This window comes from Myodes glareolus, chromosome 18, assembly GCF_982192425.1.
Source record: "Myodes glareolus chromosome 18, mMyoGla1.1, whole genome shotgun sequence".
Lineage (NCBI taxonomy): Eukaryota > Metazoa > Chordata > Mammalia > Rodentia > Cricetidae > Myodes > Myodes glareolus.
In genome coordinates this window covers 70250116-70317638 of record NC_142043.1, presented here as the reverse complement: position 1 = coordinate 70317638, position 67523 = coordinate 70250116, and the positions used below count along the sequence as shown (strand labels likewise).

General features: G+C 53.0%; 6 protein-coding genes across 21 annotated transcripts; 1 reads left to right on the top strand and 5 right to left on the bottom strand.

Annotated features, from left to right (window-relative positions):
• Positions 1-15567: 15567 nt before the first annotated feature.
• Positions 15568-16979, bottom strand: C18H6orf15 (chromosome 18 C6orf15 homolog). Its single transcript, XM_085680170.2, has 2 exons — positions 16849-16979; positions 15568-16647 (listed from the first exon to the last, which is right to left on the bottom strand). Exons 1-2 carry the CDS (start codon positions 16913-16915, stop codon positions 15683-15685), a joined length of 1032 nt encoding a protein of 343 aa, XP_085536296.2. The 5' UTR covers positions 16916-16979; the 3' UTR covers positions 15568-15682.
• Positions 16980-22788: 5809 nt separating this feature from the next.
• Cdsn (corneodesmosin) lies at positions 22789-27398 on the bottom strand. The gene is made up of 2 exons (XM_048440832.3): positions 27265-27398; positions 22789-25026 (listed from the first exon to the last, which is right to left on the bottom strand). Exons 1-2 carry the CDS (start codon positions 27347-27349, stop codon positions 23459-23461), a joined length of 1653 nt encoding a protein of 550 aa, XP_048296789.3. The 5' UTR covers positions 27350-27398; the 3' UTR covers positions 22789-23458.
• A 12180-nt stretch (positions 27399-39578) lies between these two features.
• On the bottom strand, positions 39579-41359 carry Psors1c2 (psoriasis susceptibility 1 candidate 2). Its single transcript, XM_087898591.1, has 2 exons — positions 41214-41359; positions 39579-40780 (listed from the first exon to the last, which is right to left on the bottom strand). The coding sequence occupies exons 1-2, from the start codon at positions 41266-41268 to the stop codon at positions 40428-40430; spliced, it is 408 nt and encodes a 135-aa protein (XP_087754717.1). The 5' UTR covers positions 41269-41359; the 3' UTR covers positions 39579-40427.
• Positions 41360-43225: 1866 nt separating this feature from the next.
• On the bottom strand, positions 43226-56716 carry Cchcr1 (coiled-coil alpha-helical rod protein 1). 14 transcript variants are annotated; one of them, XM_048440760.3, is made up of 19 exons: positions 56548-56703; positions 55794-55932; positions 55476-55607; positions 55153-55366; positions 53302-53605; positions 50287-50450; positions 50052-50187; positions 49815-49925; positions 49473-49622; positions 48238-48348; positions 48057-48163; positions 45872-45984; positions 45626-45671; positions 45238-45386; positions 44971-45159; positions 44792-44893; positions 43924-44075; positions 43660-43822; positions 43226-43487 (listed from the first exon to the last, which is right to left on the bottom strand). In XM_048440760.3, the coding sequence occupies exons 3-19, from the start codon at positions 55489-55491 to the stop codon at positions 43354-43356; spliced, it is 2361 nt and encodes a 786-aa protein (XP_048296717.3). In that variant the 5' UTR covers positions 55492-55607; positions 55794-55932; positions 56548-56703; the 3' UTR covers positions 43226-43353. The 14 variants fall into 14 exon arrangements, 12 of the variants coding, with proteins under 12 accessions (XP_048296717.3, XP_085536135.2, XP_048296719.3 ...); XM_085680009.2 differs by having other exon boundaries at positions 55817-55932; XM_048440762.3 differs by lacking the exon at positions 56548-56703 and adding an exon at positions 56020-56473 and having other exon boundaries at positions 55476-55542.
• Positions 56717-56901: 185 nt separating this feature from the next.
• Positions 56902-60674, top strand: Tcf19 (transcription factor 19). Of its 3 annotated transcripts, none has more exons than XM_085680011.2 (4): positions 56902-57058; positions 57313-57850; positions 58777-59242; positions 60375-60674. In XM_085680011.2, the coding sequence occupies exons 2-4, from the start codon at positions 57613-57615 to the stop codon at positions 60382-60384; spliced, it is 714 nt and encodes a 237-aa protein (XP_085536137.1). In that variant the 5' UTR covers positions 56902-57058; positions 57313-57612; the 3' UTR covers positions 60385-60674. The 3 variants fall into 3 exon arrangements, with proteins under 3 accessions (XP_085536137.1, XP_048296779.1, XP_048296780.1); XM_048440822.3 differs by having other exon boundaries at positions 58693-59242; XM_048440823.3 differs by lacking the exon at positions 60375-60674 and having other exon boundaries at positions 58693-59246.
• A 1311-nt stretch (positions 60675-61985) lies between these two features.
• Pou5f1 (POU class 5 homeobox 1) lies at positions 61986-66538 on the bottom strand. Its single transcript, XM_087897847.1, has 5 exons — positions 66143-66538; positions 63458-63578; positions 63112-63242; positions 62518-62676; positions 61986-62406 (listed from the first exon to the last, which is right to left on the bottom strand). The coding sequence occupies exons 1-5, from the start codon at positions 66536-66538 to the stop codon at positions 62140-62142; spliced, it is 1074 nt and encodes a 357-aa protein (XP_087753973.1). The 3' UTR covers positions 61986-62139.
• Between the last annotated feature and the right edge of the window lie 985 nt (positions 66539-67523).

The window sequence follows — 67523 nt, the reverse complement described above, 5'->3', positions numbered from 1 at the left end:
AGGTTCATAGACCCGTCATCCGCACATCAGAACATGTGAACATGCGGACATGCATGCATGCATTGCTCTGTATGACATTGCCAAGGCTCTGCACCTGCTCCTTCCCAAGGTCCTCTGTGTAATCCGTTCCTGTTTACTACACATAAGCAACCTCTATGCCAGGGCACTAAATGCTGCTTGGTAGATACACACTGTTAAGGGATAAAACAGAACACTGAGGCTGGAGAGAATGGCTCGGAAGATAAGGGCAGCATTCTGCTTTTGGAAAGGACCCAGGTTCGGGTTCCAGCATCCACAGTCAGGTTCACAACTGTCTGTAACCCTACTTCCAGAGATCTGACATCCTCTTCTGGGTTCCGTGAACACTGGGCACACATGTGGTGTGCAGACACACACATGCAGGCACAACACTCGTGCACATAAAAATAAATAAATACTTAAGAAACAATACAGGGGGTGGCTGGAGAGATGGCTCAGAGGTTAAGAGCACTGACTGCTCTTCTAGAGGTCCTGAGTTCAATTCCCAGCAACCACATGGTGGCTCACAGCCATCTGTAATGAAATCTGGTGCCCTCTTCTGGCCTGCAGTCATACATGGAAGCTGAACACTGTGTACATAATAAATAAATCTTTAAAAAAAAAAAAAAAGAAACAATACAGGGGCTTTGAACCTGACTGGTGGCAGCGATGGCCTGGTGCACGCGTGTTGCGGTTTCTAAGTGAGACTGTAGGACTCTTTTTAGGAATTTATGTACATTAAGGCACTAAAGAACTGCTCTAAATTTAAAAAAATCAAGGCTGGAGAGATGGCTCAGTGGTAAAGGCACTTGCTGTTCTTGCAGAGGAGCCAAGTTCAGTCAATTCTCAGCACCCACATGGGCAACTCACAACCACCTAGCAAACTCAGGCTCCTGGGGATCTGGTGCCCTCTTGTGGCCATCAGCAGCACCTGCACCTGTGTGTACAGACATTCGCAAAATTAAAATGTAAAACCTTAAAAAATAAATAAATAAAATATGTTTAAAAAACTCAATCAGGAAGATCACCACCACCCATGAAGACTGGCTCTTCCCTTTGGCAGTGGGGTCTGGACATTCCCACATTCTTGGAGATTTACAAATGTATCAGGCGACACTTTTCGGGAGCTGGGAGCCTCTCCGTTTCCTGTGCGGTGCACGGTGCACGGGAGCCGTGAGCCTCTCGGCTTCCCGTCCGGCGCACTGTAGGTGTCTCCGCTTACACGAATCAGGAGCTGAGCGCGATGCAGTCCACACGTTTCAAACCATGGCGTTGTTTTCAGAGCCCTGTCTTTTCCATGGTGTTGTCTGGTCCTCTCCTGATTCCCGCCACTCTTCCAGATACCCAGGACTCGATGAGACTTCTGCTGATGGGATTCACTGTGCTGAATCACCGGGAGTAGGTGTGTTGTGTGTCCCCTCAGGCTTGGCCAGAGTCCAACAGAAAGACAGCTGCTCTTGAGATTTGAGACTCTCTAATGGCTTAGGCCCGGAGCTCTGTGCACACAGGCGATACCTCTCCTCCTCAACTGTAATTTTTAAATTACTCATGAAGTTAACATTGCCTTTTGTTTTTAGATTTTATATTTACTTTTTATTTATGTGTCTGAGAGGTGTGTGCACACAACAGCAGGTGCCTGTGTCGACCAGAAGAGGGCGCTGTATCCCTTGGAGCTGTGGTTATAGGTGGTTGTGAGGGGCCCGACTGGGGCTGCGAGCCAAATCTAGGTCGTCTGGAAGAGCAGTAAGCGCTCTTAGCCACTGAGCCACCTCTTGGCTGTGTTTCTAGGCTCTGCCAGAGGTGGATCAGTCTTTAAAGATGAGAAAACGCAGACGAGGCTCCAAGCTCCAGAAGCGCTCCCTCAGTGCTGCCTTCGGTGCCCTACTGAGATCTGAGTGCAGCGTGAGGGCAGACACCCCAACTGAGGCTGCTCCAGGAGGCATGTGTCCTGACAGCGAGCGAGGCCTCCTGCCAGCAGGGCATACCCTTCAGATGAGAGACATTCCAGACAGAAATCTGTGTCAGTCAATAGTCATGACAGTGAAGGAAAGAAGTTGATCCCAAAGGGAGGATGTGGGTGGAACGCCAGTCACTTGATTTGTTTATCTAGGGTGGATGCATTTTATTAATGGTTTATATGACCAGAGTCTTCACGTCTGCTGTACTCGGAGTCCATACCTCATACAGGGTGGACCCATCACTATCTCTTGTAAAAACCTGCAATCCAGGCTGTTTTCAGCTCCCTACTCTAACCTTCCACAGGGGAAGTTCTTGTTATCATTACTCAGAGAGAGAGAGAGAGAGCTACGAGGTGTGGACCCACAGGTAGGTAGATCATTGTGTGGTGTGGACCACAGGGAGAGCACTGCGTGTGTGGACCACGGGGAGATCACTGCGTGTGTGGACCACGGGGAGATCACTGCGTGTGTGGACCACGGGGAGATCCCCGCGTGTGTGGACCACGGGGAGATCCCCGCGTGTGTGGACCACGGGGAGATCACCGCGTGTGTGGACCACGGGGAGATCACCGCGTGTGTGGACCACGGGGAGATCACCGCGTGTGTGGACCACGGGGAGATCACCGCGTGTGTGGACCACGGGGAGATCACTGCGTGTGTGGACCACAGGAAGATCTCTGCATGGTGTGGGCACAAGGCTCCAGGCTCTGTCCCAACCATGGGGGACACAGGTGGAGAGGACGGTCATTATCTGGAGAGAGTTCAGACATCACCATCACATGTTAATCAGGAAACTGGACAAGCAGAAAAAGGAGTATCCCCTCCCCTGCTAGAGCCTGAGGAATCCCCAGAACAAATACCAACTGAAATACGGTGTGTTTCCAGAACTTTCCTAATATATTTTGGTTTTGCTAAGCACAGGGCATTACTGATCCAGCCTAAGTGCCCCCCCTTTTTTTTTCTTTTTTAAAGACAGGGGGCTGGAGAGATGGCTCTGGTTAAGAGCACTGCCTGCTCTTCCAGAGGATCCAGGTTCAATTCCCAGCACTTGCATGGCAGCTCACACCTATAACTTCAGTTCCAGGGGATTTGACGCCCTCATATAGGCATACTTGCAGGCAAAGCACCAATGCAAATGAAATAAAATAAATTTTTAAAAAAAGACAGTATTTCTTCATAGCCCTGGCTGTCCTGGAACTCACTCTGTAGACCAGGCTGGCCTCAAACTCACAGTTTGCCTCTGCCTCCCGGGTGCTGGGATTAATGGCGTGCGCCACCACACTCAGGCAATGCTATAGCTCTTTACGAGTGATAAGATAAAGCAATGTGGAAATTTGTTTCAAGACTGGAGTATGTTAACAATTGCTGAAGCTATACAGTACGGTTTTTCCTAACTGCCGGCAAGTTCAAAGCTTTTCCATAGTAAAATTTATTTTAGAGCTATCCAGAAAACCACATGTGCTAATATATATATTATAATATATACACACACACACACACACGTGTGTGTGTGTGTGTGTGTGTGTGTGTGTACTCAGTGGAAGAGAATAAGGAGAACCGAGACATTCAGGGCTTTGGTGGAGATGGGAGGTGGTGCGGTCTCTCAGGCGTTGGAAGGTGCGACAGCGCCACCTAGTGGTAAGAGTGCGCCATGCCTGCGCCATGCCTTCGCCAGCCGCGAAGATTGTGGGCTCCAAGGCTTTCAAACCGTGGAACGTGGGAGTCACGAATATTTTCAACAATAAAAGGTTTCAGAATGCAAAACTCCCCAAAATAAATTTAAAATCGAAGAACACAATAAAGTTCACACCCTGAACTCACCGCACACGCCATCAGAAAGACCAACAAATGCTGCCTGAAAGACCGACGCTCAGATTGCAGACACTTCTACGTGAGGAACCGCACTGTTTACTCTATAGACGTTTTCTGCTCTTACAGAAACATTATGGTTTGATGATGGAAAGCAAAACCTTAATATTTCCTTGTCATTCCTCAGCACATAATAATCAAATTAGTCTATCTCCAGACTGCATTAGGTTAGACAAGCAACTGAATCCATCTAGCCAACATGTAAATCTGCTCTTTTTCTAAATAAGTAAATAAGGAGTAAAATTACATACACCAAACAAATCTTTTAAGATAAACTTGTTACTATCAATGTTTGATTTCTATGCCTACCTTCTATAAATTTGTAACTTACTATCAATGTGTTTGGTCTGAACGCCTATTTTATATACTCATAAACACAGGACGACGTAAACATTTCTCAGGTGGGTATGGAAGATGGCTCAGCAGGCAAAGGAGCTGTCCGCCAAGCCTTAGAACTCCAGTTTGATCACCAGAACCCACATGATGGAAGGAGAAACCCAGCCTCTTCCTACTGTCCTATGACCTACACACACACACACACACACACACATACATACATGCACACACACATACACATATACACACATGCACATATACACACACTTACACATACACACACACAAAAACATGCACATATACACACATACACACAAATACATGCACGTGCTCACACATACACACACGTGCGCACACACATGCACACACACACATACACACACATGTGTGCATGCACACACAAAATAAATAAATAAATTTTTAAGATTTCCCAGTCAAACAAGAGTACACAAGTGGAAAAAGCTTAAGCCTTGTACTAACATTATTAGAAAAATGCTTCAGACATCCATTAAGTTAATAAACCAAGAAATGATTTCAAAACAAAGCTTAATTAGTTAAGGAGCTGGCAAGATGACTCAGTGGGTAAAGGCACCTGATGACCTAAATTCGATCCCCGGGACTCACACGGTTGTGGCAATACAATATTCTGAAAATGTCTCTTACATTCTAAGAGACTGGAACTTTTGCTGGACCTCACAGCCAGAGTTAGGAACACAGGTGGATCTCTGTGAGTTCAAGGTCAGCCTGGTCTACAGAGAGAATTCCAGAACAGCCAGGACTACACACAGAGATATTCTGTCTCAAAAAACCAGAGAGAAAGAGGACAATATAAAACTCAACCTTACTTGCCTTGGATTTCCCGTGTAACCAACTTTTACAACCTAAACTAACAAGTGGCTGTGATTTGAAATTACATATTCTTCTATTTCTTCCATACCCCTGCCTCAGACAATGCATGTGTGTCATTTGCCGAAAACAGTAATTATGGAAGTTGAAAGAAACATCCTAAAATCTACGACAAAGGTTGATGATGTTTGCTGTCTGAGTCAGTTGGGGTCAGTGGGAGCCGGTGACTTCATCCTTTCTAACACTGTTCAACAGTGCTGTAAAGTGTCCCGTTCCTTCCCTGCGTGTTGCTTTCTGTGCTGTGCAATCAATATAGAGGACAGCCCTTTGTGAGGGACAGACAGACAGACAGACACAAGGACAGATCCCCAGGCAGCCTCAGGCAGGCACAGACAGAGAGAGGGTGGAAGGCACGGGGAACAGGAAACAGAGAATTCACGTCTGGACTCACTCTTGGTTAAACTACTCCGAAGGGAAATGCTTTTGTTCCTTTCCTCACCGTGACACCAAGGGCCACTGGGACTGGATCACTAGTGCGTAGTGACCTATGCACGTGGGGGTTCGAGAACGCTGACAACCACCACTGATGCTGATTCTCTGGCCTCCACGCACACGCAGGCACACGCTTGCACATGTACAGACACCATCAATCAGTCATTGACACACACAAGTGTAATCAGTGGAATTTTTAACCTAAACATGTTAGGTCATTAAAATCTGTGAAAAATACATTAAGATGAATTCACCCACGGCCATGGCCGCTGTCCAGCCATTGGGTGGAATGTGTTCTGGTGGCATGACACAGATGGATGCCCCTCACGTGACACTTCGCTAATGCACCAGCCACTAACAGTCAGCCACCGCCTGGCTTCACTGTGTTAAATATTTAAGAGCGGAAGCTCAAGGAGACAGGGAGTCGATGGGTGACCACCAAGGCCTGAGATCGGGGATCAGTGTTGTTTAGTGGGTGTAGAGTTTGGAGTGATGGAGAATTTTGGAAACAGTCAGTGACAGTGACGGTTGCTGAACACTGTGCCGTGTAGCCAACGCCACTGAATTAAGAGTGTAAAAGGCTCACACGGCAGCATTTACATTGGATACACATGTGTAAAGCCACAATATGAGGAATCTAATGGACTTGCCTTCCAAATAATTTAATGATGGAGAAGCTTTGTTAGCCAATTATCTTTAAAAGGTGGGTCCTACTTAAGGCGTGGCTTCCTGGATCGGAAGAAAACTGGGCCACGGACCAGGTGTGCTCTCTCTCTCTCTCTCTCTCTCTCTCTTTCTCTTTCTCTCTCTCTCTCTTCCTCTCTCTCTTCCTCTCTCTCTCTCTCCTTCTCTCTCTCCCTCTCTCTCTTCCTCTCTCTCTCTCCCTCTCCCTCTCTCTCTGTGTGGTTCCCCCACAGCACAGCTGAGCTTGGACTCCCCATTCCTGTTGCGTGAGTTTTCCCCTTACAATAAATAAAAATATAATTATTTTCACCTTTAGCTAGCCTGGTTATTTCCCGAGTCGAGCTAATTTCAACAATTTTAAAGTCAAAATAAGAGAACAACATTATACATGATGAAATTTATCAGTAGACATCCTGGTTGTGGCCTGCGCAGCTGCCATCCCCTGCCAGGCATCCTGGCCAACCTCAGACCCTCTGGGAAAGACCAAGGTCATCAAAAAGAGGGCCAAGAAGTTGGACCAGCTGGACCGGAATGTCAAAATTAAGCACTATAGGTGGAAACCCAGAGACACACACATGCAGACATGCATACAGACACAGACACATAGACACACACACGCACTTAGACAATTTAAATAATAAATTAAAATACATCTTTTAAAAATAAAAAATGCTAGTCGGGCAGTGGTGTCTCACGCCTTTAATCCCAGGACTTGGGAGGCAGAGGCAGGCAGATCTCTGTGAATTCTAGGCCAGCCTGGTTTACAAGAGCTAGCTCCAGTACTGGCTCCAAAGCTACAGAGAAACCCTGTCTCGAAAAACACAAAAAAAAAAAGAAAGAAAGAAAGAAAGAAAGAAAGAAAGAAAGAAAGAAATGCTGACTGGGGCTGGAGAGACGACTTGTTGATTAAGAGCACTGGCTGCTCTTGCAGAGGACCTGGGTTCAGTTCCCAACACCCGCATGGCAGCTCACAACCATCTGTGACTCCAGGGAATCTGATATCCTCTGCTGGCCCTATAGGTACTTGGTATGCATGTGGTACACAGACATGCAGACAAGTAGAACACACATACACATTTTTAGAAGACTAAAAAATAAAGAAAAGAAAGAAATATTGAAATGAGTGGATGGGGACAGGGGTTGTGGCTCAGTAGTGGAACCTTTGCCTGGGGTTTGTGAGCCATAGGTTCTGGCCCCAGTACCGGATGCAACAGTAACGGGAGGAGGAGAAAGAATAAAATAATCTAAGACAGCAAGAATACAAAAGAGCAGGCTGGAGGAGAAAAGAAAGACCCCGATTTTAGAAGTCAAATTTGTCCCCCTACGCAGCAAGCCCACCCCAAGAGCTTCCTATCCAAGGGTCACAGGAAAAACGGCCACAGAAAAGAGCAAAGTCGCCAGGACCCTGGGCACCATCAACCTAACACTCGGACAGAGCCCAAAAGGACGGCAGGAAGCGACAGCGGAGAGGAAAGCAAGACAGCAAAGGAAATGAATGAGCCGTGGGTCCCAGAGCAGAGAGAAAATCCACCCACCGCAGCGGCAGGGGCTGTGGAGGTCCAAGCTCGCTCTCACTGCGGGGCCTCTCTAGGCTCAGCCTGGAATCACAGAGGCTCCGCCCCAACGGTGCTCGGCTGCAGGCTGCGGTGGCTGCAGGCTGCGGTGGACGCTGCCACAGGCCGAGCTCCTTCTAACCATCCTTCACCAGAATAGCTCTGGGAAATCGAATGAGGCCCAGAGCCCACAGCTCTGGAGAAAGCCAGGCACATTGGCGCACACTTGCTATTCAGTACTGCAGAGGTTAGGGGTTCAAGGCTAGCCCCAGCTGCCTAGGAAGCTGTCTCCAAACAAACAGAAACAAAGTCTGCAGGAATGAAAAGCGAGTCATTTATTCCTCTTTGGCCTAAAGGAGAAGTCTAAATGGCTATTTTACCTTTAAAGAGTAAAAGCGTTGGGTTTTCTTGGGGGAAGGGACAGTGGGGGGGGGGGCGGAGATTGGGAGGCTTCACTGTGACTGAGTTATAGGACACCACGGATTCATGAGGGAAAGAATGGGCAAACGGGGAGACCAACGGCTGATATTTTGAAACATTCACATGCTGGACTCTGGATACCCCCATACTGACTGTCAGTCCACGGTGCCGCCTTCGGCAGGCAGAGCCTGCCCTCTAGTGGCAGAGTCCGGGATGACAGGCGCTTTTTTTAAAGTGCAGGTCGCCACACCTGCTCTTACTGAATAGCCATGGGGAAAATTAATGATTATAGCCTTGGCAATAGCTGGAACAGCAGCTCCGCTAAGCGAATCCCGCGACTCATCATTTCATCCGTGCCAAGACGGGAGTATTATGACCTACCCCGGTTCTACAGATTAAAAGTGGGGGCAGCTTGTCTCACCTGCGCCAGCCAATGGCTGCAGTGTGCCAGTGCCATGGCCTGCCTGCTCAGGGCTCTGCTGCCTCAGGCTTGGTTCCTCAGTGCCATCCCCTGGAACGCTTACACATCACACATGGTCTTGCCTTCTGAAGCCACAGGGCTACACCGCAACCCTCTACGGCTGAGCCGCAACATTGTCCCGAGACTCTCACCTCCACAGCCAGAAAAGAAACTGAGTTGAGCTCAGGATTATTGCTAGGTCTCCAGTGCCTGGCCACTTAGCTACCAAGGTAGAATGTTCTCACCCATTGTCCAGGGTGCAAGCTACCTGGGAAAGCTGCCAATCAGACCCTCCGAATGTTGACCATGAAGTCAAAGTCAGAGAGGGGGATACTTGGGGGATATCTCAACCAGGTCAGAGTAAAGCCTAGGCCTGCAGAAAAGCACAGGATCATTTACACGAGCCTTGGTTTAACATCTAAAGCCCGTGCGACCCCGTGCTGAGCCTCTAACATGTTAATATCAGGTGGCTTCCTCCCGAAAGCCCTATTACGTGGGAGCTCTGACTGTCCCCATTTCACGGATAAGGAAACTGAGGTGGAGAGAGCTTATGCCTGGCCCATTAGTTCCATTACCAGAGCTGTAATTATTCAATGTCACGAGAAAGGTAGCGTGAGCGTGGGGAGGTGGCCAGGGGTCAAGACACTCACCTGTGAGTCACCTGCGGATGCATGGGCTTGTCTGTTTGGTTGTTCTGGTCTCATGGTAAGCCACTCTGCATGGCTCTTGAGAAAGAACAAAGTTAGAAGTTGAAAAGACAGGTGGGGTCTGGCCTGTGTAGGATGCCAGGTGCCCTTGGCCTGTCTGGTCCCTCCCCACTTTCAAGCCTCTGAATAGAGTGAGGAGGACAGGACCAGCCTGTGGTCTAGATGCCTTTATTTACCTGCTCTTCCCGGTGGTCTCTCCAGCCTGTCCAGCAGCTGCTGACGCAGACCCCTGCTCTTCCCTGGGGTCTCTCCAGCCTGTCCAGTAGCTGCTCTCACTGAATCAGTAGGTACTCTTCAATTGTTAACAGAGCGATTTTAAGCTAATACTTGACTGTATGCAGATGCACCTGAGTCTGAAGGCAGAGGGAAGCCTCAGACATGGTTCCTCCTGAAGCACTTCTCATCCACCTTGTATTCTGAGACAGCATCTCTCACTGGGATCTGAGGCAGGATGGTCAGCCAGTGAGCCCCGGGGACCCCATTGTCCCCAGCACTGGGGTTTGTAAGAACCACTCTCCATCACAGTCAGCTCTAAAAAAACATTATTTTTATTTTACATATATGAATGCGTGCATTTATGTGCACCATGTGCATGCCTGGTGCCTGTGGAGGCCTAAAGAGGACATTGGATCTCCTGGAACTAGAGTTAAAGATTGCTGTAAGCTGCCATGTGGGTGCTGGAAACCAAATCCGGTGCAAGAACAACCAGTGCTCTTACCTGCTGAGCCATATCCAACCCAGACACCCGGTTTTTAATGCGTATGCGGAGATCAAGCTCACCCCGTGAGGCAAGAGGCTTACCAATAAGCCATCCTCCCAGCGCGAATATTTTTTTTAAAGCACCAGGGACAAGTCAGATTCTTTAGTTTTCCCTCTGATCTCCTTTTCCATCCCGGCTAAGGCTCCCCAGACTTTGTGAACTAGAATCTAGTGGGTGGATGGACCATTGATTAGACAGAGGAAGAGGTGGGCGGGTGACCGGAGCAGGGTGCAGAGTGACCCCAGCTTTAAGGTCAAGTCACTGGGTAGGTCAGCAGGCAGGTCCACGGGCAGGGACCTGCAGTTTACGAACTGATTCTTTGACTCAAACATTTTGAATGCCATTCCTGACAGCCATGCTTGCCCAAGGTGAGGCTAAGGAGCAAAATCAGCCCGGTCCAGACGGTCAGGTGGCTGCCCAGGACTGACCCTCTGTGTGAGCTCCGGGTCCGCAGCCAGCTAGCCCTTCACAGGGAGTGATGGCCGGCTGGGAGGACTGGCGGAGACGGACGGAGATGGAGCCTGTCCCTGAGAGAAAATTAGGAGGCTGCCTAAGCTCCAGGCAGGAGTCACGGGGCTCCCCATGTGAGAAAGAAGGGCACAAACAGGAAACAAATTTAATAATTACACAAAGGCACCTCCCTCATGCACGCCCCAGGTTGAGCCCCACAGAAACATCTAAGGAGTCACTTCCTCCCATGGCGCGGGAGTCGGCCCCTGGCAAGCTTCAGGCACCTCAGCTGTCCTGAGTGCACATAGTATGGTTTCCCTACTGAAGTTCCTGAGAGCACCCCATCTACCTCCTCGGTCACCCACACTTATCACTCCCAGCCCCTTCACCATTCCAAGAAATCGTCTGAAATGGTAAACGTGGGGTCAGAAGACAGCTCAGCAGTGGAGAACGGGTAATGGGAAGACCCCAATGGGAGGACCCCAATGGGAGGACCCCAATGGGAAGACCCCAGGTCAGTTGCAGCACCTATGTCGGGGGACTCACAGCTGCCTGTACCTCCAGCCCTCGCTGGCCTCGTGTCCTCCTCTGGCCTCCACAGGTACCTGCATGCATGTGGTACACCGACACACATGTACACACACTTTCAGGAGTCAGTGCCCTCCCTCCACCACGAGGGTCCCGGGAACTGAACTTAGGTCACATCTGTTACGACAAGAGCCCTTACCCGATGTGTCCTCTTGACGGCCTAAGGGAGACTCTAAAATACTTTATATGAGCAGAAGACAGCAGACTGCAAGTTTTTAAAAATCTCTGTGAAATCTGTGTACCTAAAACGAAGAATTCTCTTCTAACCTGCTGTGGGGGTGCAGGTCTTTAATCCTAGCATGGGGAACACAAAGACGGGTGGACCGTCACATGTTCAAGGCCAGCCTGGATGGTCTACTTAGCAAGACCCTCACTCAATAATCATAATAAATCTGATAGAAAGGAATAAAGTACGAAACATGGAAACCACTGTGCTTACAGACGATAAAGCTTTGTGTGATCTTACTTACATGAGATGCTTCCGATAGACCAGTTCACGGGAACAGAAACAGGTAGCCTACAGCTGGCCAAGGGCTGTTCTCAGGGGGCCTGGGCAGATAGATAACAGTGAGCTAAAGATCTCACAGGGTCCCCAGTCTATCCTGTACCCCCTCGGTCAGCACACTGGTGTCCTCTCAAAGAGAGGCCCCGCAAGTCATCTCAGCTCTCTCTGGAGTGTGGGGCCACCTTCAGGGTCAGACGGTCTCACTGGGGTGACAGTAACTCCCTCCACCCTCTATGTACTGGGAACTGAGTATGTTCCAAGGCTAGGGCAATTCTCTAACAGCGTTAGGATTGTCTAGAGATTTCCCGCGTACAGATAGCCAGTCCCAGGTCACAGAGCCCAGTCAATGCTGAGACCCGGGAAGGCCACTGGCACAGGGGTGACGAGACTCACTAGCCCAGACAGACTGTTTCCACTCATCTCTCAGTCGGTGGAGGGCCAGCGGTCTGTTTTGGGTGTTGCCTATCTGTAGACCAGCACCTATGTCTGTTCCTCTTCCTCAGCAGGGTGGGTACCCTCTGCCCGCTTCCATCTGCTGGTTGGCATTCTCCTTTTGCTTTCCAGGAACTTGTGAAGACACCTGGAACGTGTGTTTTCTCATGGGAGCGTTTGTCAGGTGCAGGGTGCCGTCTGGGTCGTGAAGGCCTGTTGGGTTCAGGATTGGGGTGGGGGTGGGTGGATGGCAAGAGCTTCAGGTCCCATTTAAAGTACACAACCCAGAGAATTTGGGTGTGTTCACAGATTGGCAGGCAGGCAAGTCTATTGGGGGGGGCATTTTATTGATTGATGATTGAAGTGGGAAGGCCCAGCCCATTGTGGCCATACTGTGGCCGGTGCCAGTCCTGACCAGGTGGCCCGGTGTTGTATAAGAAATCAACCAGCCAGGGAGAGCAAGCCAGTGAGCAGCATTCTTCCATGGTCTCAGCTTCAGTTCCTGTCCTGGTTTCCCTGGATTTTTCTGTTGCTACAACAGAACCACGCTCAACAAGCAAGTTGGGGAGAAAAACGTTCATCAGGCATATTATACTTCAGCATTGCTGTTCGTCACTGAAGGAAGTCAGGACAGGAGGGAGCTCAAGCAGGGCTGGAACCCCGAGGCAGGAGCTGATGCAGGGGCCATGGAGGGGAGCTGCTCACTGACTTGATTTCCGTGGCTTGCTCAGCCCAGGGATGGCACCACCCACCATAGGCCCGGCCTCATTGATCACTAAATGAGAAAATGCCTTACAGCTGGCTCTCATGGAGGCCTTTCCTCAGCTGAGACTCCTTCCTCTCTGGTGACTCCAGCCTGTGTCTAGCTGACATAAAACCAGCCAGTACAGTGACGGGTTGTGACGTGGAAGTATAAAGCCAAATAAGCTGCCTGTAACTCCACCTCCAGGGGATCCTCCAGGGGATCCACGCCCTCTTCTGACCTCATTGGGTACCACACGCTTATGGTGCACATACATTTTTGAAGGTAAAACACTCATAGACATAAAAATAAAAATTTTAGAGACCACTCTGATGTGATTGACCACAGCTACTCAGAGTCCTCTGCCACTGGCGTCTCGGATTCTAAGAGTGATCAGCCATACTTGTCAAGGCAGGCGAGCTTCACCCCCTTCCCTCAGTGTTGCCTGTCCTGTGTGCAGGCCCTCAGCCCACCCTGTTTGGGCCTCCGTACCTCCCCTGTACAAGGGTCACGGCATCGCCTTGCTGAGGGGATCTCTGGGGGAGATCAGCTGGAAGGATGTGTGTGCAAACACCCTGACCATGATCTGGTGGCACACATAAAAGTTAGTTGGTGTTTCTGCTAATTGCATCCGTATCCGAACACTCCCTGGATGGAGGAGGAGGAGGAGGAGGCTGAAGTCACTGCCTCTGTCATCCATGACCTGTGTGAGTTGCTTTACAACTCTGACTCCGTTTCTCTGTCGGTGAAGAAGAGTCATAAAACACGCTCGTCACAGGTAATGACGAGGGTGAAATGATGTAACACTGCGAGGGCCGAGAACAGTTTCCGGAGGCTCCGGGAAAGACGCGGCAGAAGTTCTGATGAGGCCCTATAGAGACTTGGGTGTTAGTCGGCGGCTACCATAGCACTTCCGAGAGAACTTATACAGAGAAGCTTTATTTGAACCCACAGTTTTGAAAGTTGTCCCTGTTGTCCTAGGGCTGTAGTTGCCTTGGGCAGCACATCAGGAGGAAGCTTCTGAACCAAACCTTTCACCTCACAGAAAACCAGGGAACAAAGACAAAAGAGGACAGAGTCCCGTGATCTTACTTAACAGCCCCCTCCCAATGACCTGATGTCCTCCCTGCTAAACTCTACCTTGTAATGCTTCCACTTCTGCCTAAGGGCGCCAGGCTGGAAACCAAGTCTGTAATACACAGGCCTTTGGAGACCACACTCGGTTCAGTGTTGCCTGTAGGTGCGTGAGAACAGATAGGTGCATAACTGGACGGACGGACGATGGATGGATGGATGGATGGATGGATGGATGGATGGATGGATGGAGGAATGGATGGGCTGATGGACAGATAGACAGAGGACTTACTGACTCACTCAGTGTTTGCTGAGTGCTTGCTCTGGTCCAGACACTGTCCTAGAGGTGCAACAGATGAAGTCCTTGTCTCACTGGGACAATTATAGTGGGTCTGTTACACAGACCCATAACTTGAAAATGCATCTAGGAGTGACCAGAGCAAGGTGGACAACTAGAACGAGAAATGAGCTCGCAAGCCTGAAATGATTTGGACCTGTCGAAAAAGAAAAGTTCCCTAGTCTTCCCCAGGACTGAGAAAAATCAAAAGTCCATGGAGGGCAGAGAGTTGGGTTGAGGCAACAGGAGAAAGGTGTGGTCAGTTAGGGGAAAGATGGGCTTATGAGGAAGTGTTCCGACAAGGAATTCTCACCACAGACACCAGGACAGCATTACCACTCGGGCAGGTGGCTCCCATCCCTTGGGCCCCACCTGCTTCTCTCCTGCAAGTTTCCCAGCCGCCTGGATCTGGGGTGATGTCAGGCTGTCCAGAGTACACACACCTGGACCACGGACGCAAAGTACACAGTGGAGAAAATGCAGTCACGTCTTGTCCCCATTGATGGCTGTCTTTTCCTTTGTAGAACCCATACCCCCCCACACACACACCACACACACACCACACACACACACACCACACACACACACACACACCACACACACCCACAGACACACCACAGACACACCCACACCTGCTGCCCTCACTCCCATCCTGGACCAGGATGCTGAGCTCCTGGGAAAACCAGAGAGTGGAGGGAGAGACAATAGCCCAAGCAGAGGAAGGAGCCGAGCCGTGAACCGGAGAACAAAGCAGCAGATGCTGCCACCGTGGTTGCTGGCTTGGGGGCCTGGCTGCTCTCTTCTCTCGTCCTTTATCAGGGCTGAGGTTTATTCAGCAGATGTTCAAAGTCTGCGGCTCTCTGCACACAAAGCCCTAAGTGATGTGTGATGCGTGTGAAGGAGATCAATGCAAGTTCTGTTTCCAAGAAGCTTGACCATCTGGGGAATAAAAGATAAATGTGGGCCATATGACCTCACCAGGCCCTGCGTTCTGTGAATGGGAAGAGTTGGGAGTTTTGTTTTGTTTTGGTTTTTGGTTTTTGTCTGTCCTGGCCTCGTGCCAGCTGGATGGACCTCCTCCCTCCCTCCCGCCACAGGTGAACCCCCAACTCTTCTCCCATGCTTCCTCTTCAGGGCCTTTCCACCACCCGGACGGGGGTGAAGGTGGAGTGAGACCACCCTCAAGTACCCGGATTTTGATCTTTCTCCCCCAAAGAAGGGGACAGCAAGATGGGCTCTACAGGGACCCTAGAGAGACACAGGGATGGCTAGGAAATGAGGGGCCCCAGGTGCACTGCCGTTACTCCCAGAAACAAAGACATGGAGACACATCAGATTCAAGAACTGCTTGTGTTTATTGGCGACCAGCATAGACCAACAGAAGAAGCATTGAAAATGGGGAGAGAAGGGAAAACCATGTGACTGAGCTTCTGCTGAGCTTCTGCTGAGCTCTATTCCCACTGCAAACTGGGGTTTGGGAGGCTCCCCGAAGAGCCAGGGGCTCGGACTCCGGGAGGAAGCTGATTGGGACCAGAAGGTCGGACTCCGGGAGGAAGCTGATTTCTACCAGGAGGTCGGACTCCTGGAGGAAGCTGATTTCTACCAGGAGGACGGACTCCTGGAGGAAGCCGATTCCAACCATTACCCCCCCAACTTCCTACAGGATACCGGCTATTACCCCCCCAGCTTCCTGCAGGATACCGGCTATTACCCCCCCAACTTCCTGCAGGATACCGGCCACTATTCCCCCAGCTGCCTGCAGGATACGGACCGTTGGGCCCCCAACTGACTACTGGGTGCCGACCTGCTAATTGACTATTGCTACCCCATATTCCAGAAGGGAATGGCATGGGCCTTCTTCCCCACCCAGTTCCTGCCCCTCCACCTCCCCAAGATGCACTGGGACTTAGAATCCCCCAAGGAAAACCAGGCAGTAATCTGTGGATGAAGTACAAGAACGGGTGCTGGGCAAAGGCTTCTGCCTCGGTTCTCAGCGAACTGGAACCAGACTGTACAGACTCTGAGTCCTCGGGTCCAGAAGCTTCGTATGCGGAGGAAGCCATAGAAAGAGGTCTGCCTCTGGAAAGATATGGCAGGGCTTCCGGCAGCACTCGCTCTAAGTGGTCCTCGGCACCAGCCTCCATCTCTTGCTGAGGGTCCTCCTCAGAGAGCCAGAACTCCATGGGGTACTCCCCCCAGAAAGGAGGCTGGCTGGGCACCTCAGGTAGAGCGCCATCTTGTGAGAATCCAGGGAGCCTTGGAAGAACCCTCGGTGATTCATGATTCACAAGGTCTGGCTTGGGCTGAGACTGTCCCAAGCCTGCTGTCCCAAGCTTGAAGAGGCTGGCGAAGGAAGGTTTTCCAGAATGTGGGGAGATTTTCTCCTCTGGTGCCCCAATGCTCCGTGCAAAGAGGCCTGAAGGGGAAAAAAATGGAGAAGATGAAGCAGACAGTGGATCGGATTTGGTACCAGCTATTCCTTTGGCCTCCAGGCCCCCTTCACTTGCTGCTCCTCACCTCCCTGGGGATTCAGCTGCACACCCGACCATACGTGCACACTCCTGCCTTTACCTACTCCAGTACTCCCAGTTCCCAAGGACCCCAGTGCCCTCCATACCTGGCAGATACAGACAGATCAGGAGCAGCCCCAGGGGAGCCCGGCTCCCACCTGCAAGGCCCTGCATCTTGCTTCGCTCCAGCAGTCTTCCTGGGCTCCAGGCAGCAGGCTTTATCCCGCTGGTGGGGTGGGGGACAGCAGAAACAGGCTGGGCCAGTGGTTGTGGAGACAATAGGTCTGCCCATCCCACCCTCACTCTCGATTCGGTCTGTGGCAACAGGTGTCACTTGAATGTCCCAGAGGAACTGGGTGTTCCCCATACCTGCTTCTTTTCCTTGTACTCCCTGCCCCTTCCTCACCCAGGTGCTCTGGTCCACAGGGCACCCCTAGCTGCCAGCCCTGTCCTGGCTTGTCTCTACCCAAGCCTTGGGATGCTGGTGTCTACACTGTCTCCCTCCGCATCGGCGACACTCAGCAGGCTGACCCCACTCCAGCACCCTTGCTCTTGTATCCCCACATCGTCTCCTGGATGCCGACAAGCTGGGCATCCTGGGGTGCAAAACTTTCCCCATCTGAGGTGCTCTTCCTTTGTGAAGCCCTTAACCTGGAGAAAGAACTTTGTCCCCTCAGCCTGTAACAAAGCCCCACAAGCTAACGATTCCCAATGCAATGTAATATTGTGGGTTCTGTTTTCGTTTTGTCTTTTGTTTCATTTGCTTATTTGTTTCTTATTTTGTCTGGTTTTCTTTGAGGGGAGTGGAGTTGGGTTAAGTTAAGACAGAGACTCACTATGAGACTAGTCTCAGACATATAATCCTCCTGCCTCAGCCTCCCAAGTGCTGGGATGACAGGCATGTGCTGTCAAAGCCCCATTGTAATCAAGCTTGTGAAAGATTTTAAAACTGTTTTGTAGATTTTATTTATTTTGTTATTTTATATTATGAGCCCTCCCAGGTCAGAAGTGGGCTTTGGATCACCTGGGACTGAAGTTACAGACATTTGTGACCCACCACGTGGATGCTGAGAGTTGAATCTAGATCCTCTGGAAGAGCAGCCAACTCTTGAGTCCTTATTATATTCTTTTGGGGTTTGTTTGGTCGTTTTCTTTTCTTTTTACTTTGAGACAGAGTTTCTCTGTGTAGCCCTAGCTGTCCTGAAACTCACTCTGCAGACCAGGCTGGCCTTGAACTCACAGAGATCCACCTGCCTCTGCCTCCTGACTGCTGGGATTAAAGGCATGCGCCATCATCATCCAACGCCTTACTTTATTCTTAGTTACGTTTATGTGTGTGTGTGTGTGTGTGTGTGTGTGTGCCTGTGGTGGTGGTGAGGGGGGGGGATATGCATGTGTGTGTAATGCCCAGAGAGGCCAGAAGAGGGTGTCAGACTCCTAGAGCTGGAATTACAGGTGATTGTAGCGAGCCTGATGTCAGTGCTGGGAACCGAAGTCTTCCTCTCAAGAGCAACCAGTGGTCTTAACCACTGAGCCAGCTCTCCAGCCCTGTTGTCATTGTTTAGAACAAAAGTCCAAAATGGGTATTTCTGAGCTAAGATCAAGGGATCTGAAGGACTGACTCCTGTCAGTCACTCTAGAGAGACTCCACTTCTGGCTGTTTTCAGTTTCCAGGGCCACCGGTGTTTCTGGTCTCTTGGCTCTCTTCTCCGCCTTCCAAGTGTTTTCCCACACTGTCTTCTGACTTCCTCTTCTACCTCCCAAGCCCACATTTTAAACACTGTGTTTATACTGGACCCACCCGGATAATCCTGGATAATCCCTTTATGGTAAGGTCAGATGACTAATGAACTGCATCAGGAGCCCTGTTTCTCCTTGCAGAGTAACCTAACATATTTGTAAATTCCAAGCATTGGGATGGTGACATCTTTGGTGGCGTTGGTGTGGAGGTGCCATTCTACCTAATGCAGGTGATCAGACGTAGCCAAAGAATATAAGAGATGGCGGGGGGCAGGGGTGGTGCACACCTTTAATCCCAGCACTTGGGAAGCAGAGGTGGATCTCTCTGAGTTCAAGGCCAGCCTGGTCTACAGAGCTAATTCCGAGACAGCTAGGGCTGTTGCACAGAGAAACCCTGTATCAAAAACCAAGAAAAGAAAGAAGCTGGGGGAGCTGGGAAGATGGGTCAGTAGTTAAGAGTAATTGTTGCTTTTACAGAGGACCAGACTTTGGTTCCCTGCTGTAGGATAATGCTCTTGTACACTGTAAAGATTTATCACTCATATTAGTTTAACAAAACACTGATTGGCCAGTAGCCAGGCAGGAAGTATAGGTGGGGTAACCAGACTAAGAATTCTGGGAAGAGGAAAGGCACAGAATCAATCACCAGCCAGACACAGAGGAAGTAAGATGAGAATGCCTTACTGAGAAAAGGTACAAAGCCACGTGGCTAAACATAGACAAGAATTATGGATTGGTGTAAGTTGTAAGTGCTAGTTAATAATAACCCTGAGCTAAGAGGCCAAACAGTTAATAATTAATATAAGTCTTTGTGTGTTTCTTTGGGACTGAATGCCACACACGCACACACACACACAGGCATACACCTGTGCACACACACAGGCATACACCTGTGCATATAGTTAAAAAAACTCTTAATACTACTACTTTTTAAAGTGGGGAGTTGTGGGTCGTGTTTGTTTGCTTGTTTTTGTTGTTTATATAGTTTAGTAGTAGAACACTCATCTGGCATACAAAAATTCAATCCTCAGCACTGCAGAAAAATTAAAACAGCCAGGCATGGTAGCTCACACTTTTTCTCCCAGCATTCCTGAGGCAGAGGAAGGTTGATCTCTGTGAGTTAGAGGCCAACCTGTTCTATACAGCAAGTTTCAGGACAGCCAGGGCTACATAGAGACCCTGTTTCAAAAACAAAAAAACAAAAAATGATGATGATGATGATGATGACGATGATGATGATGATGATGACGATGATCCAACAGTAAGCCCAAACCCCTCTGGCTTCCTATGCTGACGTGTGATGTCTCCTCTCATTCAATTCCTCCATGATGCTCAGAACTGGGCAAGAGCGGAAGTCATGCTCTTGAACTTTGAAAACTGAGTTTAAAAAGAAGACAAAGAAAAGAAACAGAGACCTGTGCGCTGTGTTGACCTCTGTCGTTACCCATTTCAGGTCTCAGGTGTTTTTATTATAGCAACAGAAAGTGAACTAATACATATTTGAGGGGCTGGGGGTGGGGCTCCGTTGCTAGGGTGCCTGACTGGCACGCTGCCCCGCATCCCATTCCTGCACCACGTAAAACCGTGCACGTGGTGAGCACCTATATTCTCAGCACTCAGGAGGAAGAGGAAGGAGACCAGGAGTTCAGGGTTGTCCTTGGCGTCCTAGTTAGGGTTTCTATGGCTGTGACGGAACACCATGACCACAGCAATTTGGCAAAAACGGGGTTTATTAGCTTACACTTCCACATCACTGTTCATCATCTAAGGAAGGCAGGACAGGAACTCACACAGGGCAGGGACCTGGAGGCAGGAGCTGAGGCAGAGGCCATGGAGGGGAGCTGCTCACTGGCTCGCTCCCCGTGGGTTGCTCGCTCAGCTTTGCTTTCTTATGGAACCCAGGACCAGCAGCCCTGGATGGAATAACCCACAGTGGCCCAGGCTCTCCTCCATCCTTCACCAATTAAGAAAACACCCTACAGGCTTGCCTATAGGACCATCTAGTTGAGGCATTTTCTCAGTGAAGGCTCCTTCCTCTCTGATGACTGTTGTGTCAAACAGACATAAAACTAGCCAGGCACTTGGTTTCATAGGGGGTTCAAGGCCAGGATGAGCTACATCAAATCTTGTCTCAAAAATAAAAATAATATATACGTATGTTTGAAAATGTTATAATAAAAAGGGTTTTATTGTTTTTGCACTATTAGAAAATGAACCCAAGGCGTCACATATGCCTGGTGAGCACTCTACCACTCAGGTACGCTCCATCTCCCTTTTCACTTTGTAAAATAAAGTCCAAGCCTTGAGCTCATTCTGTACCCCAGGCTAGCCTCAAGCCTTGAGCTCACTCTGTACACCAGGCTAGCCTCAATCCTTGAGCTCACTCTGTACACCAGGCTAGCCTCAATCCTTGAGCTCACTCTGTACCCCAGGCTAGCCTCAAGCTTTGAGCTCACTCTGTACCCCAGGCTAGCCTCAAGCCTTGAGCTCACTCTGTACCCCAGGCTAGCCTCAAACTTGTCATTTTTCTGCTTCAGACTTCCAGATAGCTGGGATTACAGGCCTATACCACCAGGCACAATGGACAAAAAGTATTTAATTGCCTTCTTCATTTTTAAAACTTATTATTATTGGCCAGGAAGTGGTGGTGCATGCCTTTAATACCAGCACTCAGGAGGCAGAGGCAGGTGGACCTTGGTCAGTTCAAGGCCAGCCTGATCTACAGAGCTAGTTCCAGGACAGGTTCCAAAACTACAGAGAAACCCTGTCTCAAAAGACAAAATAAAACAAAACAAAACAAAAACCTTATTCTATTGTGTGCCTGTATGATGTCTGTGTGGGCATGCATGGGCCGCAGCGTGCAGGTGGAAGTCCACAATTTGAAGAGTTGTCTCTCTCCTTACTCTTACGTAGGTTCTGGGCAGCAGACTCACACCAGCAGCCTAGCAGGGCAAGCAGCTTTATCCAGTGAGCCATCCTGTTGGCCCTTAATGGCCTTTGTTCCCAACTCCCTGACTGTATAAGGAAACACTTTGTCAGCTGATCTCTCTAGCCCCGCCCCCGCCCACCCCACCAGCCATAGGGAATAACAAGTTCTTTCCTGAACTGACCAGTAGGGAACCTTAGAGTTTGGTCCCTGTTTTGGGGTGACTTACACCAATTTTCCCTGATTAATTTTTGTTGTAGTTATTTTGAGACAGGGTCTCACTTTGTAGACCAGGCTGGCCTTGAACTCAGAGAAATTATCCTGCCTCTGCACGTGACACCATGCCTGTTATGTCTAAATTTTTAACATGGATCAAAACAGAGACTAGAGAAGTCCTGTTTGAATGTCAGCTTCTCCTGTGGTTCCCATCCTTGGCGACTCTGAGGGTTGTTTTTTCAAGTTCAGGTTTTTGTTTGCTTGTTTGTTTGCTTTAATTTTATTTTATGTACATTGGCATTTTGCCTGCAGGTGTGAGTCTTTGATCTTGGAGTCACAGACAATTGGTAGTTGCCATGTGGATGCCGGGAACTGAACCCTGCTCCTCTGGAAGACAATCAGTGCCCTTAACAGCTGAGCCATCTTTCATGTCTCCAGCCCGGGAACAATGACTCTTCTGTAGTGACAGAAACAGGGCTGCCTGGGAGCCTGCTTTGTCCTAGTGGACTCTGAGAGCCAGCATCGCTGCCCAGGGCATCTGTCCAGTGGGAAGCCTCTGGTCCTAGACTTGAAGCTTCAGCCACTGTGGATTCGGCACCTGCTCCCTTCTTCCTAAAAGTAGGGGAATGGGTTTGGCACTGGGGTCTGCAGGAAGCTCCCTTTTCCAATAGTTTTGAGAGCCTTGCACATGGAATAAGGGCCTTCCTATAGGGACACCCACACTCCTTCCTGCGCTAGTCTGCCACAGCGAACTCAGGGGTGAGGAGGTGGAGAGGCACTGTAGGCTCTGTCTGTCACAGAACCGTGTTAACTAGGCCAGTGAGTCACCAGGCTCCGTGCAGGGCAGCACACTGGGATGTTGTCTTCCTCTCCCCACCCCCAGTGCTCAGAACACCCAGGCTCCTGTTCAGTCTCCAGGAATCTGCCTGAGCTGGTCCAGCGTCCCAGAAACTCAAGATCGACTCTAGGGATTCCCAGAGAGGACGGTGTTTCGAGGTGAGGCTCCTTAATGGAGGAGAAGCCTAGATGGGAGAGAAGAAAATAATGAGGGCTTTTCGGAGGGAAAGAGGAGGGTGCCGACTCCAGCGTGAGGGGGAAGCAGAAGGGGAATAGAGCTGAGAAGTGAGACGAGGAGAGCAAGAATCTGGACACCGGGCAACTCTGATGTCAGTTCAATCAGTATTTATTGTTTTCCTTCTCCGTGGGAGGAGGCATGCGACAGAAAACGCTGAGCCAAATTACGGAGAAGCGGGGAACATGCGCCCTCTAGAGGCACAGGAGGTGTACTGCCCAGGTACTAGAGAAGAGACCTAGAACTCCAGGAAAGCAAAAAGTTTGCACAAAGTTTATTGAACACTGTCCAGGATCCCGAGAGAGTCGGGAGTCTGTGCCAGGCTCTGCCGATGCCCTGGGGGTCCACACGCACAGGGCAACATCTGTGGTAACCCAACAGGGGCTCAGATGGCGAGCAGAGGAGGCACGGGTGCGCTGGGAGTGGGTCTGGTAGGGTGGAGAGGTCAGTGAGAAGTGCGGGGTGATGGGCTGGATCTCGCCTTATTTGGCAAACGGGCAGAGGTACGGTTGACTTGGAGTGTTTCAAGGACTTCCCAGTCAAGAACCCGAATAAGTGAACTTTAAGGTGGGTGATCAGGCAGAGAGGGGCACCACAGCGTAATGGGGTAGCAGCACCAGGAGAGGAGGAAAGGGACGGAGTCCACCATTGCCGGCGCCGAATAAGGGTGACAAGAGCCTGCGGCATAGGGCTCTCCTGGAAGGCGGGCGGGAAACTGGGCCCCTGAACATCTTCCAGTTGGGAGATGACTGTCTTGTGTGACTTAAGGTTTGTCAAGTGGCTCTCCCTGTGGCAGGAAAACTTCCGGATCTGCTAACTGGGGCCCCAAAGGCTTCACTTGAGCCAGAATGTCCCGGATGGAACGGCAGGGCACCCTTCCAGGGCTGTTGAGACCACAAGGCTTGACCACCACGGTGGGGACAGACTGAGGAGAGCCATTCAGACCTCCATTCTGTGTGGAGGAGGAAACGGAAAGGCAGGGGTAGCCGGAAGAGCTAGACTTGCTGCCGCAGGGCTGGAGGATAATTTTGCCGGTGGAGAGGGAGGAGCTTCCCCCACCGATGGAGCCGGTGCCTGGTGGGGAGCAGGGCCCCTGGGAAGCACCGCTGCCGCAGGGGTGGAAGGAGGTAGAGGAGCTGCTGGAAGTGATCTGAATTCTCGAACCAGAGCAAGGCCCCTTAGAACCGACACCACAGGGCTGGACCCCGCCACTGCCCACGGGCTGGAACACGATGCCCGAGGCTGGGTAGGCATTGGAACTGGAAGAACTGTAGCTGGGGATGATGGGATTGCCGGAGAAGTACTTGCCCTCCGAGACTGGGGGTCCAGCCGCAAAGGAGGGGGCCCCTGGTGAGCCCTTGACAGGGTTGTCCTTGGTGAAGTAGCCCACGGGGTAAATTTTACCCCCACTGTAGGTCATGCCTGGGACCAGGTAACTGTTGGCGGAGCCTCCCACTACCTCGTAGCCGCCATTGGGTTTCTGGATAGAGGTGATGGGAGGACAGGGCTTGCCCGAGGGGCCGCCGTTGCTACAGGGCATGCCTTGAAACCCTCCAGGGCCACCGGAGCCGTGTTGCTCCACCACTACCACTACAGGCCTCTGCCCGCCCGAGACGGTGTGGGAGCTGGAGATGTAGGGCCCCGAGTGTGTGACGACAGGACCCCCACTGCAGGGAGAGTCGGGCACGTTGGAGCTACAGGGCCGCTGGTTGGAGATGCTGCTAGACACCACGGAGCTGTGGGAAGTGTAAGAGCCTCCAGACTGGAAGGTGCCTGAGGTCTGGCGGGAAGAGTTGTCATCAACTGGCAGAGCAGAGCCACTTCCTGGTCCCTCCCGGGTGCTGCCTCCTGAGCTTCCAGACTGAGAGCTGCTGCTTACCCATCGGGAACTGCTGCTTCCCGTCTGATAATGGCTGTTTCCTGTCTGATAACTGCTGCTTCCTGACTGGGAGCCGCTGCTTCCTGACTGGGAGCTGCTGGAGTGGGAGCTGCTGCCTCCTGACTGAGATCCGCTGCTTCCTTGCTGAGATCCGCTGCTTCCTTGCTGAGATCCGCTGCTTCCTTGCTGAGATCCGCTGCTTCCAGACTGATATCCGCTGCTTCCGGACTGGAAGGAGCCAGACCCAGAGGAAAAGGGGCTCTGGGAATACCCTGTTCCTGGTTTAAAAATCAGAGATCCTGAAGAACCTCCCTGGGAACTGCTGGATCCACCGTGGCTGCTGAGGCTGTTGGAGCCAGCCTTTCCAATGACACAAGGGTTGTTGGAAGAGGTGATCCTCGTGGGGTCCTTACAGGGGTCTGAGAGGGTCCCGATGCTCTTTGCCAAGGTTCCTGGAGGAGAGTAATGGTCTGTAAGGGCTAGATTGAAACAGGGGCTCCCTGCCCCCAGTAGCCCCATCCCAGTTGTCTGCCCTGTGTCTCCACAGAGGAACCCAGGCAAGTTCAGAGGTAGAAAAAGGAAGAACTGGCTATTGTCTGTGAAGGAAATGAGGGTGGCAGGATCAGGGCAGTTTTACTGTTCTAGCTGTGGCGATTGAGGGCAGAGGTCAAATGCCTTCGATAAAAATGTACGGTAAAACTCTGAAATGATGGGCATTGAAGGAGCACCCTTCAGATAGAGGGGGCAGAAAGGCATAGGTCAGGAACCAGACAGAGTGAAGAGGCGGGGGCAGGACAATCGCGGGTCAGACCGTAGGACCAAACAGAAGAACATAGAAGACAAAGCAGGGATGGGGGCATAGGCAGAGCGTTGGCTTAGCATGCACAAGACCGTAGGTTTGGTACCACCCGAAGAGGGGGAGGGTGTGCAGAGACAGGAAAGGAGACATACGAGCCCAGGAAAGGGCAGAGGTGCCCCTCACAGAAGACGAGCACCCGTCATAGCTGGTACTCTGTGGCCAGCTCCCTAGTGAGAGTCCAGACTGGGGAAGGGATGGGTCAGACGGGTGCTTGCTTCCTGCCCCAGCACTGGCCATGCCAGTAAACCTTGGGTGGGGGCCAGGATGTGGGGGCACTCACCTGTTGCTTCAGAACCTGCCAGTACCAGTGTGACAGGACACCGCACCCTGAACCACCCCTGCTGTCCCTGTCCCAGCCCAGGGAGCCCATGGAACCCTCCTCCCCATGACCATTATCAGCCTCCCTCTCCCCCACCCAGCCGTCACATGCACCTGCTGCCCCCATTCTGCCCACATCTGACTCTGGCTGCCTTGAGCCGTCTTTAGACCTGGACCTCTAGCCTCTCCTCTGTCCTCCACCCACTGACGCTCGGCTCCTAGCCTCACGCTCCTTTGACCTCAGTCTCTCTATAAAGCTCTCACCTCTGTGTTCTGCCCACCCCGGCCCCTTCCGAGCCACACATCAGCAGGTGACTAACCTTCTCTGGGTGATATAGTCAAAGAGGCAGAGAACACCATGCCCTTCCCACATAGCTACCAGGAAGGCCATTTAATAGCATCTCTCTGGACCACGTGTCCAAAAACAGTGAACAAGACATCGCAGTTCATAAGCAATATTCATGCTAGAGTGGTCCCCCACCAGCCCGTCTGCTGCCACCTGCAAAGTCCCCAACCTCATCTCGAAAAGCCCTGGGGTACCCCACAACAAACCCCCCACCCCTGTCCCTTCACCCCTCTGAGCAGGACACAGCCTGGGCTCAGGATCCTGGGTGCCCTGCTTCTAACTGCAATCTGAAGCCAGTTTCCTGTCCCCTCAGGCCTTCTGGATCCTGAGCTGCAGAATGGGAAGAGCAAATCTATCACACAGGTCTCAGAACACGAGTGTGTTGAAAGGGCTAGCTACAGTCTAGCGTTTCACAAGGCTCTAAGCGGAGCATTGTGGTGGTGCTTGCCTGCAATTGCTTGTCTGCCGTCTTAGCTCTCAGGAGGCTGAGGCTGAGGCGAGGCTGGGCTACAAAGCAAGACCTTGTCAATATATATATATATATATATATATATATATGTATGTATGTATGTGTGTGTGTGTGTGTGTGTGTATCGAAGAGAGCCAAGTATGTAGTAGATCACTTAACAAGCATGCATGCATGAGGTCTGGGGCTTAACTCCCAGCACCTCAGTAAAAATAAACTAAATACATAAATAAATAAATGCAAGTTAATTCATACATCTAAAATGCTTGTAAAAGGCGGTTCTGGAGATGGTAGCAATTGTTATTCCTATAAGACACCCAGATCCTATCTTCTAGCGGGGCTACCGCCACTCCCACACCATCTAGAACTCCCGAAGCTGTGTCCGGTGTCATTTGACCTGAGATGGAGCCTGGGGTTTGGCGATAGTCACCTCATTTCTAGGTTCCAGAAACAAGCTCAGAACATTTACACAGGACTTGGAGGATGGCGCAGAGGCAGAGTGCCTGCCTGCTCAGCCACCGTGGAGCAAAGCAAGTGGCCAGACAAGGATGAGGAGCAGTCCCGGTTAGAAAAGTCAGACTCTAGGGCCCTGCCTGTGCCCCTCTCCTGGACCGTGTGCTGCAGGCCCTGGGTGCCCCCAGCCGCTCTGACCTAGGGCCTGTGTCCCACACTGTCCCTCTCCCAAGGCCCCAGACTCCTACCTGGTAGAATGAGACTGGCCAGCAGCAAAGCCATCAGCCCGTGCCCTCCCACACACCCCATCCTGGGTGCCCGAGAGGTGCTCATTGTGCACGGTGTGGCCTCCAGACTGACAGAAGCTCATGGACACCGGGACCTTTATGCTGGGGCTGGACATTCTCTGGGCAGGAGTCACTGCGGGGAGGAGGAGAGGTGGAGGGGGAGGCTGCCTGAGGGAAGTTGGTGTGGCAGGAGGCTGAAGCAATCAGGTATCACATGTGTCTACTCAGCAGCCGTGATGGCTGCAGGGGACCCGAGGCCACTGGGCATGAGCCCCTACCCTGGCTGGCCTTCCCGAGTTCCTCGTTGCCTAATCTAGAGCCAGTGTGCTCTGCCCTGGGTCCACCCCCTCGAGGGTGGCCACTCTCACCCAGGGACCCAGTCACCCTGCTCTTCCCTCCCTGGCCTGCCCAGATCCCATGTTCCCAGCGTCCCTCCACTGGAAGAAGGGTGGACATTTTAGCTTTCCCTCCTGACCCCAAGAAGCACCCTGCCCCTGTCCGTCCCCAACTCTGCTGGGGCTCACATTGTTGTCCCCATCCGCTTGTTTCTTTGGCTTCTATCACTTAAGTCTTCTCCGCCTGCTTCGGATCTGAAGATCTGCCCTCACTCCGACTCCCTTAGAGCGGGTGCCTGAGTACCAGCCTGCCGCGGGCCCGTGAAAGTGTCCCATTGCCGAGCAAGCCCTTTTCCCTTCTCAGAAACAACATCCACACACGAAAAACCTGAGGGTTCCTTTCTGGGGGCTCTTGGGACAGTTGGGCGGTGGTGGGGAACCGTGGTTACCAGAGCTTGGATGAAGGAGAGGCCTGGGTTGGGACCCCTGTCATAGCTGGGCCTCAGTGACTCACAGGCCACTCACTCACAGTTCCAATCCCATGGTAGTGACCCGGACTCAGGAGGATGAGCAAGAGGCCAATGAGGCTAATTGGGAAGGTGGTGGCCAGGCTGCCCATTAGCCTGCCCCTTGGCCTGGATGGACAAACAGAAAACACTTGAGGTTTGAGCCTGAGTAAGAAGGGCCGGATCAGCTGCTGGGTCCCTGGAGGAAGGAGGGTCAGAGCCCTGGGACCCACCAAGAAGGAGGTGGTTTCTCCTGCACTAATGTCCTTCCCTCCTGCTGTAACCCAGGCCCCACCCCAGCCAATTGCTCACTAGCATTGTGGGAGTATCAGTATCAGTTTGCCCTCACTCCGTCCCTCCTCCCCTCACTCAGACTCCTTCCAGATGTCCCTCTCTTCCCTCTCTGCACAAGGGCATCTCTGTCCCTTCAGCCCTTGGCTTGGTCCCTCCCTTTCTCCCTGCCCTGCTCTGAGTTCTGGCTTGTGTGATAGAGAACGTGGCCGGTGTCATGAGACCCCAGCTCTCCCCAGGCCACACAGGCTGCAAATGCTTACAAGGGGACTGGGGTAACTCACTGAGGTTTTTATGTTTTATTTAAGTTTAATTAAGTCTGAACAACCACGTGCAGCTGCAGGCCGCCGTCTGGTCCTTCACTTCCTGCTGGTGCCTAGAGGAAGGGCTGGGAAGGAGAAAGTCCAGGGAGCCCTGCAGAAAGCCCCGAGCTGGGCAATGGACTGGGACCACGAAACAACCGAGGCTTTGGAACTGAGATGACAGGGGTTTAAATCCTGCCTAGTCCTGGACCTCGAGCCATTTACCAACCCTCTCTAAGCTCTGATCTCTTTCTTCACCTGTGAACTGGGAGAAGGGGTGAGAGCCCTGAAGATGGAACCCGAGGCCTTGCTCTTCTCGGGCTGTTGGTCAAGTGTGATGTAGCGTTGAGTTACTTCTCCTTCTACTGGACTGTTTCTGTAATTTCCTTGTTTTAATTTCATGTGTATGTGTGCTTTGCCTACATGTGTGTAAGTGCAATCCATGCGTGTAGTTCCTGAAGAACACAGAAGAGAGCATTGGTTCCCTGGGACTGGAGTTACAGGTGATTCTTAGCCTCCACGGAAGGTTCCGGGAATCAAACCCAGGTCCTCTGGGAGAGCAGTTGGCATGCATAAGCATAACTGCTGAGACATCTCTCTAGCCCCCTGGGATTATCTTAAATATTGTCTGCTTTCTGCCGGGCAGTGGTGGTGCACACCTTTAGTCCCAGCACTCAGGAGGCAGAGACAGGCGGATCTCTGTGAGTTCAAGGCCAGCCTGGTCTACCAAGTGAGTTCCAGGACAGGCTCCAAAGCTACAGAGAAACCTTGTCTCAAAAAACAAAGCAAAACAAAACAAAAAAAGTTGCCCGCTTTCAAAGGTTTGTAAAGATCAAACAGGAAATTACGAGAAAGAGTAAATTAAATGGGACCAGGGAGTGTCCCCTGCAGGGTGGCTCACTGGTCAGAGTTCCCAGTTGCTCTCACCTTGGAATTCCCTTTGGAAAGGTGGGAGAGACATTCCCCTGAGTCCTCACCCCCAGACAGAATAGTGGAACCTGTGGTGCCTCCCCACCCTACCTAGACTCTCAGGCCCCAGCCGGACCTGGGGAAGGAGTGGAGCTGAGGCAGGGCAAAGAGCAGCAGGGACAAGACAAGGGAAAGGAGCCTTTGTGGTCTGAGAATGTGGGCATCACTCCCCGAGCAGGCATCCTTTGTCCTGTTTTCTTCTTTCACATTCCTCCCTGCTGCCGTCAGACCTTGGCCAAGACAGCCAGGCTGGAGGAGGCACAGTCTCTCTCGGCCTCCTGCCAGCTTCCAGCCACCCACGCGGTCACGTTCCTCACCTGGCCTCTCTCCTCCTGTCTTCTCTGTCCACCCTCTTCCCATCCCCCCACTGCCCTGCCCACGTCTGGGGCCTAGAAGCTCCCAGTTCTCTGTGTACTTACCTAAATATCTGCTCCCCCTTACCCAGTTTCCCTCCCTGCCGTGTCCATTATCCAGGGCCTGAAATTGATGCCCTGAAAGGGATTCAGTTCCCAGCAACTACATGGAGGTTCACAACTGTAACCCCAGTTCCAGAGGAGCTGATGCTCACTCTGGCCTCTTTGGTGAATCCATATGGTGCAGTCACATACACACCTAGCCAAAAGACATATTAAATAAATATTTTTAAAATGTCAAACAAGCAATTTGTTACTTGTAAATAACTTCCAATGTATTACATTGTTATAAATGTCCCGAGTTACTGTTTATCTCAGTGTAATACATTGTAACACATTGATAGGGCGAGAACTGGGGGGTGCTGGAGCAACCCCTCCCCCCAAGGAAACCCCAGTTCAAAGGATGAACCTTTGACAGGAAGTCCGAGTCAAAGAATGGGAGAACTCCGAGGCCAGCCTGGTCTACAGAGGGAGTCCCGGGGCAGCCAAGGCTACACAGAGAAACCCTGCCTGGGAAAACAAAAACAAAACGAACAATAAGAATGGGAGAACTCTATTCATCCCAGCATCCCCAACCTTAGGGAGGTGTGGACGGATAGGAGGAACAGGCCGGCCAAAGAAGAGGCTGAGGTGAGACAGCTGACCGTCCACTGCTACCCATGGAGTGAGATAGACCCTTCACTGGCTGTCCACTGCCACCTGTGGAGTGAGATAGCCCCTTTACTGGCTGGCCATTCACTGCCACACATGGAGTGAGATAGCCCCTTCACTGGCTGTCCACTGCTACCCATGGAGTGAGATAGCCCCTTCACTGGTCATCCATTGCCACCTCTGGGGCAGAATAGCAGAAATCCTAGGATAAATTCCTTAGAGGGGGGTCTTACTGGGAGCAGGGTTAGGCTGGGGAGAAGAAAAGGGACAAAGAGGAAAGGCTGAGGGGTCTCTCTGAGGTCGCCCAGAGCCCACGGCTCCTCCCCTCTCCCTGAGTTCCTGTGAGAGCCATCTCTCTTCTGCCCTCTTACTTCATCACCTGTCCGTCAAGTGGACTCATCTCCAGTCACACACCTTCCTCTCCCTCGGGTAGAAGGTGACACTCCTGTCCACTCCCACTGGGCATGTCCTCTGAGCTGTTTTTCCTGTAGCGTGGATGGGTGGCCCTGACTCACCCACAGTCTTTACCTGGTGGCTCTCATGACCAAGACACAGAGGGACGGGATTTATCTGCATGCAGAGTTCCTACCAGACTAGGCCCCCTGTGACAGGAAAATGACCCTTAGGGTCCCCATCTCTTCTCAGCAGCCCCCCTCCAGGGAGCACTCTGCCCGCGGCATCTGCCCTGTGGGTGACAGCCACCTTCCTTCATTCTCATCTTACATGGACCCTGCAACATGCTGTCTAGGCTTCCAAACAGGGGATGGACGTTTCCCCTGGACCTCAGACTCGGGGATAGTGCTGCTGATGTAGTTCCCAGCACTCCGCCTTGGGAAACATGTCGATGTGGTGTGTGTGTGTGTGTGTGTGCTCATGCTATATACATGTCCATGTGGGTATCTTCATACATGTGCACATGGAAACCAGAGGTTTTCATTGAGTGTCTTCCTCAATTGCCATCCACCTTTAAACCTTTTTTTTCTTTTAGACTCAAGGTCTCTGTTGCCTGGAGCTCACTAACTGGCCACACTGGCTGGATCCATCTCCCTACACTTCCTCAGCCCTTGGATTATAGGCTTTTGTGTAGATGCTACGGATTCAGACACAGGTCCTCACGCTTGCCCAGCAAGCACTTTGTTGACTGGGCCATCTCCCCAGCCCAGTGGCTGATGATGTGTTTTTGGATTACGGGCTGTGTCCAAGCCACAGGACCTCTTGCTGCTTCCTCAAGAGTACACGGTACCTCTCTCTAGATCTTACACCTTCCTCCTCAGCTGCCCCTCCCTCCTCCCCTTCCTGCCATGTGCGAAGCCCCTAGAGGTGATGGAGAAGAGAGAGCAGGGACCCAGGTCTAGCCACTGACTCCCTGCTGGCTGGCTGTCCATGCCGCCCTCATTCCTCCCAGATGACTGACTTCCCTAAGCCTCTCTTTCCCCTAGTGGATTATAGTTCCCCCCACCGAGGAATGCAGCCCATCTCTGTTGACTACAGCGCTCATGGCTACGATGAGGAAGGACAGGCCTTTCCCCTGGACCAGGAAATAGTCAGATGCTGGGCTGGGATAGGGCAGGGCCCACTACTGTAAACCCCTCAGGAGCTCTGGTTAGTGTCCCCTCCCTGGGTAAGAGTTGCCCCTGGCTGGGAGTCATATTCTGAGAGCATATCCTGTGCTCCTCCCTCAGAAGGTTCTCTGTGGTGTGAGCTGTTGTCAAATCTGCCCCAATTCTGCTCCTCAGCTCCTACCGCCTCTGTCTCCTCTAAGACTGCCCTTGTGAGCCCAGCCTGGCCAGCCACCTTTTTTCACTCTGCCTGTCCTTTTCCGCTTAGCAGTCCCTCGACTTCAGCGGACTCAGGGAGCATGGTGAGGATTGAGTCCTCAGGGAGCACGGTGAGAACTGGGTTGGAGCCAGGTGCATCTTCAGGCTCAAATTCTGCAAGAGAAAGACTTGGCGAGCCGGGACCCCACACACCAGGCTCCCTGCACCTGGACTGGTGTCCCCCCACTCCCCTCCCCCAAAGCAGCACAGTCACCTGAAGGACAGTCACCTCCCTGAGCTCAATACATGGCCTGTTTAAGTGGCATCTAATTCAGCCGCCACTCCTCTTGTCCTGTGAGGAGACAGAAAGAGGGTGTGATTAGCTCTCAGGATAGCAAAATATTTTTCTCTTGTCGGCTTTGTGGAACAAGTGCCAGGGAGCCCTGTGCTCGCTGCCCGCCAATTAGCACGCCTATTAAATAGTCAGTCTTCCATTGTGCCCATTAACGCTTGTAATTGGTCACCCAGAATCAGAGATCCAAATCGCTCCCCAGTCAGGACCAACACACAAGAGAGGCTGGAGGGCGGGAGGAAGGGAGGGAGGGAGGGTCAGGGCACAATCTGCCCCTGGTTTCATGGCCTCCAGGGAGGCTGGAAGGACTGGTCTGGAGAGGGACTTCTAGGCTGGGTGTGGCGTCCCTGTGGGCCATGCCTCCCAGCTCTTCTGAAGTATTCTCCCCGGGGTCTGGTAGGCCAGTTAGCAGCACACCAGGTGAGCAGCAAGGGGGAAAGACTGTTGTTGCAGGGACGGCCCTCAGGGCTGCACAACCACCTCCCACCAGGGAACAAAGCCAGGCCCTGGGCACCGAAGCATCCAAACACCCTCACAGTCAGGTTCTCAGAGGCTGAAGGAGATGGAGAATTTCCCCTCTGGTGTCACAAACCTCAGTTCAGAACGTCAGCATGAGGCCCACTCCCCGACCTGGGGCTTCACCCTGGATCACTGACCTGTGCTCCGCTACACAGAGAGACTGCTTCTCCCAGAGGCTCCCATGATGCCTTGCTCCCTCTTTCCAGTCTGTTTTGGTCCCCATCATCTCCTCAGAAGGGTCTCCTGTGACTTTTTTACTTAAACAATATGTCAAGACTTGGAAGATGGCTCAACCTGAGTTCAACCCCAGCACTCCTACAGGGAGACAGGAGATGAAGAAGCACCCAGAAGCTTGTTGGCTAGACAGCCTAGAGCCTGCTGCTGTGGCAGAAACCAGAGAGACCGTGCCTTGACACTATCATCGCCTGAAAGTTACCTTCTGTAACTCCTCCGCACACTTCTGTGGTGCACACATAAGTAACCTTTAAAGTATATCTTCCTAGCCATTGCTACCACAGTCCCACCTCTGAACTGCAGGACAGACTGTCTCACTGATGTGTGTGTGTGTGTGTGAGTGTGTGTATGAGTGTGTGTGTGTATGTGTGTGTGTATGAGTGTGTGTGTGTATGTGTGTGTATATTGTGTGAGTGTGTGAGCATTTGTGTGTATGTGTATATGTGAGTGTATGTGAGTATGTGTGTGAGTGTGTTTGTGTATGAGAGTGTGTGTATATGTGAGTGTGTGTGAGTATGTGTGTGAGTGTATGTATGTAAGTGTCTGAGTATGTGTGTGGGAGTGTGTGTATATGTGTGAGTATGTGTGTGAATGTGTATATGTGTGTGAGAGTGTGTGTATGTGTGTGAATGTGTGTATGTGTATGAGAGTGTGTGTATATGTGTGTGTGTGAGTATGTGTGTGTGTGTGAGTATGTGTGTGAGTATGTGTGAGTGTGTGTGATATGTGAGCGTGAGCGTCTGTAGCTGGGTTTCATGGCAGTTGTCACTACACGATGTCCTACTACAGACACTTGCGAGCCCGTTTAGCAGTCACGTGTCCACTCGGAGAGCAGGGCCGCCCAAGCCCCTAACAGCTGTCACCAGCTTTCGAGCTGGCTTCTGAAGGAACTGAAGGGTGGGAGAGTAAGGAACGGAGTCTGGGAAGGCGGCACAGTGGTCAGATCGCTCGCCGCCCAAGCTTGAGGACCCGAGCTCAGACCCTGCTGTGGCTGTCAGTGCAGTGACTCTCCTCTAATTCCAGACTCGGGGTGGAGACAGGAGGTCCCCAGATCAAGAGGGCCGACAAGACTAGCCATGTGGGTGAGCTCTGAGTTTGACTGGGAGAATAAGGCATATCAGTAGAAAATGATTTCCAGCACCAAGCTCCAGCCTCCACATGTACACGTACAGACGTACACACATGCACATGAACACACACACACACACACACACACACACACACACACACACACACACACAATGGAAGAGGAAGTAAAAAGAATGGTGTAAAGCCAAGCAGTCTGTACTGGTATCTTCCTGCTGTCTCCAGTTTCTCTCTCCTCACTTCAGCTGCCTGGCTCTCTTCAGAGGGGTCCCCTTGGTGGCCAAGAGAACTCTCCCTGTGGTGACCATGGCACCTTAGAAAAACACCGGTTTAAAACTCTAGGCTGCCCTCTGGTGGCAGACCGAGGAACACCCACGTGGGACAAAGGGCCAGAGAAACCAGGTCTGGGCAGTGGTGGAGACCTGTAATTCCAACGTCAGGAAGGTCAGAAGTTCAAGGTCATCATCACACAGCAACTTCAAATCCAGCCTGGGCCACAACTTTAATCCCAGTACTCGGGAGGCAGAGGCAGGTGGGTCTCAGGGTTTAAGGTCAGCCTGGGCTACATAGTAAGTTCCAAGTTAGCCAGGGCTACACAGTGAAATATGTCTCAAAATAAATAAACGCATAGATGAGTAATTGGCTGCATGGTGTACATTGCAAGCTCTAGCCCAAACGAGGCTGGACTGTCCTTTTTATTTTATTTTGTTTTGGCTCTTTGAGACAGTTCCTTTGTAGCTCTCACTATCCTGGAACTCACTTTGTAGACCAGGCTGGCCTCGAACTTGAACTCACAGAGATCTACCTGCCTCTGCCTTCCCAGCGCGGGTATTAAAGGTGTGCGCCACCGCCACCATCGCTTGTTGACTGGAGTATCCTGAGGTTTTGAGACCACCCTGAGCAACAGAGCAGAAGCGTCCCTTAGCAACAACAAGGACAGATAAGAGGAAGTCCAGGGGTGTGCCTCAGTGGGTAGTGCGCTCACCCTCTCAGTGCACACGAAGTTCTGGGTTCAGTGCCTGGTACCAGGGGTGGCAGTGCATGTACACACAGCTGTGAGTCCAGCACTCCGGAGGTGGAGGCAGGAGAATCATGTGTCTGAAGACACCTTAGCTATAGGAGAATCCAAAGACAGCCTGGGGCCAAATGAGACTCCATCTTAAACAGCAAATATAAACACCATAATGGGTGAGAAAGTGTAGCACAAGGCGGAACGCTGAACTAGTGTGGTGTGCAGAGGAGATTCTGAGAGCCATCCCCAGAATGGAAAGAGAAAAAACAGGGACAAAAAACGATAGCAGTAAGAGAGGCCTCGCCCACGACAAAGCAAGCCTATAGTCAGGAGAACGTGAGGATGGCGCTGGCGGATGCTTGGGGCTCCTCTCTAGCTTAACTGGAATACCTCTTATTAATGTCATCGTCACGATTGACGCGTTTATTTTTTCCCTAGGCTCGGAGCTCCTTGAGGGCAGGGAGGACAGAAATTGCTTCCTGGGTCTGTCAGGGCACCCGCACCCCGCATGACAGGAGCTCAGGAAATGCTGAGCGGGAGGAATCGGGGTCAAATGAGTGGCGAGAGGCTCTGGCCTGAGATCTTCAAAGCAGGAGAACACCATCTCCTCGCCGTCCCCGCGGAGGGTGCTCTCCGGCTGGAGTCTGCACCGATGCTTCCTCGTGTGCTCGGCTTCTATTATTAGATCATCCCATGAAATTAGCACCACTCTTTTCCATCCTTGGCTAAGCGTTTATTGCCCGTCATGTCTGCCTCATTATTGTTATGCAAATCTGCCATTCTGTTTCATCACTTAATTCCAAGACTCCCTGTTGACGCAAGAGTACCTGTGCCCACTGCAGGCTCTCGCCGGTGAGACCAGGTACACAGAGAGGAAGTGACAAAGACCAGCACAATGGCTCTCCCGGTGTTAAGGATTCCTCCCCACCCAGTCCCACTCAGTCCCCTCCCACCTAGTAAAACACGCCATGTGTCAATGCAAATACAGTCTATTAATAGCCCCTGAAACCCCCAGTTTCCTCATCCCTTCATCCCACGGGTCCACCTGCTGTGTCCAACTGGGAATGAGCTGGAACCAGAAAGTGCACGGCCTGGACTTCCACGCCCTGGCGTGTCTTGGGCAGGTGAGTTACCTCTCATTGCTCAATGTAGTCGGCTTGTTCTTCCGCACTTCTTCCCTTTCTCCCTTCCTCCCACCCCCTTCCCTCCCTCCCTTTCTCTTTTCCTTTTTTCCTTCCTCTCTCGCTTCCTTCCTGCCTGCCTTTTCCTTGAGACAGGATCTCACTGCATTGCCCAGGCTGGTCTCAATACTTCAGTTCTGCTCCCTCAGGCTCCCAAGCAGCTAGATCTGCAGGCATGCACCGCCCACACCTGGTCTCAACCCAGTGTCCTAACCTTTGAAATGGGGCTAAGAACTGGCTTTCTTGAGCAACTCTTAGCTAAGTATAATGGATCAGAAAAAGGATATGAAGCTAGCAACAGCCCTCTGGGTTTTTTTTGGTTTGGTTTGGTTTGGTTTGGTTTTGGTTTTGGTTTTGGTTTTTCAAGACAGAGATTTTCTGTGTAACAATCCTGACTGTCCTGGAACTTGCTTTGTAGACTAGGCTGGCCTCAAACTCACAGAGATCCACTTGCTGGGATTAAAAGTGTGCACCACCACTGCCCAGTTAGTAGAGAAGGGAAGACAGAAACCAGCATAGCACAGGATCAATGTGGATCATGACATCGAGAGCCCTTCGCTCCTTAACTGAGCCACACCAGGGCCCGCGGGGCTATTTTATCCCTTTCATGGCCCCCTCTTGTAAGAGGTTAGTATTGTTTTTTATTCCCCCAATGGGCTGAGTATGTCCCTCAGTGAAAAATCTTCCCTGGAAAGTCTGAGGGGCAGGGAAGGTTGTAATCACAGCACTTGTAAAACCTGGAGTTCCAGGACACCCTGGGCTACAGGAACCCTTGCTTTAAAATAAATAAATAAATAATAAATAAATAGATAGATAATAAATAAATAAAGGGTTGAGGAGGAGGCTGGGGATGTAACATTGACGGTAGACTGGCTGGCCTGTGTAACTCGATTGTAGATTCCCTTGCAGACGTACACAAAGCCCTGGGCTAGATCCCTAGGATATAACTGGGCATGGTGGTGACCATGGTAACCCTAACGCTCAGGAGATGGAAGAAACAGACTCAGAAATTCAAACAAGAAGGAAAGGTAGGGTATACTGACACACACCTTTAGTCCCAGCCCTCGAGAGGCAGAGGCAGATGGATCTCTGGGAATTTGAGGCCAGCCTGGTTGACAGAGCCGTTCCAGGCCAGCCCGGGCTTTGTAGAAAGAACTTGTCTCCATACGTGCATGTATGTGCACCATAAGCATGCAGTGCCCATGGAGAACAGAAGATGTCAGGCAGCCTGAACCTAGAATTACAGGCAGTTGTAGCCACCATTTAGGTGCTGGGAATGGACCCCGATCGTCTACAAGAGCAGCCAGTGCTCTTAACCACTGAGCCACCCTCCAGTCCCGTGTGCTGTGCAAGTCTCTGAGCCAGTATGAAACCCACCGATTTCCTGTCTTTAGCTTCTCTCTCCATTCCCTAGAATCTTGCCCCAGTGAAAGGTTTTTCATTGTACTTTTTCTTTTCCTTCTTTATTTTTTCTTAAATTCTTCTCACATGCAACACATCCCAATGACGGTTTTTCCCCTTCTTCCGCGCCTTCTCTGCTTCCCTTCAGAAAAGAGGAGGCCTCCCAGAGATAGCAACCAAACATGGTATAACAAGACACAACAAAACTAGGTACAAACCCTCATAGCAAGACTGAATGAGGCAACCCAGTAGGAGGGAAAGGGTCCCAGGAGCTGGCAAAAGAGTCAGAAACACCCCCACTTACACTGCTGGGGGTCCCATAGAAACACCAAGCTAACAACCACAACACATAGGCAGAGGACCTAGCACTGATCCACACAGGTTCTGTCTCTGCATCTGCTCCCATCAGCTGCCGGAGGAAGCCTCCCTGATGATAACTGGGCTAAGCACTGGCCTATTTTCATTGTATTTCTTTCTTGTATTTTCCTGTTACTGTATCTCTCTGAGGGCCATGGAGCTCAGACTGTTCTCACACTGAGACTGGCTGTGGACTGAACTGAGGGCTGTGGACATGCTAGGCAAGCGCTCTACCAATGAGTCACTCCCCCTCTTTTTGGTTGAGCCAGTGTTTCTTTTTTTTTTTTTTTTAAAAAAAAGATTTATTTATTCATTATGTATACAGTGTTCTGTCTGCATTTGTGCCTGCAGCTCAGAAGAGGGCACCAGATCTCACTACAGATGGTTGTGAGCCACCATGTGGTTGCTGGGACTTGAACTCAGGACCTCTTGAACGACAGGCAGTGCTCTTAACCTCTGAGCCATCTCTCCAGGCGGAGCCAGTGTTTCCTGCATCCCAGATGACGCCTAACTTGATGTTGTTGCAGATGAACTTGATCTGCTGAATGTTCTGTCCTCATTTCCCAAGGGCCAGGCTCACAGGTGTGTGTCACCACAGCCACCTCGCACAACTTGTAGGCATTAATTATCCAGCACCAAATTTATATTGCAGCTATCACAAAACACAAATATTAAAGATAAAAAGCACTGATTAGGCACTAAAAACAAAATTCTCATTGAAAATGCATCTTAAAGCCAGGTGTGGAAGCCCATGCCTTTAATCCCAGCACCTGGGAAGCACAGGCAGGCGGATCTCTGTGAGTTCGAGGCCAGCCTGGTCTACAGAGTGAGCTTCAGGACAGCCAGGGCTACACAGAGAAACCCTGTCTTGAAGAAAAAAAAGTGGAAGAAGCAACCTAGATTCAGAAGTTCAGAAGAAAACACGGCTTTTATTTTTCCATTGGAAGCACCATCCTGGTCAACTGTCATTTCCCAGCTAAGGCCACCAGGTGGCAGTAGGGAGCACAGTGCTCAGGCCCTCCCAGGAGGTGCAGCTCTAGACGCCCTGGGAAGAGGAAGCAGGAACAGGTTGGGTGAGGTAGGAGTGTGCTTTATATTATTCTGACCAAGAAAGGCAGAGCGGCTGAATAAGGAGGTCAAGTGAGGGGGGTGTGGGGACTGAAAATGGAGATCAAGGAGAGAAGGGCTGAACATGGAGGTCAAGGTGAGGGAGGGGCTGAACATGGAGGTCAAGGTGGAGGGAGGGGCTGAACATAGAGGTCAAGGTGGAGGGAGGGGCTGAACATGGAGGTCAAGGTGAAGGGGAGGGGCTGAACATGGAGGTCAAGGTGGGGAGAGGGAGGAGCTGAACATGGAGGTCAAGGTGGGGAGGAGGAAGGGGCTGAACATGGAGGTCGGTCAAGGTGAAGGGGGAGGGGCTGAACATGGAGCTCAAGGTGAAGGGGAGGGGGAGGGGCTGGACATGGAGGTCAAGGGGGAGGGGCTGGACATGGAGGTCAAGGTGAAGGGAAGGGGGAGAGGCTGGACATGGAGGTCAAGGTGAAGGGGAGGGGGAGGGGCTGGACATGGAGGTCAAGGGGGGAGGGGATGAACATGGAGGTCAAGGTGAAGGGGAGGGGCTGGACATGGAGGTCAAGGTGAAGGGGGGGTTACAGAAAATCTGCACACAATCCAACCAGAGATTTAGGAAGGGTGCTAAGAAATTAGGAGGCCAGGAGCAAAGAAGTGGGGTTGAGTGTGCTCTGAGGAGGCTCCTCCCTATCTATACTCTTCCTGGGGCGGGTCAAGGTCTGGTTCCTCCTGAGATCCGTGGTCCATTTCAGGGGCAGGTGGCCAGGGGTTTTCTGGGGGCTGGGTTCCTGCTGGCCAGGGGTCATCAGGCAGAGGAGGCTGAGGGGGATCAGTGCTGGGGGGCTCTGGGGGCCAGGCACCGGCATTAGGCAGATCTCTCCAGGGACGGTTGGGGCCTGGAGGTGGAGGCTCATCAAACAGAGGAGGTGCTCCTGGCCAGGGGTCACCAGGGATTGGGGGGCCCAGTGGCAATGCTGGAGAGTCCTCTTCTTCTTGGGCTTCTGTGGGTTTGGGAGAGGGGTCCTCACTGCCTGAGATGCCTGTGGAGGAGGAAGGAAACAGATGCAGCCAGACCGCTCCTCACCCAGTTTCGGACCCAAAGGCTGAGCCTCGCGCTGTCCAGCACAGCCTGAGCTGGCCCCAAAGCCCCCGCTAAAGTGCTCCTCATACATTTCCCAAATACTGAAGCCATCTTCATGCTGTGTGAAAACCCTGGGCTCCTTGGGACCACTCACATGATCAAGCCTCCAAATGACTCTGTCCAACCTGGGTTGGTATAGCCCACTGCACACAGACTCCACACACCCACGTCACAACCTTCCACCTGACCCAGCACAATCGAATATTCACAATCAAACTGCCCCTGCCTACCTTCCCTGAGCTTCCCCGCTAACTCTGTGCGTTCCAGCTACTCCTTCCCTCCTTGGGGGTGAGTCGCCCAGCTATGCTCCTGGCCTCTCCTGACTGACTTACCTCCAGCACACAGGCAAAGGACCAGGAGCCCCAGCAGCTTCCAGTTGAGCATCATGGCTGTCTTCTGGCCCCCAATGTGGGGTGCTCTGAGTCTGGGTGCTTGAGAACCCGAGAGGCTTTATAGTAGAGGAGGTGACCAGCATGTGGGGAGGGGCCAGCCCAGTGACTTGAGGAATCCCCGTCAGAGCCCAACTGGTCAGACCCGTTTACAAGGAACCTGCCAGTAGCATCTCTTCAGTCCCCAGCCCAGGTCCCATCAGCCAGATCTCCCTATCAGTGACCCAGACCCCAGGAGGCCCCACCCTTGTTTCCACACCTCCTCCATCCACACCCTGCAGCCACCAGTACCCACCTGTCATCTCTGTAATCACAGAGGCTACCTTTCATCCTTCATAGTTATTGAGAGCCACAAAATGGGGACAAACCTCGCGTGGGGAAGCTTGGTAATTACAGGTGGAGGCAGGACGCCTGGGTCAGTTTGCAGCCCCAAGACTAGCATCAGGGCTTCAGAATTCCTCCCCCCCACTTCCCTCCGGACCATGCAGGCTGCTCTCTCACCTGTATCTCTTCAGCTACACAGGGACCTCCCAGGCAGTGACATCTAAGGAATTCCACAGGGAGCCACCTGGGTGACTAGAAGCCAGGATATCCTGGTTCCTGACCCCATGCAGAGACGATTGCATCAACCCCAAAGGCTCAGGAAGATGTTCCCCCTCACCCCCCCATGTAATCTGGTTTCTTCCTTCCTCAGCACCAGGGCCCTGTGACCCCTAAACACCCGCTTCCCCATGAGAGGTTCCTTAAGAAGGCCTCAGTCTCCTCATTGCTCCCACTGCTTGTGGTTGACCTGGGAAACTTAGCCCTGTTCCCTTTTAAAATATTTATTTATTTGCTTATTATGTATACAGTATTCTTTCTTCAGTCCAGAAGAGGGCACCAGGCCTCATTACAGATGGTTGTGAGCCACCATGTGGTTGCTGGGAATTGAACTCAGGACCTTTGGAAGAACAGGCAATGCTCTTAACGGCTGAGCCATCTCTCCAGCCCTCAAAGATTTTTTATAAGAAATGTGAATGGGTGGTTCTTTTTCCCTTAACTTTTATTTTATGTGCATTGGTGTTTGCCGTGGGTGTTGGGTTCCTTGGAACTGGAGTTACAGAGACTTGAGAGCTGCCATGTGGGTGCTGGGAATTGATCCCAGGTCCCTGAAAGAGCAGTCTGTGCTGTTAACCACTGGGCCATCCCTCCAGCCTCGTGAATGGGTGTTTTCCCTGCACGTGTATCTCTGCACCACATGTATGCAGTGCAGACATGTCAGAAGGCATTGGACCCACCATATTGGAGTTACGGGCAGTTGTGAGCTGCCATCTGTGTGTTCTGGAAGAGAGCCCTCTCTCCAACCCACCCCAAATCCCTTTATAACAATCTGGACCAGCTTTGGAGTAAAATTCAGCTCGGTCTAGCATCCCCTCCCCTCCTCACACCGTTGTCACGGTGACCCTGGGCTAGGAAGGCCTCTGCTGTGAGAAGCTTCTTGAATACGGAATGTTTAGTATTTTGTTCCAGGCATTCATCATCACCCAAGGAAAATAATTCTAAAGAAAACTTGGTCCAGGCGGCAGTGACACTTGGGAGGCAGAGGCAGTCGGATCTGTGACTTCCAGGCCAGCCTGTTCTACAGAGTGAGTTCTAGGACAGCGGAGGCTATGTGAGACCATGTCTTTAAAAAAAAAGGAAGGAAGGAAGGAAGGAAGGAAGAAAATGACAGGTGGAGGCAAATGAAATCTCTGTAAGTTCAAGGCCAGCCTGGTATACAAACATAGTGAGCTCCAAGGTGGAGACCCTGTCTCAAAAGTCAAAACAAAAACCCCAAACCTGGGAGCTTTTTAAAACATTTCCAGAGTAGTTAGGAAGGGGTGCCACTCAGGGGAAGTTGGGCGGGAGGCCACACTTCTCAAGCCCCCAGCCCAGCAGCTGGCTTCAGGGAGAGTCCAGACATCTCCAAGCATCCACCCCGCTATAGCCATCTTTATTTATTGCAGAATTCAGACTTGGTGGGAGCTGGGGCCCCAAGGTTTGCTGGGGAACAGGCCAGGCTGGCCCCTGCCGCACTCCTGGGGGATCCAGTTCCAGGCTGGCTTCACTGCCCCTCCCGGCAGCAGGGGTCTGAAGGGCAGCACGTAGGGTTCGGGATGTCTTCTTGACAAATAGCCTCCTCTCGGGAAATGGCCTCGCTCAGGCCTTGCAGGTTGTGGAGCAGAACAGTCAGGGACCCTGACACAGAGGACATTGCAGGGTGAGAACAGGCTCGGTGCGGCCCAGGGCAGGGGGTGGCACTGGCTGGGAGGACTGAGGGAGGCCCCTGGGTACACTGAGCAGGGACCAACGGCCAAGGGCCTTCGGGGCTCGGGCCTGTGGGGGAAGGTCTTTCGGCGGGAAATTCTACCTTTCACAGATTCTCTGGAAGGTGCAGCTGCTGGAGACTCGGGATCTGGGGACCCTACAAGCTGGGAGCCGCACCCCGCAGACTTCTCCATTCCCGAGGGAAGCACGGCTAACAGGCGCTGCTGCTTGTAACGGGAGAGGAGACCCTCCTGCTTCAAGGTGGCCTGGGAAGGAGAGGGTCAGCCGCACCGGGGCACGCGGGCCGCCCCCACCCCCTATGGCTTTACTCACACCAGCTACCAGGTCCCTGCTCCCCTGTCCCTACCAGCATGAGGTTCTTGTCCCTCTCCAGCTCCTGCACTCGCCGGGCCAGCCGCTGCCCTTCCTCCTTCCGGGCCTCATCCTGCAGGCGCCTGAGCTCCTGATTGCGCTCCTTCTCCCGAGCGGCTTTGTGCTGGATCTGGCGCAAGGAAACCACTAAGGAGATGGGAGTGGGTCAGCCCAGAGCCCAAAAAGTGAGACGGAGCTCTCAGCTCTGACTCTCAGGGTCTCTTCCACACCACGAGTGGGCAGATGCCATGGATCCTGGGCTCTGTGAACCCCAGTGAACCCTCATCCCTGACAGCAGCTCCTCAGACAAGGCTTGTCATCTGTGCTGCTGTTGTTTTGAGACCGGCCTCGCTATGTAGCCCAGGCTGGCCCTAAACTACCCTGCCTCCTGCTCATGGAATTGACACTGGTGTCATGCTTAGAGAATTTCCCTTCTGTGGGGTGCTGTGCAGCTGACCCATCATGTCTGCAGCTCACATGACCATGGGCACATGGGAAGACATGAACATTCACCCTACGCCTCTCGCTCATGCTCTTCCGTGTTAAGTTCCTGGTGACAGCAGTTGCCAGTGGCGTCTGCTGAGGGGCAGTGACACAGGCCAGGAGCCAGGGAGGGCACTGGTATTAGCTGCAGTGTGCTCAGCTCACTAAGTGAGAATTTATGCCAGGCGGTGGTGGCGCAAGCCTTTAATCCCAGCACTCAGGAGGCTGAGGCAGGAGGGTGTATGAGTTTGAGGCCAGCCTGGTCTACAAAGCGAGTTCCAGGACAGTTAGATCACTCCTTCAATATTTTCCAACAGCTGTGTCTCGGTGGGATCAACACTGATCTTCCTAGGAGGCCGAGTTCTCCCTGCATATCTCACCAGCCTTGGCCTGCTCCCTCCGAGCCTCGTTCAGTCTCCTCTTGGTGTCTGAGAGCTGTTCCCGCAGCCGTGTTTCCACCTCGGCCACCTTCTCTTGCAGAGCTGCAGTGAGGGTGGGAGGCGGGGTCAGGAGCTGCCCGTCCTGAAGGGCAGAGCACATGGCCACGCTGGCTGCCCACCTTGCCCGTAGATCTTCTGCTGCTGTGTCAGCTCCTGCCGGAGGTTGGCGGCTTCCTCTGTGCTCTCCTGCTGGCCCTGCCGGGCTGCCTCCAGCTGCTGCCCCACACTGGCCAGGGACTCCTGGGCACACCGCAGCTCCTGCTCCAGCTGCTGGGCCACCTCATTCAGCTGCCGGCGCTCTGCCTCCCCTGAAAGAAAGCTTCTAGGCACCTGAGCTTCAGACCCCAAGTCTTCTCCGGCCCATCCACCCACCAGGGCAGCCATACCTTGCTCCCGTGCCCGGCCCACTTCTTGCTGGATGAGGTGGGCGCTCAGCTGCAGCTCTGCATCCAAGCGATTTCGTTCTTCTCGCAGCTGCTCCAGCTCGAGGCTCAGGTCTGCATCCAGTGAGGGTGCAGGTGGGGGTGGGGGACAGCTGGGACGGAAATGAGGAAGAGTCAGAGAAAACTCCCTCAGCAGCCACCTGGCCTGTGCCTCCATCCTTCCTTGTCCTTTCTGAGTCCTGGCAACTAGTACCAGACCACACACAACATCCACACACCCTCCACCTCAGTACGCCTGTCCCAGACCACCCTCGACATCACACACCCTCCACCTCGGTACGCCTGTCCCAGACCACCCTCGACATCACACACCCTCCACCTCATCCTTTACCTTTCCAGGCGCAGCTGGGCAAGCGACAGCTTTCGAGCCATCAAACCTGAGAAGGAAAAGCAAAGGACAGGGAGATGGTTTTACACAGACAGAAGGACAGCGGGGCAGAGCACAGGGCAGGGGTGCAGCAGGGCAGGGGTAGTTACCAAGGCAACAGAGGATAGTTATGGGGTTAGATCTAGGGCTAAGAGGAAGGGGTCTGGGCCGGTGGGGACAGGCTGGAAACCCCGGAGTTGCTATACGTACCCTTAATGGTATGGACCTTACGGACAGCATAGCTGAGTCGGTTGCTGAGGCTGGGAATCCGGGCTACAGCCTGATCCATCCTGGCCATGGTGCTATGGAGGCTGGCCTGAGTGCTGGAAAAGGCACAGGTCACTCACCCTCCCCTTCCCTCATCTCCGAAGGACCTGCAGGGTGTGTATACAGGGCACATCTGTCCTGAAGGACCTGCAGGGTGTGTACACAGGGCACATCTGTCCTGAAGGACCTGTAGGTGTACACAGGGCACATCTGTCCTGAAGGACCTGCAGGGTGTATACACAGGGCACATCTGTCCTGAAGGACCTGCAGGTGTACACAGGGCACATCTGTCCTGAAGGACCTGCAGGGTGTGTACACAGGGCACATCTGTCCTGAAGGACCTGCAGGGTGTGTACACAGGGCACATCTGTCCTGAAGGACCTGAAGGGTGTGTACACAGGGCACATCTGTCCTGAAGGACCTGCAGGTGTACACAGGGCACATCTGTCCTGAAGGACCTGCAGGTGTACACAGGGCACATCTGTCCTGAAGGACCTGCGGGTGTACACAGGGCACATCTGTCCTGAAGGACCTGCGGGTGTACACAGGGCACATCTGTCCTGAAGGACCTGCGGGTGTACACAGGGCACATCTGTCCTGAAGGACCTGCGGGTGTACACAGGGCACATCTGTCCTGAAGGACCTGCGGGTGTACACAGGGCACATCTGTCCTGAAGGACCTGCGGGTGTGTATACAGGGCACATCTGTCCTGAAGGACCTGCAGGTGTACACAGGGCACATCTGTCCTGAAGGACCTGCAGGTGTACACAGGGCACATCTGTCCTGAAGGACCTGCAGGTGTACACAGGGCACATCTGTCCTGAAGGACCTGCGGGTGTACACAGGGCACATCTGTCCTGAAGGACCTGCGGGTGTACACAGGGCACATCTGTCCTGAAGGACCTGCGGGTGTACACAGGGCACATCTGTCCTGAAGGACCTGCGGGTGTGTATACAGGGCACATCTGTCCTGAAGGACCTGCGGGTGTGTATACAGGGCACATCTGTCCTGTACTGTTACATAAGTGGGGGTAGGCTGTTAAGCAGCAAGAAACGGGGGAACAGAGACCACTAGGAGGGATGAGACCTTGGCAGACCCTGAAGGTCGCAGTACATCAATCAATCAAGCTCCTAGCAGACCTTAAAAACCATAAATGCTTAAGCTTTAGTGACTGTCAGATAAAAGCATCCAGCTGAGCCTGGCAGTGGTGGTGCACACCTTTAATCCCAGCACTAGGGAGGCAGAGGCAGGTGGCTCTCTGAATTAGAGGCCAGCCTGGTCTACAGACCAAGTTCCAGGACAGACAGGGCTACGCAAAACAGCCCAAACCCTGTCTTGAAAAACAATACCAAAAATAAACCCCAAAGAAAATCCAGTTGAGAACAAACCCAGCACCATGGCTTGGGAGTCTCCTTTGGTTTGGCAGGGAAGGGATGGTCAGGGCTGAGACAGAGTCCCACGTAGCTGAGGCTGGGTTTAAAGCCGCCATGCGCCATCATGCCTGGCCTGCAATGTGCAGTGAGGACCAAGGCTCACAGGTCAGAGCCGCCTGGATCTGCAATCCATAGCCTAGGGAAGCGCTCAGCTTGAGCACTGGGGCTGGCCAAGCTCTGAGTGAGACTTTTATGGCAGGCTGCCGCTCAGGCTCTGGCACTATCTGCCTCCCTCAGCTGGGGTTTCGGATACTCTAAGCCTGGGAGGCTTCCTGGAGGTAGATCACTATAGATCACTACCGAGAACCACGTCTCTGGAGGCTCACGCGATGCTCTGCATCTGGGCAGTCTGTTCCAGGGATTTCTGAACGTCAGGCCAGTGCTCTGCTGAGCTATAGACCAGTCTGGCTGTCTGGCTTAGATGTTTTCCCTAACTAAACAGGGCAGGAGTGAGAAGGAAGGACAGATCCCATCACTGAGCTCCGAAGCTGTGGCTCCGCCCAGCTGTCCTACTTAGCTTCAAAGGCTACTGGACCTACCTGCAGGAAGCAGGATCCCTGCTCCAGTCCAACCAAGGTGAGTCAGTTCACAGCGGGTGGTGCTGTGAGGTAGAGGTGCCCCCCTTCTGCACCCTCCAGCCCGAGGCTCCTCGGGGAAGCAGAACCCCACTACCCGCCGCCCCACGGAAGATACCTGCTCATGGCGTGGACCAAGAACTTCAGCTGCTCCTCAGCAGAGGCCGTCAGCTGCTCCTGCCTCCGCCTGGCCTCTTGAGCCCGATTCAACTCCATCTGCAGGGTCTGGTAAGGGTGCGGGTTTGGGTGTGTGTTTGCTTGGGTCTCTGTCCCCCTCCCTCGAGTCTGCTGGCTCAAACCTTGGCGCTCATCCTCTCCACCTCCAGCTCGGCAGCTTTGTCTTGTAGGGCGCGCTGCAAGATGGCCTGCTCCTGCTTCTGGGACGTCACTTGTTCCTGCAGCTCTGCTACCTAGGGGAGCAGAGGGAGCTGGGCAGGGAAGTCTGGAGCCAAAGCCGTGGAGAACACAGGGGCGAAGGAAAATGAAGGAGACAGGGCAGGAATCCCTGAAGTGGGGCTGGAGACACTGGCTCAGTGGCTAAAAGAACTGGCTGTTCTTGCAGAGGACCTGAGTTCAATTCCCTCTTCCCACATGATAACTGGTAACTCCAGTTTCAGGGGAGCCAACACATTCTGACTTCCATAGGCACACAGTACTTATACCTACATGCAGGCAAAAACATTCCTACCCATACAATAAAATAAACACATCTTTTTTTCCCCTAAGACAGGGCCTTATTATGTAGTTCTGGCCATCCTGATACTCACTATGTAGACCAGGCTGACCTCAAACTCAGAAATTCTGCTTCTCCCTCCCTAAGTGCTGGGATTAAAGGCATGCACCACTACACCCACCTAAATAAAATTATTAAATAAATAAAGCAAGCAAGCCAGGCAGTGGTGGTGCGCACCTGTCTTTAATCCCAACACTTGGGAGGCAGAAACAGCTGGATCTCTTAGATTTCCATTGCTCGCTCTCTCTCTCTCTCTCTCTCTCTCTCTCTTTAAATCTCACCTTATGTGCATTGGTGTTTTGCCTGCATGAATGGCTGTGTGAGAGTGTCCGATTGCCTGGAATTGGAGTTATAGACAGTTGTGAGCTGCCATGTGGGTGCTGGGAATGTAACCAGGACCCTCCGGAAGAGCATCCAATGCTCTTAACCACTGAGCCATCATCCCAGGCCCGGATCTCTGAGTTCAAGGTCAGTCTGGTCTACAAGGCAAATTCTAGAACAGCCAGGGCTACACAGAGAAACCCTGTCTTGACCATGCCATGCCCTGATGGACCCGCCGCCTCCTCAGAGGCATCGCTGACCACCCTGCCTATCCACTTCAGTCTTGTCAACATCTTTTCTCTTTGCAGCACATCTGTCTGACATCACCCGTTCTACTTATTCCTCCAGAACAGATGCTCCAGGGGAACACACAGGCGTCTCTTTAGGGCCTGTGCCCAGCACATGGCGACCACCCAAAGCAAAACTGTCATCATTGTGTGAGATGCTGAGTGCAGACTGATGAGAAACAGAGCCCCTGACCTGGCCCCTCAGCCCCTTCATGGAGTTCCTGTGTTCCAGGTCCTGGGCCTTGAGCTGCACCATGAGCACAAACACCTTCTCCCGCCAGCAGCGCAGCAGCGATCGGTACTTCTTAGGAAACTCGGGCTCCAGGGCATCAGAAGGCTGGATCTGCGTGTGGGAAGGCGGGAGAAGCATCCTGAGGAGGGGATGGGGTGACCTTTGCTCTTTCTCTTCTGCTGCGGCAAGGAGTGAGGTTTTGGAGGAAAAGGATCCTGGTGGGTCTGGGCAGCACACCAACTACTGCCCCCAGAGAGGGAAGGCCTGCAGCCGGGCAGGGGCTGGCGGATGGGCGAGTCCTACCTTCCTGGTCAGCTCCTCTTCCTGCAGAGCGAGCATGTGCGTGAGGCTCTGGACCCGAACCTGCAGCAACTCCACGGTGGCCTGAAGGTCAGCGCGGTCCTCCCTCAGGCGCTGGGCGGAAGAACACGCCAGTCAGTCTCCATGCTACACCCAGGCAGTGGGCAGTCTGAGCCCTGCGACAGCGTGGCCTCCCTCCCTGGGAGCTGTGCTCTCTCCTCCGGGCCATCCCTGTCTCACCTGCACGGTGTCTAGAAGCTCCTTCCGTTCCGGCTCCCATGCCTGGCTCTGAACCTCAGGAGGGACTTGTTCCCCCACATACTTCCTCAGGCTTTCGACCAAGGTCACCTGGGCTTCCAGCTCTTCTTGGGTCTTACTAGGGTGGAGGCAGAAACGGGACAGTCCTCAGTGGAACAGCCCAGAAGCCCCCATGCCGCCACCCGCTAGGCCCCTCCCAGTCACCCCTGCCCCTGACCTCAGTTGACTCCGAAGCAGATCCACCTCCTTCTGGGCCACAGCCAGCTGTTTGGTCTCCCCTGCCCGTTTCATTTCCAGGCTACTCAGAGACTTCTCCAAGCCCTCTGCCTTGCTGGTCAGACTGGCAAGAGCCTTCTGGTGAGCCTGGGTCAGGGAGGACATCTGCGGAGGGAGAAGGGGCTGGAGAGGGACCTGGCAGACAAGAGAGCTTCCCGCGCACCCAGGCCTCGTTGGGCTCTCAGCACCCACAGCAGGCACTTCAGAGAAGTGCCTCTTCTGGCTCTGGCTCTGGGTGCCCCCACACACGTGTGGTATACATTTACCAACACCACACACGTGTGGTATACATTTACCAACACCACACACATAAACAGAAGTCATCTTTAAGGGGGACAGCTCCCCTACCTTGGGCCTTGTCTCTCAGAAGCCACCACAGACCACCCTGCTATAAGCAAATGGAGACTTCTCCGCATCTGGGTCTCCCACTAGTTTCAAACAATCAATCATCAATTCTTGCCCATTCACTTCCCTCCCTCCCTGTGTCCACTAACAGCCAGAGTAAACTCCGCCTCCTCCTGCCTGAGTGTTTGTGGGCTGGGATGATGGCTCAGTCAGTTGCCTCACAAGGTGAGTACCTGAGTCAGGATCCCCACAACTTATGCAAAAAGCTGGGCACACCTGTTAATCACCCAGCTCTGTGGGACAGAAGGAGGCACAGGCAGATCCCTGAGGCTCCCAGGATAGCTAGTCTGGCCTATGTGATAGAGTTACAGGCCAATAAAATACCATGTCTCAAACAAAAGGAGCTTGAGGGCCCACACCTGAGGGTGCCCTCTGACCTCCACACGTGTGTCACGCACACGCACACCCCCTCCACACCTGAATGTACACACCCTTCAGTGGTCCTGAGCATGTGGTGGCAAATGTCTATAAACCCGCATACTAGTGAGTTTTTGGTGAGCTTGACACAAGCTAAAGGATTTTTCAGTTTTATTTCGAGACAGGGTTTCTCTGTGTAACCACTCTGGCTGTCCTGGAACTCACTGTGTAGACCAGGCTGACCTCGAACTCACAGAGATCTGCCTGCCTCTGCCTTCTGAGTGCTGGGGTTAGGTGTGGGCCACCACTACCCGGCTAGAGTCAAGCTAGAGTTTGGAGGAAGGGGGACCTCGATTGAGAAAATGCATCCATCAGATTGTCCATAGTCAAGGACATTTCCTTGATCAATAGTTGATGTGTGAGGGCCCAGCCCACAGTGGGGTGGTCTTGGGTTCTATAAACAAGCAGGCTGACCAAGCCGCCAGGAGCGAGTCAGTGAGCAGTGTTCCTCTTTGGCCTCTGCTTCAGCTCCTGCCTTGGCTTCCCTCAGTGGACGTGGCCAGGGTACGTAAGCCAACCCCTTTCCTTTCCAAGTTGTTTTCTGTCATGATGCTTTATGACAGCAACAGAAACCCTAAGACACCCTAGCCGAGTCCAGAGGACTGTCTCAAGTTCAAGGCCAGCCAGGGCTACATATCCAGACCCTGCTTTAACACACCCCTGTACCCCAAAGCCTGCTGCCTGACACTGCACTTCCCCAAGCTCTCTCCTGAGGCTCTCCCTGCCCCCGTGCGGGCACTGTCCCTCCCTCAGGAGGTCCTCTCCCCTTTCTAAGCACAGTGCTGTGTGGAGGGAGGGTCTTCCTCACCAGACCCCAAGCAGTGCCAGGGTAGTTGTGGAGCCCATGGGTGAGGTGCTCGCCCGGCCAGCTCCGTCTCCATCATAGGCGTGTGACATGAAACACACGGTCTTTTTTGACATAAAATACAAGTCTGATTGTGTTGTTAGCCTGCTTTCCTTTCTGAAGCCCGGTGACGACGCACACCTCTAATTCCAGCACTTGGAGGGCAGAGGCAAGACAATCTGTGAGCTCCAGGCCAGGCAGAGCTACAAAATGAGACCCGGGCTCAACAACAAAACAAAACAAAACAAAACTCAAAAACACCACCACCAACAACAACAACAAACCCTTCTTTCCTGGTGCTGCGGGGCTGAACCTACAGCCCAGCACAGGCAAGCACTGTACCGCTGGGCTACATTCCCAGTTTCTTAAAACCCTTCAGCGGTTATTTGTCATTTTTGACCTATCAGCCGTTCAAAGCCGAGCGGTGGTGGCTCATGTCTTTAATCCTGGCACTTGGGAGGCAGAGGCAGGTGGTTCTCTGTGAGTTCCAGGCCAGCCAGGTCTACAAAGCAGGTTCCAGGACAGCTAGGTGACACAGAGAAACCCTGTCTTGAAAAATCAAAACAAACGGCCAAGTAAGCAGCTGTCTCACAGTGACTGTGGAGTTGCCTTCTGACCGTGGCACCAATTACACAGGCTACCAAATATCAAAGTGGGTGTCTGCTTAGGGAAGCGACACATTCGGGGAAGCTTCTCAGTGGTGACTCCCGGGCACCAAGGCCGCTGCTGCCCCGATATTACAAACGAAACACTCATCTTTATAGCTTCCCTTCGTGACCTCGCCACGGCCCAGGGTGGCTGCCCTCCCCGTCCCCAGGTCACATTAGTGCTCCTGCATCCTTCAGCACTTTCCCAGCTGCAGCTGGCTATCACCACATTAAATGTGTCCCCACTAGGGCTGTCAGCTCCATTCATGACAGCACAGACTCAAGCAACCTGGTCACTGAATCCCCAGGCGGCTCCTACCTCGTGGATGGCAAAGAGAAGCCCTGGGCATCCTGACTGAACAATGTTCTCCTCTCAGTCTTTCCCGGGATCCATACCCGCTTTCCTCCCTCCCTCCACCAGGTTCCTAGAAGGGTACCTGGCAGAGAACGGGAGTGGAGGGGGCGGGGATACTACAATACTACTTGGGAGCGGTTCAGATGGTGCCAAGTCACATGACTCCCAAGAACAACTGCAGCCCAGGCAAGACCAAAACACCCACGTTCCCCTTCCAAGCTGCCATGGCTCTGCCCCCCCCCCCCCACCCAGTGAGGCTCCCTGAAACCCTCTCGCCCCCATGCTCACCTGCTCCTGGTGCAGACTCTTCATCTCCTGCAGCTCCCTCTGGCTCCCCTCCTCCAGCTTCTTCCGGACCATCTCGGCTCCCGCCAAGGCGGCACGCAGGCCCTCAGCCTCGGCTTGGCCAGCCTTCTCTGCCACGGCGAGAGCATCCAGCTCCAGGGCCTGTGCCTCCAACCGCATCTTCTGCTGCAGCGAGGTCTCCCGTAGCGATCGGACCTCCTCCTCCAGCCGCCGCAACTCCTGGAGCTGCCAAGAGATCAGCTCGGCCTGCTGGCTCAGGGCGCTGGAGACCCCCAGTTCCAGAGACCTTCAAAGACAGGTGGGCACAGGTGAGATGCTTCCCGGATACTGCCGGGAGGGCGGAGACAGCAAAGAGAACAGTGACCCCCTACTTTATGTAGGGAAGCAGGGGCTAAAGCTGAGGCAGGAGGCTCTCTACACTCATACCATAAGAACACCATGAGCAGCCGAGCGGTCGTGCACACCTTTAATCCCAGCACTCGGGAGGCCGAGGCAGGCGGATCTCTGTGAGTTCGAGGCCAGTCTGGGCTGTAGAGCGAGTACCAGGTCAGGCTCCAGGCTTCAAAGAATTCTCGCTCACACAGAGACATATTCCTGGGGACTGGAGAGTCGGCTCAGTGGCTGAGAGCACTGGCTGCTCTGGCAAAGATCCCAGTTCAGCTCCCAGCACCCACATCTGACGTTCACAGCCGCCTGTGATCCAGCTCCAGAGAACCCTACACCCTCTTCTGGTCTCCAAGTGTGTATGCTTGCACACAGATATGTGCACATAAACAAAATCTTTTTTTTGCCTTCTTTCCTTTTATCCAGACAGGGTTTTCTTTATGTAGCCCTGGCTGTCCAGAAATTCAGTCTGTAGGCCAGGGAGGGGCCTTGAACTCAGAGATCCACCTGCCTCTGCTGTTCTAGATTAAAGGCACATGCCCAGCTCAAAAATAAAATCTTAAAACACATATTCAGAGCACAGCCATATTCAGAGGCATAATCCTGTAAAGGACTTTTTGTTTTCTTTTTTTATTATTTATTTATTATACAATATTCTGTCTGTGTGTATGTCTTCAGGCCAGAAGAGGGCACCAGACCTCATTACAGATGGTTATGAGTCACCATGTGGTTGCCAGGAATTGAACTCAGGACCTTTGGAAGAGCAGGCAATGCTCTTAACCACTGAGCCATCTCTCCAGCCCCTTGTTTTCTTTTTTTTTATAGGGTTTCTCTGTGTAACAGTACTGGCTGTAGACCAGGCTGGCCTTGAACTCACTGAGATCTGCCTGCCTCAGCCTCCTAAGTGGTGAAATTAAAGATGTGAGCCCAGCTGAAATCTGTTTTTTTTTGAAGATTTTATTTATTTATTATGTATATGGTATTCTGCCTGCATGTATGTCTGCACCACCAGAAGAGGACACCAGATCTCATTAGAGATGGCTGTGAGCCACCATGTGGTTGTTGGGAACTGAACTCAGGACCTCTGGAAGAGCAGCCAGTGCTCTTACCCTCTGAGCCATCTCTCCAGCCCGTAAAGGCCTTTGTCAGTACTCCATAGGAACCAGTCTGGAACACTGTACCGGGTCAGCATGTCTAAGCTACGTGTCATCTCACTTCCCAGCTGCTTCTGGGCCATCCATCTCCTCCCTTAGACAGTTACATTCCTTGGTAGCTGGGAATTTAAGCCCAGAGCTCTCTCTGTTATCCCCAGTGCATATGGTGTATGCATATGGTATATAGTGTATGCACCAACAACGGCCTACAGAAAACCACACAAGTTATGGAACCAGGGGCTGAAATAAAGGCATGTGTGTACAAAGGACCATTATTAGCAAGTCCGACCCCTACCTGCCTCTCCGCCCTGGCCCCTGTCCATCTCCACAAACGTCCTGTCCCCACACGGTCACCGTAGGCCTCTGAGTGTCTAGCCGCCTCTCGATGACATCTTGGCCAGCCCTGGATTGGACCAGGGGAATGTCAGAAGCCCAGGTTGGGGCCATTCTTGGTAGAGTTGGAAGGGGCTTAACTTGGAAGTGAGAGGGAGGAACCAGCCCAGCAAAACCTGAGGGGGTCACAAAAGTAAAAGACTGTCAGTTTCTCAGTGAGAGAGGAGACACCACCCCCCCACCCCCAACCCCCCCACCCCAGCTTCCTGGACTGGCCTCACTGACCTGAAGGTGGCAACATCTCTGCCTTATCTGAAGCCTCTGGATCTTGTCTCCAGGCATCTACGTTCCCCTGGACAATAGGAGAAACAAGGACACTCCAGTTCAGTTCTCGGGTCACCTTCCAAAGAGAAAGTCCTATAATAACAAAGTGATAAAATCCTAAAGTTACTGACTGATCCACGGGGCTCTAAGCTTCTCTTTCCCTACCTCCCTAAGAAGGCAGATGATAGCCAAACCACTTGCCTGTCCCAATCAACAACCACCGAGGTAAATGTACTGGGAAGGGGGCCAGAAGGTGCCTTGGAGATTGCTTCTACTTACAGGATTCTGGGTGGTGCCTTTACCTTCCTCCTTAAGGGTCTACCGTCCCTGCAGCTCAGGGCTGGAGGTGAGAGGGCCCGTAGGGAACCCGGTCTCCACAGTTCTCGCCATGGTTTGGTAGGGATGTTGGGAAGCCCATCTAGGTACCAACGAGCCATGATTTCTGGGTCAATTCCTTTCAAAGCGTTAGCCCAAGGCCTGACCCCAGAAGAATGAGGCCACATACGGGGTTAAGCGGCTTCCCTAGGATCCCCGGGGAACGCAAGCAGCCTAGAGCCCGTTGCTGGGAACCCAGCTTCCTGATATCTCAACGGAGCCTCTCGGTAACCGGCCTCAGTTTCTCTCTGACCCCACTGCTTCCATTCCCGAAGCCCGTCTCTGTTCGGAGCCCTACAGCATCTTCTTTGTCCAACTCCCATCCGAATTCAAATGTCTTTTTTGTTGTTGCTGCTGCTGTTTTGTTTTCACGCAATCCAGAGATTCCTACCCGCTTCTCCTCCTAGTCCTAGTCTGCATTCTTCTGGACGGAATTATCGTGATCGCTCCCTGTCCTCCGGTCTCCCCTCTCCTCTCCTGCACACACGCCTGGCTCATCCCCCTGAGGACCCTGAGCGCTAAGGCTGTCTCGACCCCCTCATCTGTTTGTTTTCCGGGCTCCTGCACCCCTCTTCCCCTGCGGACCCCGTCCTCCCACCCTAGCACCCCCTCTCAGACCCTCTCCGCCCCCAACCGACTCTGGCCGAACGCCCCTTACCGAGCGCGAGATCCGCCCTCTTGCCACGCCCCTTACCCCAGGCTTCACACCCCGATCACGCATGCGCGAAGCGGGTGGGTTGGCGGGCTGCTCTAAAAGCTCTAAAGCACCATTTCTCCCGGCCGGAAGGAGGAAGAAAGGTTCGCGCAGGCACACTGACGCCTAAGGCCTTCTCCGCGCCCTGACGGCCCCACCCCACCCCGGGAACCCGGGAAAACGCGTAAGCCAATCAGAAAAGGCGGAGGGCGGGAGATGAACAGCTCCTCCCTGAGCATCGTCCAGTAGAACGGAAGAGGGCAATTCAGATGGCCAATCACAACCAGCCGGAGGGCGAAGGCGGGCTCGCAGGCGCGAAGCTGGACCCGGGAATTCTGAAGGAGGAGTCTGCGCGGCGCGCGCGCCCAAGCCGCGCCCTGCCGGCGGCTTCCTGGCTGTCAAACCACAGCGGGAGCGAGGGGCGCAGGGTGTGGAGTCCCTTCCTCAGTTTACCCCGCAAGCGGAAAAGTAAAGGGTGAGATCCACTTTGTTGCAGTATCAGGGACCTGTCTGCGCCGCCTTTTGTGGGTGACAGCGGATTCTCTTCCCTCGGGGGACCGAAGAGCGGGGGCGGACAGAAGGGGTGCTCTACCTGGATTAGGAAGTTTCCCGGCTCCTGGCTACACCAGAGGGGACACGTCCGTGCCGCACGCACGTTCGTGTCGCAGGGCCTCCCCACCCCGTCTGCATGTTCCCAGCTGCCGCTTAAAGTAGCTTTGCCTTGCACAGATTGTTAAAGCCTCCCCGGATGCTCTGCGGCCCGAGAATCCGGCTCCCCCGAGGTCCCGCAGGACGTCTTCCTGGTTTTGCATCGCATCAGGACTTTCCTGGAATTGCTTTTTAAGTCTCGTCCTGACAGCCACTACCGCCTCTGGCGCCCTGAATCTGTTATTTCTCAAGTTGGCATTGCCCACAGTACAGCTGTTGACGTCACTTAGCACTGAACTGAAGCCCGCGGTGCATAGCTCAGGAGCAGGGGCGGTGATGAGCTGCTGAGGTGGCAGAAGTGGTGCCGAGGGAGCACCCCCGATGCTGCCCTGCTTCCAGCTGCTGCGCATAGGGGGCGGCAGGGGCGGTGATCTCTACACCTTCCACCCCCCATCCAGGTCGGGCTGCACCTACCGGTTGGGCTGCAGGGCTGACCTGTGTGATGTGGCCCTGCGGCCCCAGCAGGAGCCGGGCCTCATCTCTGGGGTCCATGCGGAGCTGCATGCTGAGCTCCAAGGGGACGACTGGAGAGTCAGCCTGGAGGACCACAGCAGCCAAGGTAAGCGGTGAGCAGGCAGCCCCAGGTTGGCATAAGTAGGAGAATCTTTGGGACCCCGCTATCTACCTCCCAGCCTCTCTTTCAGTGTCTGGCAAACGGACAAACAGGATCAGGTCTGGTCTGCTGTCAGAGCTGTGCAGTCAACTCTTCCCAGGACTAACCTGCTCGGCTGCTTTGGCTCATGCTGGGCTAGGAGGGAGGGGAGGCGCTGGGGTGTTGTCATCTGTAAAGCGTCGCAGCAGGACACTCTAGTACTAAACTCAGACTTGACTCAGTTTCCAGGGTTACTGAAGCACCTTGTTCCCATGAAGGCAGTGTTCAGGTGACCTAGGCATTCCACCCAGCCCAAGGCAGCCTCAAAAGTCCACAGTTCCTCCATCTCCTGTTCTTAGTTTCCTATATTAGGTCAGACGCAAGGTTTGGAGAAGCCTCATCTGAGGTTTTTGGCATTAGTCTGTAACAGCCAGCAGTAAGCGTGAGCGCTTACTGTTACGGGCCAGCGTGGGAAAGGACAGCAGTGGGAAAGTACGTAGCTGGGAAAGGACAGCAGGCGGCAAGTATGACTGTGTGTGTGTGTGTGAGTGCTCGCACGCCCTGTGATCTCAGCGCTCTGGAGGCTGAGACAGGAGGGTTGTGAGTTCTGGGCCAGTCTAGACAACAGATTAAGACTGTCTCAAAAATATAAGAATGGGAGCTGTTTAGGGGTAGATCTGCTCATAAATCTGCTCAAGCAGGAACACAGCCAGAAAACCTCCCACTCGTGGGCCTTCCCCCGTCTCCCCTGAAAACCAAATGGCCAGGTCATGGTACTTGTCATTTGTCTTGTGCCTCATCATCAACAGGGACTTTGGTCAATAATGTCCGACTCCCAAGAGGCCACAGGCTGGAGCTAAACGATGGTGACCTTCTGACCTTTGGTCCCGAAGGGCAAGCAGGAACCAGCTCCTCGGAATTTTACTTCATGTTCCAACAAGTCCGGGTCAAACCTCAGGACTTCGCCGCCATCACTGTCCCTCGGTCTAGGGGAGAAGCTGGGGCCGGCTTCCAGCCCATGGTGCCCCCTCAGGGGGCACCCCAGCGGCCACTCAGCACCCTCTCCTCTGCCCCCAAGGCCACACTGATCCTCAACTCCATTGGCAGCCTCAGCAAGCTGCAGCCCCAGCCCCTCACCTTCTCCAGGGGTGGAGGCAGACCACAAAGCCTGGCTGCTCCCACCCGGCCTGGGGAAGTGGGAGCTTTGCCTGCTCCGCCCACAAGGAACCGGAGGAAATCAGCTCACAGAGTGTTGGCGGAACTCGATGATGAGAGCGAGGCTTCCCTGTGCCCCCTGTCCGTCCTAATGGAGCCCAGGAAGAAGCTCCGCATGGAGAAAGCCGCTCTGGTGTCCAGTGGGTAAGTTAGCCTTCTGTCAACACCTCACACCCTAGACAGCCCCGAGACTGAAGTCTTAGAAGGCAGGGATGAGAGGCACAGGGTTAACATATCTGGGTTAGCTTTCATCTATAAATGCAGGAAATGTGTGAGGTTGCAGGAGTAAGGGTTAGAACTAAACCATTAAAAAAACAAAAAAACCAATCTAGGGGGCGGGGCACAGGAGTGCTTCACTGGGACATTACCTAGCATGCACCTGACTTACATAAAACACCGTTAATCCCAGCACTGGATAGTTGAGGCAGAAGACAGGATTGCAAAGTGTGAAACCAACCTGATCCATACTGAGACCCCTTCTCAAAACAAAAACTAGAGTAAACAGGTCAACTTAGGATGTCTGTGTCCGTGTATGCAGTACCCTGAGGCCAGAAGGCGTTGGATCCTCTGGAACTGTGGGGCAGGGGTTTAGCCACTAAACCCCAAATCCTCTGGAAGATCAGCTGAGCCATCTTCCTAACCCTGTTTGCTTTTGACGAAAGGGTCTCCCTGTATAACCCAGAATAGCCTCAAATTCCCCAAGGAAGGTCAGGACAGGGCACTCAGAATGGAAGCTGATGTGTCCTGCTGGGATTCCAGGCGTCACCTTGTGTTAGGCATGGACTCTGCTAGCACCCCCTACCCTCCCAGCTCCTGCTCCCCACAGGCCTGGAGCCCCTTGTGGTGCCGCTCTAGGTCCAGAGGCTTAGACTACAAGATACTCAGGAACTCTCCCATGGCTCCTACTGTCATTGGAAGTGGGGAGCCTCGTGCACCTTTGCGGCTACCCACAAGACAGTAGCCTTGGGTGGCGGTGTTGTCTGGTACTTCATGACCTCATTGGCCACCCAGGATGCCATGCTGGATTCACACCTTGGGCTTTGCAGGCCAAGGAAGCAGATGTGGCTCCTCCAGTTTAGGGAGGGTGTAAGTGGAACTCACACCGCAGTGATGGCTCAGTGATCAAGAGCGCTTGTTGCTCTCAGCTCACTCCAGTCCCGTGGGATCCAACGTCTGCTGGTCTCTGGCCACCAAGCACATCACATACATATATACAGGCAAAACATTCAGTTTTTGGAAAAGAATGGATCTTGAGAAATGTCTCCTTTCTCCAAAGGAGGGAATGAGCACAGGAAAAATCCATAGACTCCGACTCAAGGCTGAAGAACCCTCATGGCTGAGGTGACAAAATAAAAGGTGATTTCCTGCCAAAGGTGTGGCAAAGTTCCCAGTGAGCTGGAATGCCCAGTAACAAGGAATCACACCTCGTTCCCATGGACACCAGAGTTACCTGCCGCTGGAGGTAGAGATCACCCCAGGGCTTCCTTATACCATGGCTAGCACTGCAGCTGACTGGGTCTCTGTGACTGGCTTTTCAGAGCTTTGCCTTCAAATAAAAACAAATTTGCTTCATCCACATGGGGCTATCTATCCTTGAGTCTAAGCCCGCTTTCCAAATGCTGGGAAGCCTAGACCTGGTGTGGTCCGCAGATGGAATTCCCTGTAGCAGAAGCACCTGTGGGAATGATGTGTGTGTGAAGGCGCTGGCTGCTGAGCCCGATGACCGTGCTGGAGCCACAGGACCCACGTTATGGAAGGAAAGAGACGTTCACACATTGTCCCCGGTGCTGTGGTACTCAAGGATTCGCACACGCACACACAGAGGGGCCAGAGAAATGGCTCAGAGCTGCTTTTCCAGAGGTCCCCCGAGGTCTATTCCCAGCAACCACTAGTGGCTCACAACCATTTATAATGGGATCTGGTGCCCTCTTCTGGCATGCAGCCAGAACACTCCATATATAATAAAACCAATCTTTGCTGGGCAGTGGTGGTGCATGCTCTTTAATCCCACAACTCGGGGGGCAGAGGCCAACCTGGTCTACAAGAGCTAGTTCCAGGACAGGCACCAAAGCTACAAAAAAATTTTGTCTCGAAAAGCCAAAAAAAAAATCTTTAAAAAACAACACACCACACACACATAATATATATAGGGTAGAGTTCTGGAGGGGCTGACAGGCAGCAAAAAAAAAAAAAAAAAAAAAAAAGGCGGGGGGGGGGGGGGTTCAAGATTTGGTTTTTAGGTGGGAGAGATGGCCCAGCAGTCAGCAGCAAGAGCAATGGATAGACAACCTTTAATCCCAGCACTCTATAAAGGCAGAAGCCATCCTGGTCTACAGAGTTCCAGAACAGCCTGGCGACACAAGAGAAACCTTGTCTAGGGGGGAAAAAAAAAAGCAATAGCTGCTCTTGCAGAGGACCCAGGCTTGGTTCCCAGAACCTACATGGCTGCTCACAACCTTTAATTCCAATTCCAGGGGCTTCAGTGACCTCCACTGTCGCTTTACACAGTGCACAAAAATAAACAAATAAGCCCCAAAGGCACTCATACAGAAGAAATAGGTTAAGTCCATTAGGACTTCCAGAGTGCCACGGCACAAGGCCAGCTGCCGGTGAACAATGGCTATGATCAATCTAAAGAACCAGCAAGTATGTCCTATCTTCCTCTGCAGGTTGAGTTCCAATCCCAGCTATCCCTTTGGCATTTCGTAACCTCCAAAGGTTTGCAGGCGCCTTTATTTGAGGGCTGCCTGGGCATGAGTCTCCATTACTGGATTTCTCCATCCCCAGGCTACCTAGTAACTAAAGGAAGACACAGTTTAGCAATCTAGAGTGTCCCAGGCTTTATTTATCATTTAAGAACAAAATGATGAGTTGCAGGCTCACGATCAAAACAGCACTGAACTTCATCTTCCCCACCCTTTTTGTGCCTGCGATCCCTCCTCAGCAAAGGAGCTTCACCCCAAAGCTGTGGCGGCTACAGGTCCTATCTACCTCTCTCCCCCTGGCCTCAGCTCACCTCATCCCCAGGCAGGGCTGGCGCCTCAGTTTGAATGCATGGGAGAGCCCAGAGCAGCGACGGGAACAGTAGGAAAGGCCTCGCCCTCAGGAAACGGGACTGGAGAGTAGAGTGTGGTAAAGTGGGGGCTCCCATAGCTTGGGGCACCAAAATGGGGCCCTGGGGGTAGAGGAAAAGATACAGGCCCCCCTGGGAAAGGGGACCCGGCAGCCTCATACTCTTCTCGTTGGGAATAATCAGCGCTTGATCGTTTGCCCTTCTGGCGACGGTTACAGAACCACACTCGGACCACCTAGGATGGTACAAAAGATTGGCATCAGCTCACGGGTGCCGAAGCCAGAGGCAGGGAAAAGAAGACAATGGGGAGGCGGGCACCACAGTACAGGACCCGGGTACCACTCACATCCTTCTCCAGGCCGAGCTGCTTGGCGATAATGCTTATCTGCTGAAGGGTGGGCTTCGGGCACTGCAGAAACATGCTCTCTAGGTTCCCCCTCACGCGGTTCTCAATGCTCGTCCGCTTTCTCTTTCGAGCCTGCACCAGGGTCTCAGCTTTGCATATCTGGACACAGGCGGAGGGGTTGACAAGGGAGCAAATTGCTATGGGAGCGTTGACTGGATGTGGCCCCAGAGAAAGGGATTACTTATAATGAAAGAGAATTCTGGACGGGGTGGGGGAGACCTAAATTAAATCTATGAGCCTTTCTTAGCAGAAGGGAGTTAGAGGAGGGACTACTACGTTCCATCAGACTTAAACTGTTAGCCTGGGATGAGAAGGCCCCAGGAAGAGAGAAACTGAATAGCAAATACTAAGGCCTTGGATTCTAATCCTCAACACTAGAAGCAGGGAGGGGGGCGGGGGGCGACGCGACAGACGGACAACCACAAGACACAGAACTGCATCTCTGGTCAGAGGGAGCGTTTCAAGCGATGATGAATGGAAGGAGCCGGTGTGATTGGTACCTGGAAGGAAGGGGGGAGGGGGCGTGAAGCTCACCTCCTGAAGGTTCTCGTTGTTGTCGGCTTCCTCTACCCACTTCTCCAGCAGGGGGCGCAGCTTACACATGTTCTTGAAGCTGAGTTGCAGTGCTTCAAAGCGGCAGATGGTGGTCTGGCTGAACACCTTTCCTGAGGAGCCGGGCAGGCCAAAGGGAAAGTAAGGTAGCGTGCAGGGCCTCCAAGACCCCTCCTTGCAAGCTCCCACCTCTTCCCAGAGGCAGTTCAAATGTCTAATCTCCCTCTACACAGGTGAATGAGAGGTAGCCCCTAAAACGCCCTTCCCCTTGCAACTACATTGAGAGCTGTGACGGCTCTGGGGTCAAAACATGCAGAGGAAAACCCACCAAAGAGAACACCCAGGGTGAGCCCCACGTCGGCCTGGGTGTACCCCAAGGTGATCCTCTTCTGCTTCAGCACCTTGGCAAACTGCTCTAGCTCCTTCTGCAGATCTTTCATTTCCTGGGACTGCGAGAAAGAGGACTTGTGAGAGTCATTCCAGCCGTCGGTCTCCACCCCTGGGATCCCCAGATCTCAGCATTTCAGGTCGCCCACTGAAAAAGGTCTGCTGATAGGTCATTTGCTCTCTATCCTCGGGTGGCAGGGATTGCCCTTTCCCTAGCAACTGGTCACATACACTACCCAGCCTCCCCTGCATTAGAACACAGGTTCAGTATCCCAGCAAATTCCCATCTGCTAACAAATTACTCAAAACAGTCCCATTGACAACATGTGACCACAGTTTTAGTTTCAAGACTACAGAAAGAGCCAGGTAATCCCTGCACGGAAGCCCAGCACTCAAGAAACAGAGGCAGGGGGACTACATAGATAGTTTGGGCTAGGGCCCAAAATAGGGGGAACCACAGAAATAAAGAGCACCAGGCCCATTGGACCCCAAACTCCACGCCCTCCCAGCTTGCTTTGAAGTTCCCAAACTATTGACACAGTACAAGTGGAGATATTGAAACAGAGACTCGCGAGGTAGCTGTCCTGCCTTGGTCTCGCAAGCCCTGGGGATAACAGGATCCACGGTGCTGTAGAGCTCCTTTGGAAACCACACACCTCACAAAGCAGGCAAATGCCCTGCTCTCATGAGCTGACATTCCAGTGCGAGAAAAAAAAAAAACCCTTGCTAAGGGATGAGCTGTGGAGAAAGCCAGGAGGGCAGGGTGGCAGCTTGTGCAGGTGACAAGTCGAATTAGGATGGTAGACAATGCGTCAGAAGCTAAGGCCTTACCACACATTTTAATATGGATTTGGTGCTAACCAGGCAAACCGAGCTTGATCCCCAGAATAAGCAGTGTGGAGACGACCGCCTCTGACGCCCACAGATGCACGGTGGCAAGCTTGCGGGCACAACAAATGTTTGTTTTTAAAATTAAGGCTCAGAGGTGGTGGTGCATCTTTAACTCCAGCACTCCACTCAGAGGCAGGCAGCTCTCGTGAGTTTGAGGCCAGCCTGAGCTACAAAGTGAGTTCCAGGACAGCCAAGACTACACAGAGAAACCCTGTCTGGAAAAATCAAAATAGGCCGGGCGGTTAGTGGCACACGGCTTTGATCCCAGCACTCAGGAGGCAAAGGCTGGTGGATCTCTGAGTTCGAGGCCAGCCTGGTCTACAGAGTGAGTCCCAGGACAGCCAAGTTACAGAGAAATCCTAAGGCCTTGGCAGGCAGTGGCGGTCGGGCCCAGGTGGGCAGGGATACGGGATGGCCAGTGGAGCGCGCTTCCCAAAGAGAGGACGCAGCCTCGGAGTAAACGGAATAAAAATGGCGGGAGGCATTTCGGGTTATCTCTAACAGAAGATGGAAAAGGAGGCGGTCATTTGGTGACGCAAGTGAGCCTGCGCGTGGGTGGGGGAGCGGGTCGGCGGAGCGAAGGTGCCGGTCAATCGTAGATACTCCAGTTAAGACTGGTCAACCCAGCAGCCAGCCAGGCACGGCCCAACGCGATAGCACATCCTTCCGGAAGGTGTTTGAACGGAGAAAGATTTTACCACCTTCGAACAGACTGACTTTCGTCTCCAACCTCGCTCCGCAAGGATCAAGTGCCCTCAGCTGGCGCCTCAGCTTCTCTAAATCCCACTTTGTGGATTTGGAATAAAGTAAACCCCGGTTCAAGCTCCCTGCTTCGTTAAGGCCACTTAAGACACGAGATAAACTACTAATGCCTTCCCAGGGGGCTCCCGGTAGCTAAGAGGATGCGAGATCATGCATAAACAGGCACTTGGGGAGGGAGCCTCCAACTCACTAATTGCTAAGAGGCAGAACTACTGGCCGGCACTAGTGTCCACTCACACCGTCCCCTGACGGCTAATTGCTTACACTTGCTTCCGAGGGCGGCCGCGCACTTTGCGGCGGTTCCTTCCAGGGCTGCTGGAGGCCATCAACCACTCAGCAAAGCCCGTGCACTCAGCACGATCAAGAAATGGCTCAGAGATAGCGATCGCATCTCCTACCTGGGTGCGTTTACAACTTACGGAAGTAGGGCTGAACGGATCAACTCTGCACCTCCAGCTCTCTACAAGGAGGTGCCGGGGTGTTCACTTAAGAGTAATGGTCACTCACGCGTGGGTCTGCGGCCGTAAACTTGACTGAAGGTGAACCCAACTCCAACTCCGCTGCCCAGAGCTATCAGCGGTCAGTCACACCCAAGATTTGGAGTAACAAGAACTCCAAGATAAGCGTTTTCACCCTCCAGCCATGTTTAACCTAAGGCCAAGGGCCTGGGTCTGACAGAGACCCAAGTCCCCAGAAGGGCTAAGTGCAGGGGGAGAAGAAGCTGAAACCGGCCAACACTGGGGTCCAGATAGTGACCATCGACATGACAAGGACAGACTGGAAAAAGGACAGGCCAGTTTCGGATTCTTGCAATTCTGGCTTCTAGTTCAAACCGCGTCCTTCTCAGGAATAGGCAGTCACCACAACCCTTTCTTTGCTAGGAAGACTGTCCTGCAAGCTCCCGATTCCCTTCGCTGCTGCCTCTGCCAGCGCAGCCATGTCCCCTCGACCGTCCCAGGCGTATCTCACTTACCTCCTCGGGACTTGGTTCCACCTTCTCCAACTTCACGGCACCGGGGCGGACAGTGCCGGGCTCAGGGGAGGCCCCCTCCGAGTTGCTCTCCGCTCCTGCTCCTGCCTGATCCTCAGGCTGCGAAGTCTCCAGGCCAACTTGGGGCACTAGGCCCAGTCCAACCTGAGGTCCACAGTATGCCATCCCTCCACAGAATTCATATGGCGGGGGACAAGGGGAGATCCCCAACATCTCTGAGCCTGGCCCAACCCCTGGCCCGATTCCAGGCCCACCTGGAGGCCCTTGGAAGCTTATCCAAGTCCGAGGGTCCACCCAGCCTGGCTCCAGCCCTCCCGACCCATCACCCCCACCAGGTGGAGGTGAGAAGGCGAAGTCTGAAGCCAGGTGTCCAGCCATAGGGAAGGCGGGCACCCCAAGCCGGGGGCCTGAAGGAAGAAGGGCTCACCTAGGGACTGCTTAAACCTCCCTCCCTCCTTTCCCCAATCCCACCCGCTAGCCTTGACCCCTGGCCCCGCCCCCTGGATGGGTGGAGGAGTGGGCCAAGGGGGTGGGAGAAACTGAGGCGAAAGGTGTTCGCCTGTGTCTGGAAGCAATCCTGAGGGCAGAACCCCAGGGGGACCTTCATTTTCAACCCTCAGCGTCTACTCACACCTACCGTGGGCCCCGAACACCTTGGAGTTGACCACGAGCCCTTCCACACCTCCACATTGCTCAGGAGACAAGTGCTTGGCTCCCCCATCCCACCCCAAAGCCGCTTGGTACTGGCCCTTTCCGCCTTTCACTGCCCCCCACCCTCTCAGAGGCTGCCAACATTCGTTGCACGTCCTGTCCCGAGTATTTCTGGGGCCACCCCTCAGTTTTTCAAGTCACTTTAGTGAGCTACCAGTTGGACATCCACCCATCTAGAATTGTAGGTTCCAGAGACTAGGAAAGCCCAGTATTCCACCCTGTCTCAGGGGCAGGTGGCGGGACGAGGCTGGCACTCCATGCCCAGTCCTCCAGACTCTAGAGGTTTGTCATCCCCGGACCCTCAGCCCCAACCCTCAATGTCCCCAAACATCTCCCAAGCTAAGTTGTCCAGAGGCGAATGACAAGCCAATCAGGGACTCCCCTCCCCCCACTGGGAGACCTCCACTCAGGCCCACGGTCCCCTCACAGTCAAGGCCTGGGCATCTCACCCCTCAGATGGGTTTCGTCCTCCCTCCCCCACCTCTCATCCCAGGCCTCCAGCCTAGTTCCTGGGTGGAGAAACCCAAAGGGTGGTAGGTGTGTAGAAGGGGAAAAAAAAAATCTGACTTCAGGTTCAAAGAAGCCTGGGAGGGACTGGGGGGGAAGGGTCAGGACAATGGCCTTGGCTGGACAATCCGGGTCCCCAGAGGGG

What these genes read in the sequence shown, in the direction of transcription:
- Psors1c2 (XM_087898591.1), bottom strand. Translation starts at nt 41,268, where the DNA reads ATGATGCTCAACTGGAAGCTGCTGGGGCTCCTGGTCCTTTGCCTGTGT. An exon ending in CCTTTGCCTGTGTGCTGGAG is followed by an intron (nt 40,781 to 41,213) that starts GTAAGTCAGTCA and finishes CCTCCTCCACAG; the next exon opens with GCATCTCAGGCAGTGAGGAC.
- Cdsn (XM_048440832.3), bottom strand. Translation starts at nt 27,349, where the DNA reads ATGAGCACCTCTCGGGCACCCAGGATGGGGTGTGTGGGAGGGCACGGG. An exon ending in GGCCAGTCTCATTCTACCAG is followed by an intron (nt 25,027 to 27,264) that starts GTAGGAGTCTGG and finishes ACTCTCCTCCAG; the next exon opens with GAACCTTGGCAAAGAGCATC.
- Pou5f1 (XM_087897847.1), bottom strand. Translation starts at nt 66,538, where the DNA reads ATGGCTGGACACCTGGCTTCAGACTTCGCCTTCTCACCTCCACCTGGT. An exon ending in CACCCTGGGTGTTCTCTTTG is followed by an intron (nt 63,243 to 63,457) that starts GTGGGTTTTCCT and finishes CCGGCTCCTCAG; the next exon opens with GAAAGGTGTTCAGCCAGACC. An exon ending in ACAACGAGAACCTTCAGGAG is followed by an intron (nt 62,677 to 63,111) that starts GTGAGCTTCACG and finishes GCCTGTGTCCAG; the next exon opens with ATATGCAAAGCTGAGACCCT.
- C18H6orf15 (XM_085680170.2), bottom strand. Translation starts at nt 16,915, where the DNA reads ATGCAGGGCCTTGCAGGTGGGAGCCGGGCTCCCCTGGGGCTGCTCCTG. An exon ending in GATCTGTCTGTATCTGCCAG is followed by an intron (nt 16,648 to 16,848) that starts GTATGGAGGGCA and finishes TTTCCCCTTCAG; the next exon opens with GCCTCTTTGCACGGAGCATT.
- Tcf19 (XM_048440822.3), top strand. Translation starts at nt 57,613, where the DNA reads ATGCTGCCCTGCTTCCAGCTGCTGCGCATAGGGGGCGGCAGGGGCGGT. An exon ending in GGAGGACCACAGCAGCCAAG is followed by an intron (nt 57,851 to 58,692) that starts GTAAGCGGTGAG and finishes CATCATCAACAG; the next exon opens with GGACTTTGGTCAATAATGTC.
- Cchcr1 (XM_048440757.3), bottom strand. Translation starts at nt 56,017, where the DNA reads ATGTGGCCTCATTCTTCTGGGGTCAGGCCTTGGGCTAACGCTTTGAAA. An exon ending in AGAGTCTGCACCAGGAGCAG is followed by an intron (nt 50,451 to 53,301) that starts GTGAGCATGGGG and finishes CTCCCTCCGCAG; the next exon opens with ATGTCCTCCCTGACCCAGGC. An exon ending in TAAGGTCCATACCATTAAGG is followed by an intron (nt 45,672 to 45,871) that starts GTACGTATAGCA and finishes TTTCCTTCTCAG; the next exon opens with GTTTGATGGCTCGAAAGCTG.